The sequence below is a fragment of the Cryptomeria japonica genome, chromosome 10 (genome assembly GCF_030272615.1).
Source record: "Cryptomeria japonica chromosome 10, Sugi_1.0, whole genome shotgun sequence".
NCBI classification, from domain to species: domain Eukaryota; kingdom Viridiplantae; phylum Streptophyta; class Pinopsida; order Cupressales; family Cupressaceae; genus Cryptomeria; species Cryptomeria japonica.
Genome location: NC_081414.1, coordinates 119,047,146 through 119,119,234, shown reverse-complemented (window position 1 = coordinate 119,119,234; position 72,089 = coordinate 119,047,146). Strand labels below are relative to the sequence as shown.

General features: G+C 37.0%; 2 protein-coding genes and 1 long non-coding RNA gene across 8 annotated transcripts; 2 read left to right on the top strand and 1 right to left on the bottom strand.

Annotated features, from left to right (window-relative positions):
* Positions 1-34,385: 34,385 nt before the first annotated feature.
* Positions 34,386-48,236, top strand: LOC131048156 (disease resistance protein RPS4B-like). Its single transcript, XM_059213063.1, has 10 exons — positions 34,386-34,583; positions 42,666-42,821; positions 42,906-43,476; positions 43,562-43,707; positions 43,796-44,375; positions 44,477-44,643; positions 44,729-45,308; positions 45,406-45,660; positions 45,787-46,419; positions 46,514-48,236. Exons 5-10 carry the CDS (start codon positions 44,037-44,039, stop codon positions 48,068-48,070), a joined length of 3,531 nt encoding a protein of 1,176 aa, XP_059069046.1. The 5' UTR covers positions 34,386-34,583; positions 42,666-42,821; positions 42,906-43,476; positions 43,562-43,707; positions 43,796-44,036; the 3' UTR covers positions 48,071-48,236.
* Positions 48,237-49,396: 1,160 nt separating this feature from the next.
* LOC131859431 (uncharacterized) lies at positions 49,397-63,869 on the bottom strand. 6 transcript variants are annotated; one of them, XR_009359135.1, is made up of 10 exons: positions 63,528-63,869; positions 56,487-56,555; positions 55,326-55,440; positions 53,262-53,492; positions 52,648-52,838; positions 52,285-52,444; positions 51,177-51,214; positions 50,982-51,020; positions 50,137-50,614; positions 49,397-50,049 (listed from the first exon to the last, which is right to left on the bottom strand). It is a non-coding gene; the product is annotated as an uncharacterized LOC131859431 (long non-coding RNA). The 6 variants fall into 6 exon arrangements; XR_009359134.1 differs by lacking the exon at positions 63,528-63,869 and having other exon boundaries at positions 52,543-52,838; positions 56,487-58,094; XR_009359137.1 differs by lacking the exon at positions 63,528-63,869 and having other exon boundaries at positions 49,397-50,052; positions 56,487-58,094.
* Positions 63,870-68,817: 4,948 nt separating this feature from the next.
* On the top strand, positions 68,818-69,357 carry LOC131858798 (photosystem II CP47 reaction center protein-like). Its single transcript, XM_059212249.1, has one exon. It carries the CDS (start codon positions 68,818-68,820, stop codon positions 69,355-69,357), a length of 540 nt encoding a protein of 179 aa, XP_059068232.1.
* Positions 69,358-72,089: the final 2,732 nt, after the last annotated feature.

Below are 72,089 nucleotides of genomic sequence, written 5' to 3'. Positions count from 1 at the left end.
ATAACAATAATAACGATATTGAAAGGCTAAATGAATTCAACCACAAAACCCTAGCCTAACAACAACAAAGATCCACCATAACATATGAAGATTACCTAAAACAATGCAAATCAAATGAAATCACAAAGATTATACCATCACATGTCCAATAGGGTTTGGATCTCCATTCTTCCTATCTCCATTGATCTTGCTTGATATATTTGCTCTCAGATTTTATGTGCACAAGAGCTCAACAAAGAACGGAATGTGGTTGCAAGTAGGATCGTAGTGTAGTCCAGTGTATAAAAGATGATTGATTAGGGTTTGATAATGAGGGAAGCATCTCCTTATATAGAAGACACTATATGAAATGGAGGGATAAGATTGAGAGGTGTAAAAGGAGGTCGGCTATGATTAGAGGGTAGGTAGAGGAAATAATAAAATAATGAAAGGGGTAGGTAGTGTATGAATTAAGAGATGAATGACATGTGTCATGGGTAGAAAAGGTTAATGAATTAATTAAATAAATAAATATTTATTTAATTAATAGAAGAAGTGGGATAATTAAATAGATAAAATATTTATTTAATTTAGGAAAAGGATAATTTAAATAATAAATGTATTTATTTAAATGAGAAATAAGGCTAGAAGAGGATAAATGAATTAATTAAATAAATAAGGATTTATTCAATTAATAGAAGAATTAAGCTTAGACAGTTAAATAAATAAAATATTTATTTAATTAGACATGACAATTTTAGGTGTCTACAGTTATCATTTATTGCGTTGCACAAATTAGAGAAAGAAGTTAACAAAATCTAAAATGAGCGATGAAATGTCCTTTCCCACAAGTTTGAACTGATTTGAACATTTAAATTAATTAATTAATTTTAAACATGCACATGTGCACATATTTTAATTTTTATATACACAACGTACATAAATTTTTGATTTCTTGTTGTAGACATCTAAAATTGTCATGTCTAATTAAATAAATATTTTATTTATTTAATTACTTTAGCCTAATTCTTCTATTAATTAAATAAATCTTTGTTTATTTAATTAATTCATTTATCCTCTTCTATCCTTATTTCTCATTTAAATAAATACATTTATTTATTTAAATTATCCTTTTCCTAAATTAAATAAATATTCTTATTTATTTAATTATCCCACTTCTTCTATTAATTAAATAAATCTTTATTTATTTAATTAATTCATTAACCTTTTCTACCCATGACACATGTCGTTCATCTCTTAATTTCTACACTACCTACCTCTTTCACTATTTTATTATTTCTTTTACCTACCCTCTAATCATAGCCGACCTCCTTTTTACACCTCTCAATCTTATCCCTCCATTTCATATTGTGTCTTCTATATAAGGAGATGTTTCCTTCATTATCAAACCCTAATCAAGCATTCTAATTACTGAGCCTAAGGAATCAACTTATGCAATTGACTACACTACGATCCTACTTGCAACCACATTTCATTTTTTGTTGAGCTCTTGTGCACATAAAATCTGAGGGCAAATATATCAAGCAAGATCAATGGAGATAGGAAGAATGGAGATTCAAAATCCTATTGGACATGTGATGGTATAATCTTTGTGATTTCGTTTGATTTGCATTGTCTTAGGTAATCTTCATATGTTATGGTGGATCTTTGTTGTTGTTAGGCTAGGGTTTTGTGGTTGAATTCATTTAGCCTTTCAATATTGTTATTATTGTTATCCATTTTCACCATATACATTTTGGCACACCCGATGGGACTCTTGTCCCTTTTGTATTTAACATTTTGTTGCAGATTTTGCAATGTGAAGTTGCAGATCCGACGTTTTCGGCAACATTTTGATATTTCCACGTCTACGTACTTTCGGATCATGTTTTTGATTTTCTGGCGCGTCTGTGACATCTGGAACCGCGTCTGTGTTTTGCGAATATTTTATTTTTTTGCAGGTTCAGGAAAACGCGTCTGTGTTGTAAAGTCGCGTCTGCGTTGTTTTTACCCGCGTCTGTGTCCAGGAAGCGCGTCTAAGTTCTGTAGTCGCGTCTGTGTCTCACAGAACCATGTCTGTGTCACTAAGGCACATCTGTGTTGAGGGTAACCGTGTCTGTGTAGTTTCAAATTTTGGTTTTCATTGATTTAGTTTTTCGGATTTTGCATTTAGGGTTTCAGATCTGGTTTATTTTGAGCTAACATTTTCAGATCTAGCTAACAAGATTGGTGCAACTTGTCTTGAAAGCAAAATCGTTTGGTCGAAGGCCCCTATTTTCATAGTCTTTTTGGTTTAAAATTTACCTAACTTGTGTGCTTGCAGGAAGGGGTAATCATTTGAAACAATCCAAACTACTAACAACTTTTTCTTGCAGGTCCTTGGCAAGGATTTTTGGATTTTTTTTCTATTGTGTGCCTTGTTTTCATAGACTAGCAAACACTTCAATTGGTGCACTAAAATTGAATCATTGTCTTTTGTGTTTTGAGCAATAGGCTCTTTTTGTTTAATCTTTAGAGTGCCTGTCTTCCCGTGTGGTCATTAGGACTACCAGTGAGAAGAGAACGACCCAAGTGGTAGCAAAAGAAAAGCCATCTTCTTCCGAACCACTATAAATAAATGTATTTATGGTGAAAACTATGAATAACGTGTGCTGGTTAGTTCATACCGACACTATGTCTCCCCATAAACTCGTTTGATCAAATTTATTTGATCAGTTGTAGGGCGTAACCCCTACCGGCTGGGAGCCTTCTATATTTATAGAGCTGAAAGTGTTGCATGTATGGCTACACGAGCGGATGCCCTTACTAGCACCATTTTGTTTTAGAAGCCCAAATCCTTCTAGTTGTTGGGGCAGGAGGTCGGACCTCTGGTAGCGGCCCACACACATATGGTTCTTAGTAGAGATACAAAGTTCACCACGGGGAGTTTTCGTGGGGACTGATGCTTGGCTCACCCGAGAAGTGAGTGCCGAGGGTGGAGTCAGTGAGGTCAAGCATCTAAGTATCCGCTCTGAATAGCGTAGTCTCGGAGGTAAAACCCCATGTGGGATCAACAACTATTGTCTTGGCCAGCCATAAGAATTGAGCTTGACTTATTTTAAACATTCAAAACATTCAAGACCAAACATCAAAACATTGTGTCTTTTGTGTCTTCAAGTGTATGCAAAATATTTTTACATCAAACAACACACCTTTCTTGGAGTCATTTGGAGTCTAGACACTTGCAAACATTGAGTCTTCATCAACACCGTGTCCTCTTGTCACGAAAAACAGTCAAACAGTCAGATTTGGTCACAACAAAATGACTTCACAGATTGGAAAAATTGCACAAATTTTACAGAAATGCGTCTGTGTCGGACATAATAGCGTCTGTGTTGTATAACCGTGCCTGTGAAGGGCAGAATCGTGTCTGTGTTCCAACAGTCAACATTACACTTTGCAAAAATCTCAGAAATGCGTCTGTGTCGGGAAACCGCGTCTATGACGTATACAGGCACGTCTGTGTCCAGAATTGAAAAAACTGTTACAGTCTAGCAAACAAACACAGTCAGTTTCGGATTTCTTGAGCTTCCTAGGTCATATCTCCAGGGTTCATCTAGCATTCAACCTGTCTTGGGGTCTCACATAATCCATCATCGCTTCACATCTCACTTTACAGTCACACTTGTCTAAACTTGAGTCAAAAAGTCACTTGCTTGTCCTCACTATACTTTGTCAACACACTACATACAACAACACTTTGCTAAGTGGTCCCTCATCAAGGTTTCTTACCTTTGGGTCTCATTTGGTCTTACTTAGAGTCAAGGTCAACTTACCTCATCAAGAGAAACTATCCTCTCTTTGGAAGTCACACCTACTCTACTACATACATACTTAGTCTTACACTTTGGACATTGCAAGTACACTTCAGATTCATTTACATTTCATCCAACTCTTAATCTTCCATACTCTTCGCATTTTTCATCTAGTCTCACACATCTTGGTCAATACCTAGTTCATGGTTGAAACCCGTCTTCAAAAATCTAGGACAGAAACTAAAGAGGCTCAAGAGTCTGCAAACATGAGTTCTTATGAATATGATAATGATATATTTTTCAATTCTGATCATGCTACATTACCTGACATGGATGCCTATAGAAACATTCCAAATGTTGAGAACATGGACACTACAAACAACAATGCTATACACAATGACAATATGGACAACTTTTCAGTACATTCAGCAGATGTGGAAGAATCTATTATGAATCCCCATTTCAATCGATTGGTTGAGGAAATAATGAGGAGGGATAGACGATACTTTTTACAAATGATGGCACAAAGTGGAGCCAAGATACGCCATGATTTTGACATGTCTCAAATAATGGAAAATCAACCTTTGCAACAACCTCACTCCAACATGGATCAAAGGAGACCTAATAGTGGAGGAAATAGAGGACCACATATGGTACCTGAATCACCATCAACTTTGCTTCAAAAACCAGAGGTCCCACATACACATGGTCAAACATATGATACTCACCTTCGCAGACCATTATGGAAATCTTATGGAGAAAAATATGCTCAATCACATATCAATGCTAAGGATCAACCACCAAAGCAATGGGATATTCAAAGGCATGCCCAAAATTTGGACACAAGGAAACCCTGTGTCAAATTTGGGGGCAATACAATAGAACATGACATGCCTATAGAGTATGGTATACATGCACAAAATAGATATGGTGTTCCTCAACATGAATCTATACCAAGTGATCCATATACGCAGCATTACTATAGACCTCCTCCATATGAACATGTGTATGATCAATATCATCCATATATGCAACATGCTCCTCCTCCAATTGGTGCCTCAAACATAGGGTATGGTCCAAGAAGTCGATCTCCACCTAAGAGCAATTTGGAGCAACAAATCAGGGATTTACAAAAGAAAATGGAGGACATAAATACACTGAAGCCAATATACACAATGAGAGACATATGTCCTTATCCATTTGATAAGAGCATTCCAATGCCTCCTTTTCCTACACACTTTGTGACGCCTAAATTTGATAAGTATAGAGGAAAAGGGGATCCTAAGGCACACATAAGACAGTTTTTCACAGCTTGCATTGAGGTAGCAGTAGAAGAGACATATTTGATGGGATTATTCCCACAAAGCTTAGGTGATCAAGCTATGGAATGGTTCTCCCAACTTCCACCTAGAATTAAGTCATGGGGTGACTTAGCAGAGGCATTTATTAAACATTTCTCCTACAACATAGAGACAGACATATCAGTCACTACTTTGTGCAACACCAAGCAAAAAGAGGGAGAGTCTTTTGCATCATTCTTACAAAGATAGAGAAATCTAGCCAGCAGATGCTCTTGTGAAATTCCACAAAAACAAATGGTAGAAATGTTCACCCAGAATGTTAACAAAGACATTGGCTATGATCTAAGAAAAGCTTGTTTGTCCACCTTCAAGGACGTCATTGAAAAAGGCTTAGCAACAGAAAAGGTCCTAATTGAACAAGTAGTCATCAAGATATTCAAGGAAAACAAAGATGACTTTAAAGGAAAAGACAAGCCAAGATTTTGGAATAAGAACAAGAACACAGTCAATGATGGTGTTGTTGATGCCAACACAGTGCGACCCAAAGTCATCTTTTCAGGATCAAGTTCTACAAACAATCAAGTGAATACTCAAACAACTTCCTGATTATGAAGGAAGTACACTCCATTAGGAGAACCACTTGAGTCAGTTTTCAAGAAGCTTGTGGCAAACAAGGTAATCACAGTTCTAGATTTTCGTCCATATGAACCAAAGGTTAAACCAAATTGGTGGAATGATGATGAGTATTGTGAATTTCATAAGAACAAAGGTCATAAGACAGGAAATTGTCGTCGACTAAAGAACATCATACAAGATCTCATTGATAGGGGTGACATTGAAATTGAGGGACATTCATCTAATCAAGAACATGAGATGTTTAAAGAACCATTCCCAAAACATGACAAGGGAAAAGCTAAAGCCACAGAGGATCAAACCAACTATACCAAAGCATCTTACAGTTATGATTCAACCATCAATCACATCTCAATGGACAATTACGTCTCTACCATTATCATCAAGGACAAAACGTCTGAGAATTCTACCCAGAGACCCAAGATTGTCCTAAAAGGCGTTGGATCTTCTTCTGAACCTACCTCTGAATGTAATGTTACTACTCGTCGAGGTAAAATCACTTTGCAAGGTGCTCCAACTAAAAACACCGCTTCTTCAACAACCAAACCTGAGTATGACCTTGTAGAACAACTAGGGAAGACACCCGCGCTCATCTCCATCCTTGAGCTCCTACGCATATCTCCCGCACATAAAACCATTCTTGACAAAATCTTGAGAGATACTGTCGTTCCTACTGATCTGAACGTGGATCAATTTCAAGCCATGGTGGGATACCTTTCCATTCCACACTCCCTTGCTTTCATCGAAGCCGATGACGCCTTTGTAAGTCAGCCACATAATGCACCACTACACATTGAAGCCTTCATACACAAACATCGAATAAAAATAGTCTTGATAGATGGAGGAGCAGGTCTAAACATTTGCACATTAAGCACTATTACACAATTGGGATATTCTGATAAAGCTGTGAATTCTACAAACAAAATCACCATTAAAGCATATGATGACGAAGAGCATTCATCCAAGGGCACAGTTACATTACCTCTCAGAGTTGGGCCAGTTACAAAGGATGTGGTTTGTCAAGTCCTAGACCTGGATCTCACTTACAACATATTGCTAGGACGTCCTTGGATTCATGAAATGAGGGCAGTCCCATCCACATATCACCAATGCATTAAGTTTCCTCCTAATGGAGTGGAAGTAACAGTTAACGGTGATCCTAATCCATTCATATACTGCAATAACTTGAAATCAAAGACTGAGACTATCATTCCCAATAATCGTGAGGTTGTTCCTTCCCCGGCATACATTGATCCTGAGTCATTAAAACCTTCGACATCAAAACAAGGTGAGCTTAAAGGCAAGTTTCATGACAAAGGCATGGGGGAATATAATTTCAATCAGACCATGTACTTACAACAAGTCATGAGCTCCCCAAAAGAATATGGGAGACCACATATTAACAAGCAAGTATCCATCATGATGCTCAAATGGGACCCTACTACCTTTCAAAGATGGGATGAACTAGAAGAGGAAGATTTATACAAAATGCTTTTCAAAGACAACGAAGAGGAAACACAAGAGCACATTAGTCTACCATGTGAGAAATATGGCAAAGGCTTCAAAATTCTACAAAAATTCGGGTATGATGGAAAAAGCCCTCTGGGGTTACGAAAGGAAGGCATCATTGAACCTTTACAACCTGAATTGACTCTCAAGAAGGAATGCTCGAAAGGACTTGGTTTCTCAACTTCCAAGGTCCACACCCAAAAGATAGAAGAAGCCTTACAAATCAAAGCCGCCAAAATGCAACAAGAGGATCACTATTCCACAAACTCTAACGAATGGGAATGGGGTTCAGACAAGTCTTCCAGTGACTACGAGCTCACCGAGACATTCAGAGAGCCAGATGAACCAACAGAAGAAGAGGAATTTTATAACAAGTTCAGAGTTGGTCAAGAAACAACCCATGAGGAGTCTACACAGTCCTTGTCTTAAGGTTCTAGGTTGAAATCACATAGGATGAGAACACCTGTCCCAGAATGCGCTACTAGTGATGATAATTTGGATTCGCTCACGATTGAGACTAATGAGGAGAGTGCCATCGATGACCTCGATAATTACCTTGACATACCCGAATATAACTGCATTTTCACTCTTAGCCCCGCCAACTTCGAAGACATTAATGTCTTCCCCTTGTCCACCACCAACTCATTGACTGGGATCATGAAGGACCTGCACAGTTTGACACATTCCAAAATGATGAAGCTTTTATTGACTATCTGGGCATACGAGATGATCTTCCCCCTGGAGATCATAAAGCGGGATACACTATAGAACTCAATAGCGTGGCATATTTTGGTGACGGTGTCGGACCTTCCAGTCGCAAAAATGTGAAAATAAGAACAAATCAAGGGTCTTATGGCGAAAATCACATTGTGGCGCTATCTGACCCCAAAAAAGTAAAAAGAAAGGACATATCTGAGGGCGAAAACCTCTCTGAGGCACCCGAAGATGGAAGGCTCGACATTCTCCCAGCATCATATGAGGAAAAGTCATCCATGTTGGTAGAGGAGACTATCAAAACAAACATTGGTACATAAGAGGTTCCACACAACATATTCCTAGCTCAATCACTAACAGAGTCCGAAAGGTCAGAATTCATAAGTTTCTTCAAAGAACGACAAATCAACTTCGCCTGGTCATACGCTGATATGCCTGGATTAGATCCGGATTTGGTAATGCATCATTTGACAGTCAAACCGGGGGCAAAACCAGTAAAACAAAAACTAAGAAAAATGCATCCACAAGTGGCATTACTAGTCAAAGCAGAACTTGAGAAATTACTCGATGTCGGATTCATACACCCAATTGATTATCCTGAATGGATCTCCAACTTGGTACCTGTTAGTAAACCAGATCGCAGCATCAGAATTTGCACAGATTTCATAGACATCAACAAAGCTTGTCCAAAGGATGACTTCCCATTGCCAAATATTGACTTGATTGTTGATCTCACAGCAGGTCATGAAATGTTATCATTGATGGATGGATTCTCTGGTTATAATCAAATAAGGATCGCGCTCGAAGATCAACACAAAACATCATTTACTTGTCCGTGGGGGACTTTCTACTGGAATGTCATGCCTTTCGGGCTAAAGAATGCAGGTGCTACATATCAAAAAGCCATGACTACTATCTTTCATGATCTCATGCACGTAACCGTGGAAGATTATGTTGACAACCTCTTGGGCAAATCAATAGACAGAAATACACATTTGGACATACTTTCAGTCGTCTTTGATCAGTTAGAAAAATACAAAGTAAGATTAAACCCCAAGAAATGTGTCTTTGGAGTAACCTCCGGGAAGCTCCTAGGATTCATTGTATCCAAAAGAAGAATTGAAGCTGATCCAGTAAAAGTTAAGGCCATCTTGGAAATGCAACCTCCAAGAAATATCAGTCAACTTCGGTCCTTACAAGGTAGACTCCAGTCCATCCAAAGATTCATAGCACAACTGGAAGATAAGTGTAATCCTTTTCAGCACCTGCTACATAAAAACGTCAAATTCAAATGGGATGATAACTATCAACAGGCTTTCCGGACGCTTAAAGATTACCTTCTAAATCCGCCAATTCTGATGCCACCAGTTCCAGATCAACCACTGTTACTATACATATCAGCTACTCCAACAGCACTGGGGGCACTCTTAGCACAACAAATGGCTGAAGGCAAGGAAAAAGCAGTATACTATATCAGTCGCACATTAGTAGGGTATGAGCTAAACTACACACCAATTGAGCGTGCATGTCTCGCCGTGGTCTTTGCTTCGCAGAAATTACGACATTACATGCTCACTCATAAGACTAAGTTAGTTGCAAGGATAGACCCATTGAAATATCTTCTCAATAAGGCAACACTTACTGGGCGACTAGCCAAATGGGTAATGATCCTGAGTGAATTCGACATCGATTATGTGGATAGAAAAGAAATAAAAGGACAAGCCATTGTAGATCAATTAGCAGATGCTCCCATGATAGATGATGTTCCTCTAAGTTCAGAATTTTCAACCGAATCCATTTTGACAATGTCACATGCAAAGTCATGGCAACTGTACTTCGACGGCTCATACACACAGCATGGGGCAGGAGCTGGCATCCTTTTTATAACTCCTCAAGGAGATTCTATACCAAAATCATACCACTTATCATTTCCTTGCACTAACAATATAGCGGAATACGAGGCATTAACAACAGGATTACGAATTGCAATTCAATGGAAGATCCAGGAACTTCGTGTTTTTGGGGACTCCCAACTAGTCATCCGTCAAGCAACTGATGATTACCAAATAAAAGATGAGAAATTAATGCCTTATAAACAAATGGTGGAGGATCTGAAACAACACTTCACAAAGTTAGACTTTGAGCAGATACCAAGAGAGCAGAATCGCGCCGCAGATGCCATGGCTACAATTGCTTCCCTGATTGATTTACCTCCAAACGAGACCCGCTATGAGTTCTTGGTGGATAACCTTTTGGTTCCTTCATATGAGATCATGCCTACTGAGACGATATGCATTGTCGGTCCCGAATCCCAGTTATATGGTTCCATTTTCACATACCTACGTGACCATACTTTACCTCCTAATCTATCAAATAACCAACGTCGCACTTTCATTCGTCAATCCTCTCGATATGTCATTTTAGCTGATATCCTATACCGACGAGGTGTAGATGGCACTCTTCTTAGATGTTTAGAAAGCGACGAAGCTCAGATTGCGTTACGTGAAGTGCATGAAGGGATATGTGGTCCACATGCTAGTGGTCCTACCTTGGCCAAGAAACTCATCAGGACTGGATATTATTGGCCCAATATGGAGAAAGACTCATATCAGTTTGTCAAGAAATGTAAGCAATGCCAAATTCATGGAGACCTCATACATGCGCCAGCACAAGAACTTCAACCACTTGCGTCTCCTTGGCCCTTTTGTCAGTGGGGACTCGATCTCATAGGCAAGATTCACCCTCCTTCTTCCAATGGCCATAAATTCATTATAACTGCCACAGAGTATTTTACAAAATGGATTGAAGTCGTGCCTCTCACACAAGTTACTGGAAAACAAATTGCTACATTCATCCTTAACTATATCATTTGCCGATACGGTATTCCTGTTTCCATTATCACTGATAACGGGCGTCCCTTCAAAAATCAGGATGTTCGTGAACTCTGTGACCGCTTCCATATTTCCCATCGTTTCTCCACACCATATTACCCCCAAGGTAATGGCCAAGCTGAGGCATCTAACAAAACAATCCTTAAAATCCTAAAGAAGATAGTCGACGATGCTGGTCGCAATTGGCATATCCAACTTAATCCTGCACTTTGGGCCTACCGCACAAGTGTCCGCACACCTACAGGAGCTACACCCTATTCATTTGTCTATGGCGCTGAAGCTATCTTGCCTATTGAGGTCGAGCTACCCTCTTTACGAGTCTCTTTGCAAAACATCATCAGTGATGAAGACTATAGGGTCTCTCGCTTACAAGAGCTAGAACTACTGGATGAACGAAGACAAACTGCTTTTAATCATCTCAAGGCTTATCAACAACGAATGAGTCGCAGCTACAATCACAAAGTCAAGCCTCGCACATTTGAGGTAGGTGACTTAGTTCTCACAGAAAACCCCAAAAATCAACAAGACAGAGAAAAAGGGCAAGTTCGAACCAAACTGGCTTGGTCCCTACATTATTACAACAGCATATGGATCTGGGGCATATCAGCTCTCAACTACAGAAGGTGAACCTTTGGAGGATCCTATCAACAGCATGCACCTTCACAGGTTCTACACATAGCTCTTCAGAATATCCTAATTCAAAAAATACAAAAAAAATCAAAAATTTCAAAAACACAAAAAAAAAAAAAAACATTGAAAAATCGAAAAAAGTAAAGAGAAATAATTTCGTCCAACGGTGAAAACCACTTTGGTGGTGCCCTGGGCAAGTACCATGGTGAAAACTGGGTCACTAGCGCCATGCGTAGAGACATTGCTCCTCCTTCCTTCAGGATTCACTTTCATCACTTCACTTTGCACACACTCACGACCAATTCGTTCATAATAAACTTACCCATTCCCATCATGGCTTGTTATTGATCTACCCAAGATTGGTTAGCCATTCATAATAAACATTCCTTTTCATCTCTTTCCATCTATAATAAAATAGATCCTATCTATGGCTAAGGCAAATCCTACGTCTAGTGATGGGTGTGGAACTGAGAACATCACATGTTTAGAGGAGTACAGTTTCTTCCAGCTTCCTTCAATCTATCCGCGCACAAATCCGCAATAAAGCAACATTTGCATCACCAATCCGCAATAAAGTTTCATCTTCTCTGCAATAAGGTATCAGTTTCATGGATTCAGTCAGTTTCAGATGAGACACAACAGTAACAATGGGCTTCAACAAATCAAATCTTTCAACAGACTCAGACAACATATGGTTCAGTGCTATCTATCCTTTCTGTGAAAGTAAACATTGTGACGACAATCAAATAAGACTTATACAAGTGACAAGAGACACTAAACTTGAGGGCTACAGTGGATGTTGGTGTCGAGTCTTGGTTTTATTTTGATTTCATCTTTTTTGGTGACATGTCTTTTAGCTTTTCCAGGATGTCTCTGACTAGAGATTCTATCTCCAGGATGTCTTTGACTAGAAAGGCGAGGATGGGGTATCGTCACCTATTTGTATTTGTTGTCTATGGATTGTCTCTTAGTAATGCTATGACTTGTCCAAGGATATGAGGACACTGAGAGTCTAGTATGAACTGGGGCATTCCTTGTTTGTGACTGTCTTATCTCCATGCAAACGGGTACAATGACTTTCTGGGTCGAACATATGCCTCGATTGTCATAGCCTACTTACTGTAATAAAGCTCAATGATGATAACGCACAAGAAGCTCTTTCACTTTCATATCTTCTGTCTTTCATCCCCCTTTCTTGATTGACTTCCATCATCCTTCTCGAGTCCGCGTAGCCTGCTATCACATGACTGAGTATAATGACACACCAAAAACACTTGCATTTCATGTAGTTGCACCTGCATTACCACATATAAGCATTTCATACATACATATACATATCACAACTGCATCACATCCTGCACACAACACCTGTTAGCACATTTTACATTCTCATCATGTAAATAGACATTTGCATTATCATATTCATTTGCATTACATACACTTACATTTGCATCATGCATAACATGTTAAAACATAAAAGAACAAAAATATTGCATTGCATCATATACATGTTTGCATCCATAGCATAGAACATACATCATAAAAGCATCTCATCACATAGGTACACATGCATATAGCTGCCGCAAAAATGAATCATCTCATATATATATATATATATAAAGTGTCATGATACAATGATGTCAAAAATCATATGGCTACAAAAGCACCCGTAGGTGTCTACAATACAAAAATGGTACAACACTGATACAAAGGGAGCCCTCTATGGCTATGATGAACTCCCTCCCTCGGAGCTGCCTGGCCTCGATGGAATCTGAGCCCCCGAAGGACCCACCCTAGGATCATCCCTCCTGTCTCCTCTATCTGGTGGTGGTGGCGGACCCATAACCCCACCACTCGATGCTTGTCTCCTCCGGCTCCCTCCCATAGCTGTCGCTATACGCGACGGTCTATGGAAGCTCCTTGCCCGCTGATCTACTAGCACTACACCATAGTAGAGGTCTCTCCAATAGGCGATCTCCTCTCCTGCCCGTAGGACATAAGCGTATCATGCCCCTATATCCTCCACCGCCTGTCTCTCGACCCTCAGTGTTGTCTCAGCCTCTGTATAGCGCTGGATAGCTTGATCTCGCTCCCGCTCAGTATCTCTGAGCCTCATCCTGAGCCGATCCCTCTCCCTCTCCAGGTCCTGGATCTCATCTGCCTAGCCCTGGTAGATCTCCCTCAGCTCTAGCAGCTCATCCTCCACTGGGTCAACCCCCTCTACCTCTGCCTGTGGCTCCCCTTGTACGGATGCCTGCCCCTGTGCCTGTGCCTGTACTTGTACTGGTGCCTATACTGGTACCTGTCTCTGTCCCTGTCCCTGTATCTGTACCTACCTGGGACCCTGTGCTACTGGCACCTGTAGCGGCAATCCACCGCGACCCCTCACCACCCGAGCCTGCCTCTCCTCTCCACCCTCCCTCTGAGGTGCAACCCGCCTCTCTCCAGCTACTCCCCTCCTCCTCTGTCAGCCTCTACCCCCATCACCTCCACCATCATCATCATCACCACCCCCATCTCCATCCAATGCCTCTCTCGGATCTGTCAAGCGTGGGAAGGGATGCTCTACCTAGTAAGCTGTGTACTCGGCATCCATGTCGGCATCCTCGATCTCTGGCCACATGTCCCAGGGTAGGGCATCATCTCTACCAGCTGTGTCATTACCTGATCATACGACAACAACAGCCCAAACTATGCCTGATCTCTAACTGTACAAGCATACATGCCTGAGCCCCGGGGCATCCTCTGAATCCGACCAAACTGCCTGGCAACCCTATCCACAAGCTGTCTCTCAAGCACATAGGGCACCCGCTCAATCAGGTACCTGCTCCGGAAGGTGTAGGGAAGCTCGACTACGTCGTCCTCCCACTACTCGCAACCCAGGTATGGTCTCCATATGACCACATCAATATCGTCTATCACTCGCCGCCAATGCTCTAGCCTGCCAATCCGTGGCTGCGATGTTGTCATATCATACAGATGAACAATATTGCATCCATGTCCCCTGCCCCTAAAGTGTATCGGTTGGGTAACCTGTAGATGCTCATAGGCCCATACCTGCAGCAATGTCACTCCGCATCCCAATCCTACTGATCCATGGTAGACGAACTAATGAAGCTCATAATACAAGTGTGCCAGCACACACGGTCCCTAGGCATATCTGGTGTGCTGCATCACCAGTGTCTCCAGTGCTCCTCCCCAGCCCATAGCCAACCCTCGTGTCGCCCTATCCGGACACAGGAACCCACTGATAGCTCCTCCTACCACTGCTGGCAATGCTAACCCTGTGGTTGTCATGGTGTCCCATGCCACATGTCCTGCCCTCATCTCCAGTCCTGGGTCCTAGAACACCCGTCTCAGAGCCTCCCTGTCTCCATCTCGATCGTATGGGATCAGCTCCCCATCGATCGGTATCCGTAGAATCCTGTAGACATCCTCCAGGGTGACTGTCATCTCACCCATCGGCAAATGGAATGTGCACGTCTCAGAGTGCCATCTCTCAGCTAATGCAGTCAGCAAACTCATGTTCGCCCGAAACTCAGGCACATATAGCACATGTCTCAATCCCATCTCCTCAATAGCAGCTCTATCCTCGAAAGACAACTCAGGTCGCAATCTCTGAGTCAACGGGAATCTCTCTCGTGACTCTAGCATCGGCAAATACTCCTACAGTCAAGCAAATCACTCATGTCAGTCATAGTGGCATTCACTGTTCATCACAAAATGCTACTTTTTATCCAATGCACATTGCTATCTATCCTAGTGACACTCACTATTCATCACAAAGTGTTGCTTCTATCCTAGTGGTACTCCTTGTTCATCACAAAGTACTACGTGTGTGACACTCCCTGTTCATCACAAAGTGTTACTCACATTTGCACTCCCTGTTCATCACAAAGTGCTACTCATACTTTAGTACTCCCTGTTCATCACAAAGTACTCTATCTTGGTACTCACTGTTCATCACAAAGTGCCTTGATCTATCCTAGTCTTCCTAGAGGACCTGCTTGAGTGTATCCTCTCAGCAGCTTATCCAATCGACAGCGTATGTTCATCACAGAACTGCCGATTTGACCTAGAAGACAAAAATTCACATTTTTGGACACAAACGCACTTACCTAACATAAACGTGCTTTCAGACTGTACAGACATGCCTGAAAAACACAGACGCGCCTGATTGACACAGACGTGCCTATGCTCTGCATAAATGCGCTTGGGCGACACAGACGTGCCTTCTTGGCATAGACGCGCCTGAACATCACAGACGCGGCTGCAATTGACACAGATGCGGGTTCAGATGCAGACATGCCTGGCACAAACACAGACGCGCCTGGCACCAACGCAGACGCGCCTGGACGTTTTTTGACACTTTTTGGACCCTAGTCTAAGCGCATTTATTGCTCTACCTAGCATACATTAATGACAAAATTAAAATGCGTCAAAGAACGAGGAGGTTTGGTGGTACTTACCGGCTCTCCTGCCTCTGTTGGCCTTTGAAATCGGCGAATGCGGTCGAATCTATGAATGAAGGCCATCACTGCTGACTGCTACTGCTTTATTTTCACTCTGCAATATGCTCTCGTGGATGTGTAGATGACAATGAGGATGTATTTTCCCCCGTGGTCTATCTTATAGCCTATCCCTCCCCTTTGTTTCCCGAGTCAGTCTTCATTATCCCGTGACTCTGTCACTTTATCCTATCAGTCCATTCTAGCCTCTTTTTCTTATCGAGAGATTGTCTGCAATCTTTTCAGACATTTTCATCCAATCTCTCGAGGGGGCATATCATTTCCATCTTGGGGCAACTCTGTATTAGTTCATCTTATCTTCTTTGAAACAACGCGACAAGCCGCATTGTCTCAAAGAGGGGCAAAATGTAGACACCTAAAATTGTCATGTCTAATTAAATAAATATTTTATTTATTTAATTACTTTAGCCTAATTCTTCTATTAATTAAATAAATCTTTATTTATTTAATTAATTCATTTATCCTCTTCTAGCCTTATTTCTCATTTAAATAAATACATTTATTTATTTAAATTATCCTTTTCCTAAATTAAATAAATATTCTTATTTATTTAATTATCCCACTTCTTCTATTAATTAAATAAATCTTTATTTATTTAATTAATTCATTAACCTTTTCTACCCATGACACATGTCATTCATCTCTTAATTCCTACTACCTACCTCTTTCACTATTTTATTATTTCTTTTACCTACCCTCTAATCATAGCCGACCTCCTTTTTACACCTCTCAATCTTATCCCTCCATTTCATATTGTCTTCTATATAAGGAGATGCTTCCTTCATTATCAAACCCTAATCAAGCATTCTAATTACTGAGCCTAAGTAATCAACTTATGCAATTGACTACACTACGATCCTACTTGCAACCACATTCCGTTCTTTGTTGAGCTCTTGTGCACATAAAATCTGAGAGCAAATATATCAAGCAAGATCAATGGAGATAGGAAGAATGGAGATTCAAAACCCTATTGGACATGTGATGGTATAATCTTTGTGATTTTGTTTGATTTGCATTGTCTTAGGTAATCTTCATATGTTATGGTGGATCTTTGTTGTTGTTAGGCTAGGGTTTTGTGGTTGAATTCATTTAGCCTTTCAATATTGTTATTATTGTTATCCATTTGCACCATATACACTTGTTTCTTATAATATACATGTAGGCTTAATTGTAGTGCAAGGGACATATTTCAAACAACTTAAAATTGTTCAACATGGGATTCATTCACTGAATACCAAATTGACAACAAGGTATATCAGTATAGCCACTTGGTCATTATTGTTGGCCTAATTCTTCATACAGTTCCATGTCACGAGCAGTCTCAAAAGTGAAGACTAGATAATGAAGATCATGAGAAAATATTAAGTGTTATTGAAGAGTGGTCTGAACCACTTGATGTGGTATGAAATATTTAGTTCACCTAAGTAAATTTATTTGAACACATGAATTGATTTTTATATAGCTTGTGATGTTAAATAATAACTTACGTGCATGTGTACATCTGTACAAAGTAAAAATTTGTGATGCAGATGAGTTGAAAATGTTTTAAGCCCGGATGTATGCACATTTAGGATCATGTATATCTTTAAATTAGGACATGTATGAAATTTGATTTAAATTATTTCTAGTATATTTTGTATTTAACTTTAAATCAGTTCATGTATTCATTTTTAATTAAATGCATTTACAACTATACATGCAATTTAAATGCATAATACAACTGTATGAAAATTTTAATAGAATTTAATTCAATATCTATCAACTAGTCTAGTTGAATTTTTATTGTGAAAGTGAATGCCACAGGTATTTAGTCAATCTTGTGTTCATACTAGGAAATTGTATTCATTTAGTGTACGTCTTCCTTGTGTGGTTAGTCTAAGAAACTTTTAATTTATTATTATTTATTTTACATATAAATCCTGTTTTTTTTTAATAAAGGGGTAAAAAATTTATTGAAAATCAGACACAAGAATTACAAAGAGAACTAGCCCCAGATCACCCAGCTTCATATCTATCCATGTCCTCAACAAAAATCTTTTGAAGGTCCTGACAATAATCCAAGGAGAGATGCTCCCAACCTTCAACTTTCCAATCACTACCATGTTCCGAGGCCCACTTAGCCAGGCAATCAACTTCTCTATTCCATTCACGAGGAATGTGGATGAAAGACACTTGCTCCATTAAAGAACTAATTTGAAGAATCTGCTGAACAATCCCTGCCAACTGCCACTAAATCCCACACACCTTCTGCTCAGTCAACAAATTAACAACAATTTGCGAATCCGATTCGCAGATAACCTTCCTTCGACTCAACTCCCAAGTACACTCTAGGGCATAGAGAATCGTAAATCCCTCCATAAAATTATTAGACCGCCATCCTTTATGCACTGAAAAGAGGAAAACCACCTCCCCCAAACTATTCCTACCAACCCCACCAACTCTAGCAGGGCCTGGGTTACCCATAGAGGAGCCATCAGTGTTAATCTTGATAAAATCATCTTGAGGAGGTAACCACCTTCCCACCCTTTGAACCTTCTTCATAGCACGTCTACCTCTTCTGACACAAGCGGAGGCTGGAGAAAACTCCTGCAAACCCAACCTACTCAAAATCTCTGCCTCTTCTCTACCCAGAGGAAAGTTCACGTCACATTTAGCTTCCACCGTCTCCTGGATCATAACAATGATTCTATTCCACACTTGTTGAACAACAAATCTAACCTCACGAAAGATCCTCTTGTTCCTCTCGAGCCAAATCTGCCACAGAATGAAAATGGGCCCAATATACCAAATAGTCTGGAGGAAGGAGGACAAGATAGGAGGTTTACCCAAGCTGCTCCAGAATTCCACCAGAGAATCCGCGTGAACACAAGGGTGCTTCCACACCCCCCACCAATAGTGCCAAATAAGCATAAAGAAGGGACATCTGAAGAATAGGTGTGGGGAATCTTCTTCCCCATTACCACACAAAACACAAATAGAAGGCCCCAAGAATCCCCGCTTGCGGATGTTGTCCCACGTTTAAGCATCCATTCAAAGCCAAAGTCCAACCAAAGCAGTTACACTTCGGCCAAGAAAAATTATTCCACACCTGTTTCCACTAGAGCACCTCTCTTCCCTCAAGTCTTTGATTCAATAGTTCCCGGTAACCACTAGCCAAAGTAAAGACGCCCTTAGGATTTGGATACCAAGAAAGTCCGTCCCTACCCTTGAGGGAACTACAGTATCTACTCACGAGAATGCCATGTAACTCTGCACACTCTTCCTCCATTCCAGGAACTGGCCACTCATTAAGAGCCTTCCACCGCTCCAAATTCAGCTGCCCGCACCTATAAACATCCTTGAAGTCACTCACCCTTGACCACCCTACCTCCAAAAACCTTTGGCACAGATTCCCAAGGTTAGGAAACTGGTCAAGGATGGGAGGGTATCCATCCCAAGAATCATTCCAAAAAAGGACCTCTTCCCCCCTCTTGCAAATCCAAAAGAGACCTGCCTTAATGAGAGAAGCCCCCCTCTTGAGAGTATACCAAACCGTTGAACCTTTTCCCTCAAGCAGATATCTAGGGATTTCCTCCATTAGGATCCTCTGCATATATTTGATGGCCAAAATCCTAGCCCAACCTCGATCTTGCTCAACACACCACCTCCAGTATAGTTTAGCCGCTAGAGCTTCCCCAAATAAAATAGACTACCTTAAGCCAAGCCCCCTCGACTGCTTCGGGCTATACACCAAGTCCCAATTGACAAGACTCCATTTGGAAGAGGACATATTGCCTGCCCATAAGAATTGCCTGGCCAAGGAGTCCAAACCCTTCAAGAACCACTTAGGAGCCACCTGAAGTATACAATGATAAATCGGAAGAGCCTAAACCACCGATTGAATCAGTTGAACCCTCCCAGCAAAGGATAACCACCTATGAGTCTAGTGTGTAACCTTTGTGCAAAATTTATCCAAGATACCCTACCATGACTCCCTAGGAGGGTTCCCAAGAGAAATAGGGATACCCAAATAGGTCAAGGGCAGAGAGCCAACTTGGAATCTTAAGATAAGAGCAATCCTCTTTTGAATAGTTCCAGGAGTGTTGAAAAAGAGGATAGAGGATTTATCCTCATTGATCATCTGGCCTGAGGCCGTAAGATAAACATCCAAGACCTTACGCAAATTAGTAGCTTCTCTAATCCGAGCTAGTCCCATAAGGGTCGTGTCATCAACAAACTGCAAATGAGACCGCGATCGCAAATCATTACCCCAACTCCAACCTTGAATAATACCCAGACCCACATTATACTTGATCAGCCTCCCCAAACCCTCAGCTAGAAGAATAAATAAATAAGGGGAGAGGGGGTCCCCCAGGCATAGGCCTCTAGAAGCACCAAACAACTCAGTATGATCTCCATTAATTAGCACAGAGAGGGAAGTAGACGTAACACAACTCATAACCCATTGGATCCATTCATCAGCAAAGCCAAAAGCCCTGAGGATCTTCTGGAGGAAGGACCATCGAACTCTATCGTAAGCCTTAGCCATATCCATCTTGATAAACATAGCTTTTTCCTCAAGGAGGTTGCCATAGAATGAATGGTCTCTGTAGCAATGACCACACCATCCAAAATTTGGCATCCTTCCACAAACCCACTATGCTCCTCTGAAATAACATCCCCCAGACACTTCTTCAACCTATCTGCTATCAGCTTAGAGATGATCTTATAAATCACATTGCAGAGAGAGATAGGGCGGAACTGGCCTAACCTGTCAGCCCCATCACACTTGGGGATTAGAGCAATGAAGGTCACATTCAAAGCCCGAAGCATCTGCTTATTCTTCTGAGACTCCTGGACTACTTCCAGTAAGTCAAGTTTGATGATATCTTAGAACTCTTGAAAGAATTCAACCGGGAACCCATCCGGTCCAGGGGCTTTTCCTCTCCTCATGTGAAAAACAATCCTCTCAAGTTCTTCTAGCAAAATAGGACCCAAGAGCTGCTCATTCATCTCCCTAGTGACAAGAGAAGGAATGCAAGCAAGAACCTGATTCTCCTCCACTGATTCCCCTTGAGAGTCTTCACTAAAGAGGGACAGGAAATACTATAATGACTCCCTAGAGATCTCCTGCAAGGATAAACACTGTTCACCTCTATCATTGACCAGAACAGGGAAGGAATTTCCATGTCTTCTTGCTTTCACTGAGTTGAAAAAGAAAGAAATGTTCTTATCCCCCACCTGAAGCCAATCAATACGAGATCTCTGTTTCCAGTATATTTCTTCCCTAAGCTCCCACTCCTCTACAACCTTGATAGCCCTGTCTTCCTCCCTAAGCAAGGCCTCAGACAAACCATGCTCTCTGATTTCACTGGTGATGCCATTCACTGCAATTTGAGCAACTTTCTTAGCTTGAAAAATGTTCCCGAAACCCTGACAGTTCCATTGTTTAAGCTGAAACTTAACAAATTGCAGTTGCTTGGCAAAAGTGTACATAGTAGTGCCAAAGGTCGACCTCCCTTTCCTCCACCACTCCGCTACAAGAGCCTGCAAACCAGGATCTCGAAGCCACATAAGTTGGAATTTGAATGAAGGAGAGCGAGCGACCCGAGCCAAGGAGGAAACCAACTTGATTGGCCAGCAGTCTGACCCTCTCCATTCAAGAATCTCAGAACTTGTGGTCCACCCCCCACCAATCCAAAAACTAGAAACTAGAAAACGGTTCAACCTCTCCGCAATCCAATACTCCCCCACCCTCCTATTGTTCCAAGTGAACAAACCATTACCAGGCTTAATGTCAACAAGATGCAACAAAGATATACTATCCTAAAAAAGGATAGAAGATGGTTCCAAACACATAACACCCCCGTTCTTCTCGCTCAACTCAAGGATGGCATTGAAATCTCCCGCCATAATCCAAGGATGAAAAGGGACCAGCCTTCGCATACAAGAAATATGAGACCGTAAGTTTTGCTTACCCTGAAGATCAGTAGGGGCATAGATGTTAGAAAACATGATGAATTCTCTAGTCTGAAGACTAGAGACAATCCCAGATAACGAAGATCTGGAGGTAACCCACCAGACAAGGCGAAACCTTAAAGGGATCCAAAGACAGGCCACCCCACTAGAGGAACCCGTTGCCCCAATACACTGACACTCGCTTTGTCCCCACAACTTCGACACCAAACCCATCATACTCTCCTCCAAGAGTTTAGTTTCTTGCAAGAATATGACATTAGGTGAATGATTCCTAATCAAATCCCGAACAACTTTTTGTCTAGGGCCACTGTTCAAGCCCCTCACATTCCATGAAAGCACAATCATTTTGGTGGATTGGAAAAGTGAGAATCCAGAGTCTTTACTGACCCTGACTCAACCAAATTCTCTACCATCAATTTGATCTTCTCCAAATCCTTCTTTCTGTCGACCTTTGAGATCTTCTTTGAAGCACTTTTCTTAATATCTTTTTGATGAAGATCTAGGTGAGTGGAGGGCTTATTACTTTTACCCCCAGCCAGATCCAATTTCAGAGCTATCGAAGAACCCTCCCCCCCAACCAAATTTACCTCCAAACCAGAAGAGTGTCCCAACTGGACCACTACTGGCTGATCCATCTCCATATGTTGGCTTCCAACCACTTATAGAGCCTGGGAAGGGTCCTCAATCACTCTTTTTGGAGCCCCCCTGAAGCTCCTTGGTGCAAAGGGGTAAACCTCGAGTTCACCTCCTACTGGCTAAGGTCATCCAAGGCCTCAAATATGTTAAAGGTATCCTCCTCATGTCTCTCCTGTAAGGGCCTCTTTTGTCCTCGATTCATGTTCTTTGTCTTAACTGAGACAAAACCATCAACACTCGCACCCTCGACCGTCATAGTAAATTTTCCTTTATCAGCTCCATCTGGGCTATGGGCTGGCCTCTGAGGTTGGTGCTCCATCGGTTTATATCTAGGACACTTGCACTATAAATGCCCATACTCATGGCACATATGACACCGAAATGGTAAAGTCTCATAATCTAACTTCTGAACCCATGAATAAGAACCCGCACACATATCTATAGCATCTGGTATAGGTTTACTAAGATCAATTTCAACACAGATATGCGCAAAGGTCATTACATTTCTCCCCAGGGTTTGTGTTGAAGATCCCGCTAGCTTCCCAAGCAGTGCAACAAGCATCCAGAGCACATCCCCCTGACAACATTCCACTAGAAAGCATGGTAAACGAACCCATACTGGAACCCTATTCAAGAGCTCCTCCAAAGGGTTAAACCCCACATGCCAAGGTTTGATGAACAACCCCACCTGGTTGTAAAAATATGGGCCTCCTTCAAAAACCCTATTGTGATCCTTCATGCAGTTGAAAGTAACCATAAAGTAGTTGTTTGCCAACAACATAATCTCCATTTCCCCTTCCGGAGCCCAAGTCCTCTGCACCTTGTTTTCCAAAAGCTACAAGGAAACCCTCATTCCCAAAAACTTGCAATATAGCAAGTGTTTTGAAAAGTACTCAATGTCTTCAACTATCATCTCTGGAGGAATAACCAGCCTCGGCCTCTCACTGCATCTCTCCAAGCAACCATTAACCTTCAAAATGCGAGAGCTACCAGCACTACCAGACCCCGAATCTGAGGAGAAAAGGTTATTGTTAAAAGTCTTCATGCTCTGGGATGGGGATATTGAGCCCACTGCAGCGCGAAAATCCATGGCGAGTGGTACCTTCGAGGCCTCACCGCTAATACTCGACATTAGATCTCAAGAAGAAAGGAACCCACACCCCAAAGGGGCCCGCTAGAATGAACGACACCCAAAACTCCACCCCTCCCAATCACCCCTAGGATGGAGATCCAACTGAGGCCCCCAGCCCCACTAGAAACCCTCAACCTACTTGAAAAAACTCCCAAGCCGCGCAACCTACACACTCCCGCAGCCCACCGCACGACTCCCCTGCTCCCTCGGCTATTCCTCGCACTGCACAGACCTCCACTGCGCACCCCTGACACCCTGTACGCATGCTCGATCACAAGCTAGGGCATCAGTGCCCTAGCTCGGCCCTCTGCAACTCTCGCCCGAGCGACTCCATTCCCAAAGGGGTCATATTAAATCAATTAGTTCATATAAATCTTATTAAGTTGCACCAAAAGTGGATGTTCAATTTATTGTTTATGATCTTTGAATCCTTTGAAGATTTCAATTATTTGTAGCACTATAGTTGTGTTTAGTTTTAAGAAAAGAAATTAGTTACATTGAGATCTATCTGCTTGCGCATTCTTTTATTCCTACTAGAATTTCAGGATGAGGATTTATTAATTACCAATTTACATTAATTTCACTCTCCTTTTTTATTAAAAATAAATTTTTTAATTATTTAAGTTATATGTTCTAGATCAAATATAATGTGATGAAATGATCAATTACAATATAATAATTTTACTTATGCAATCCATCCCTTTATTTTTCCTATATTGACATTATTTGATACATTTATCAATGTATAATAAATAAATCTTTTTAATTAACTCATACTAATATAGTAGTGTATTTAGTTCTATTCTTTTTATAATTTATTCAATCCAATTAATGATCTTGGAAATAAATATGAGATGTTGGCACTCACATTTTTTCATTTCTAACATTCATTTAGCTTTAATATTTATGTTTAATAAATATTTTAAAATAAACATGTTTGACTTAACTACTAATAAAATTGTTTTCAAACAATTGATATCAATTGTGAGTTTCATTGGATTTATGTCATTTTACAATTTAGATTTGTTTAGAATGTTTTTTTTAACAATTCTACATGACTTTAGAAATACTTAGATGATGTGGAGGAAAACAAACTATTAAAAATGTTGTTTTGTTCATCTATTGTATATTCAAAAAAATTGTTTACAACAAATATAATAAATAAAAAAATTTCATTTTATATTTAAAAAATGTTTGATAAAAATTTCAAATTTCTCAAAAGTTATTTAGTCATGAGGCTTCTAGATATTTAAGTATAATCAAACACAAGTGTACACATATGATTTGTACTTGTACAATATAATTAAAAACATGCATATATATATAAAGTATAATCAAACATGCACGTATGATCAAACACAAACTGTATAAAGTATAATCTAACGTGCACATGATATAATTTGAATACATAGAAATATAAAATAAGTCCAAGAATAAAAGCTCGATATAAAGTAACTCTAAATACATAGCAATGTAAAGTAACTCTGAATGTACCAATGCGTGCACATTCTAGATGAAAGTTTGGAATACATATATAAAAAGATAAACATATGAGCTATAAAGTGGCAAATCAACATGCATCATGTCGGCCACGAACATAGTGACCATCTGAGTGAGAGTCTGGATGTCCAATAGACCCCTGCAAAAGTAGAATTTATATTTAAATATTAAAAATATATCTGTATGTATGAATCTTATTTAAATAATCAAATAGACTAGTAAATTAAAATATATTGTAATACACATGTACAAAAAAAATCCATAACTAACCTATCCACTAGCAGGTGTATCATCCAAAGAATCTCCCCTAGCGATCCTCAAAACTGGCAAAAAAAATCAACATCCCCAAAACGCGTCCTCCCGTCCCTTGATGTCCTTGTTCCTAAAACTTGGGGTAACATAGAGAATTTTAATTATTTTGTAGGCTAGATTGATAAATTCATTCTCTACATGTGAATACCCATAATCCTACAATGTTCAACCTCTTGAATTCTTACCATTGATGTTGTTGACATCGAATTTGATATAGGCTACATTACCTCTTATTATTCTCAAACAGTCAATGAGGAACTATTGCATTGCTCTGGTCAATGAAGTCGTTGTTTCTTTTAGATGGACCTCCCATATGTTTTTTTTTTTTTGCATATTAACAAAAAACCTATGGTTTAAAGTATCCTTTTCAGAATTATCATCAATGCCATTCACTTGTGTTTCTTTGTACATCTGACACTATTGTTTTAGTATTCCAATTTTGATAATCAAACACTTTACGTTTCATAAGAATCCATATTGAATTTGTCCACTCCCAGTTAGCACCATGTCAAACTTGTGTGTTAAAGGCACCAAGTGTCATAGGTTTACCTCCATTACAACCTTCCGTGTGTTCAAAGTAAATTTTGAATAGCCTGGATTTGTTAATTCTCTGTAAACTCTATTTCCTCATAAACCTCATCTAGTTAAAAAAAGTGCATCAAATCTATTTTATTTTAATGATGCTTTCATCCAAGGATAGTATTTTACTGTTATGTCAAATGAATAGTCAAAGAAGGAACCATATCCATTGCTATAGACATAAGAATATACCAAATCTACCTAATTTTGATATTACACACTTTGAGACAATAGAGGAAAGCCACAATATCAAGCTTTCCTACTCCACCAAATATTGATCTAGTTCTTGCCTTTTAAATGCCTTCAAAAGATACCATTTATCTACCATCAGTAGGAACCTTTGTACTTCCTTTATTCCTTAAGTTGTCCTTAATGCCCTGTACTTCATTGTCATCTTAGTTGTCTTAAATGATTTCATGATATCTTTAAGACTACATTCATTTGGCTTTACTAAGGTTGTCACCATTCCATTACAAACCTCTAACCAAAACTAGAATATTGACTTTCATTTCCTCGCTTTACTATGTTATAGACTATCAAGGCTATCATGAAGGAAGCCTTTTGATATTGTCTCAAAAGCACTCCTTTTCATTACTACAATCTAACCACATCAATCTTCACTATAGATCTGTTTCAATCCACTTAATTATATCATAATTTGAGCATTTTGCTTTTAGTTTTCTTATGTTTTGCACAAAAAATATTTCAAATCTATTGTTTTTATTTGACAAAAGCATAATACTCTTGCTTGTTGATCATAAATATGAAGGTTATAACTGTTGAAAAGCATATCCGATCATGACTGAAGTAGGAAGTCTACCACAATTTTGGTTTCTTTGTTTTGCACGAAATAATTTTGTTGCTATCTTTGTATGTAGTTTCTATTGTGCATTTATCCGCCTTCAGAAACAAAGTGTGCAACTTTGGAATGATTGCATACAACTATGGAAAGAAACTGTAGAACTATAGAATGAAGTTTTCTTTATCAGGCCCAATCGGACCATGTGCCAATTTGAAGATTTATTGAGCTTCTTTGTTATAATTATATATAGAGTGTGCCATTCATAGCAATTTTGTCACTTTCTACATATGTATGATTGTTATAAGTATTTATGTGTAAGGTAAGAAAACTTGAAGATATTGTAAGTGAAACGACCCATTTTATATGAATATACAACAATAATCTAATAAGATGAGCTCCAGGTTTCAATAGAAATCTTGAAAAGCTATAGAGAGGATTTGATAAGTTCCAGTTTTTTATTAATTTTAAAACCAATATTGAGAGCTACATTCATTTGGAGACTAATAAACAAATACAAGGGCACCAAGCATCCAAAGCAACTATAATGCAACCTCTTACAAGTTTACTTTTCTTCCTCAGCTCAATATTAGGATCATAACATCACCTTAATGGTTTACATGTCTTTCTCACGTCACATATCTTCTATTTTCACTGTAATGTCTCACTTATTGTTTCATTCCTAGAGAAGTTTTATCCATAGTGAAAAGCTTGGCGGAGGCAACATTGGCAAAATTGAATTGCTGCTTTACAACATTGCTTCACTTTATGCCATTTTGATTTATGTATGTGGCATTTAAAATAGTTTTGCTTTTGTCCATCGTATTGAATCTTGTTTAATATTTTCATTAAAAAAATTATATTGATGTTGGATTTCTTACTTCACTTTATGTCATTTTGATTTATGTATGTGGCATTTAAAATAGTTTTTCTTTTGTCCATCTTATTGAATCTTGTTTAATATTTTCATTAAAAATTATATTGATGCTGGAGTTGTTACTATCTTTAAGTATTTTTTCTATCTTTTTCCCACATTAACAATTACTGTTGACACTTTGGATTGCTTTTATTGAGTATTTGCTTATTGCATTAGTAGCCAACTTTGATGAAATCAATGCTTTAGATGATAAGCTTTGTGTAGCATATTGATGGTATTACTAAAAGATAGCTCTTTTCTAGTTTTGAAGCAATAACTTCTAAAAAATTGATTGTTGCACATAAACAAAGCTTTAATACATGCTCACATGTATACTAGAAGTAAAATTCATCTTTTTTAACACATAACAACAGACTCTAACATGCACAATGAGATTAGGGAACACACTCCCTTATTGAATTAGTGAGATCACCATGTCCAAGTATTTCCTTGCTATTTTTAGCAATTGGCAGGGACTCCTACTCTAAGAGAGCTCTTGTTATATTATTTATGATTTTTATCATTATATTAATATTTTTATATTATTATTGTAAAGAATTTATTAATATTATTTTTTATATTATTATGTTTTAATCAATATTATGTTATTATTATACCATCTTGTTTTATTCGTTTATTAGAGTATGATTATGATATTTTATATTACCATTTTGAGATGTAAATTAAGTTACATGTGATTTTGATTTTTAAATTAATGGCGATGTATTGACTCATTACTAAAGTCAATTTACACATTGGGATGTAAATTAGGTGTGGTTTTGTTTTTTAAATTAATGACTATGCATTGACTCACTACTAAATTCAATTTTCACATCTTATTTGTCTCTTCAACATATCATATATCTTACTATCTACATAACTATTGCACCTCCTTTTGATGCAAGTGCTAGTATTAATATTTCTTAAGATAATAATAGTAACCATAAAGACAAATACAATTCAAATGAAAATTTATAAATTTATAATATTTTTATAAAAAAACATTAAATATGGGTGAAAGTACAAAGTTGTGTCACACTTTTATAAAGGAAATGGTTAATGCTAATTCAACTTTTTAAATTAAATCAATTGAGAGTGAAATATATGTTTTGAATTTTGAAATGATGTAAACTAATAAAATTTATATTCTTTTGTCTATTTTATGTTTGTAATTTTAAGAAAAAATTAAAAAATTATTTGAATGTAGTTTTTTATAAAGTAAACACTATAATTTAGTTGTGATAAAATGCTGAAATTGAAGTTACACAAGCTGCCACACTTTATTTAGTAAATTTTATCTTTCTTTCTTCAATTTTTTTGTGTTTATTGATAACTTGATTCTTTAGTGCATGGATATATATATATTTTCCAATAACTTTGAAAAGTTGTGTGTTAAAATATAACTCTTTCCAATTCTTGCCACTTTTTTTCTTAATTATTCATCTAAATTAGAAAAGAATCATATCATCTTGAAATAGATTCTTTTCTCTAGTGCATCATATTTTTTTTCAAATTTTTAAATATATTTTAATATTTTTCCTTGAAAAGATAGTCAACCTTATATTTTATATTTTAACGTTGATTACCTACTTTCTAAGAAAAATGAAATATAAAATTTTAAAACTAATTAAATTGGTGAAGTCACCTATAAGCTGAACCTGCCATTGCATCTAAAAGTGCATCCAGTCTTTCATGTCAGTCAACTAAGACCACAACGTGCTGACCTAGATGACCCAATCCGCAATATACCACTGTGTGGCCTAACCAACGTGGTAGACCAACCCGACCTGGAGGTTAAGGAAGTGTTAGCTATGTGGAGCTGAGGCTATGGAGCCAAGGCGTATAAGGAGTTCATGGTATGGTGGCAAGGTAAGCGGAAGGATGAAGCAACTTGGGAACGTGTGGACTCTCTTTGGCGTCATGAGGAGAAGATGTTCGAGTTCTTCTAGGGGAGCTCGACCTGCTTTGCCTAAGTGAAAGTGAATTTAGCCCCAGGGCGACCCGACCGACCCATCCAACCCGTTCGTCTTAGTCCGTAATGCTCAGACTTAGTCCGATTTCAATCCGACTTGGCGGATCTTTGGGTGCCAATGGCCTAGAATAAATCCTAAGTTGCTGTCTCGACCGAGCTTGAGCAAGATCCTCCTGAAGGCGGATCGATGGCCACAATTTCAGCATTCAGAATCATTGCCCCACTTGGCCACGATACCACTCCAGATTTTGCGAAGGAATGTCTCATTTAATGTTACACAACCCCTTTAGTGTGACCAAGCGAGCTGGGCGAGCGCATCGCTCCAACTTCTGATTGGATGCTGAGATTTCCACGTTCGGTCGTGCACCTGAGTCCTTCGATGGTCCCGACAAGCAGGCGTATGATGCAGAAGGATGTCTTATTCTTGAAGCTTCGTGGGATTCTTTAAAAGAAGGCGATTCTTAGCACCGTTCATTATTATTTTGAGTTGTAATTTTGAGCGAGTTTTTTGAGTGCAGATACCTAAGTGCTAGTTGGGTGCTCTTGTAAATATTTACGTGGTAATTTCTTGAGTGAGGGTTGTTCTTGGGAATTCAAGTTGAGTGACTTTCTACATGGAATGTAGGCAAGGCTTGATGCCACCATGGGGGTTGCTCTTGTAAATATTTACGTGGTAATTTCTTGAGTGAGGGTTGTTCTTGGGAATTCAAGTTGAGTGACTTTCTACATGGAATGTAGGCAAGGCTTGATGCCACCATGGGGGTAAAATAATGTATAGGATTTTCTGTGTGTTCAGGTATTTTCGGCTAAGCCTAACCTGCATCACTGGGATGAGGGCTTTGTAAATTCTGTGTGCCAAATTTTATCAATAGTATCATCTTTTGCCCCAATCTCATGTGTTCTTGTTCTTTCTATGCATTGTTGTTCGAATTCTGTAATCTGAGGTCAGATCTTGAGGTGGTTTTTGTGAATTCTGTAGTGTTCTTTATTTTACTGTGTAAAGTGCGAACTCCAAATTTTCTGTGCATTGCATGTTGGAAGGCGTAGTCAGAGTTGTACACTCCTCGTAACCCCTCTGGGCGAGTAGAGCCACAAGGTCCGTGCCAAAGGCGGGTTTAAAGCTCAGCCCCCTTACAGGATGTGCCAATACATGGGGAGTTATAAGGAGATAGCAAGGTGTAGGGTGTAGGGTGTAGTTAAAGGGGGGTGACAGTGGGTTATGATATGTAGGCTAAGATGGGGTTGGGGTTAGTGAGGGTAGAAAGGAAGGTGAATTAGGATAGGATCAGGGTACTAGAAGGGTATGCGAAGGAAACAAAGGTGGGTAAAGAATATGAGATGAGGTTAGAGGATGTAAGGAGTGGTAGTTATGAGAGGTATTATGAAGTGGAAGATAGATATGAAGTGGGGTAAGATGGAATGAAGGTAGGTGAGGGATATAAGGTATAACGGTGTAGGGATGGGAAGTTAGAAACTGGGAGGTATTGGGGAATGAAGAGATAGAAGATATAGGTGAGATAGTAATGATAGGTGAAGGCTAGGAAAGGGAAATGGAAGAGGTGAAATGAGGGAAGGGCTAGAAGATGGAATGAAAAATATGAAATGTAGGATGGATGGAGAATGGGAGAAGGTGAAGTGGAAGGATGAAAAGATGGAAGGAAATGGAAATGGGGGGAATCGGGCTTGGGCACCCATTGGCAGTGCTGGGAGAGGTAGGTCGGAAAGGGCAAAGGAAGTGTTGTGCTTGGCTTCATCCTAAAGAGAGAGAGCCTTGACTTGATTAGCTCTTGACCAACTACATTTCTTCAAAGCAAAGGTTATTAGCAAAGAATCTACAATTATCCTAAAAAGAAGGAAAAATGTGGGTGTCACAATTTGCAATGGGCGATGTGTGAAAACGTCACAATAGGTGGCTAATGGCCTGCAGAACCCCTTATGCCTACAATTCTCATCAATTACGACTTCAATTTCACTCAATTCCCAGCCGACTTGATCTACACATAAGTATTTTTTAACATATATACATAGGTTAGTTTAAGTGTTTTTTTTTTCAATTTAACACATCTAAATTGATCGAATATGCAAACTATCTCTAAACTAGCTGGCAAAAAAACATGTCATGCTAATGAAGGTACAAATCATGGTTGTGCATGGTGGTGAATAGTATGTATTTCAGCAACAATTATCAACATGAAGAACCTTTTACCTTGTACCCGGTAGCGATTGTATGATCCATATATCTTCTTGGGTTCATGCCATTGAATCCACTTTTCTTTTAATGGGTCTTCTAATGAGACATGATCTTACTTTTGTTTGCATCATAGTCAAGAATATCCCGACGAGCGATTATGAACTCCAAAGTTCGATTCGAATCTTAGAGAAAAGATACAAACTCAACTAGATGAATGGTTACAGTTGTGTTTTGAAATATACACCGGGTTGGAACCTCTTATTAGTTCCTGCCATTGAACTATAATGGAGGTGGTGCGTTTAAACAATGGTTAGTAGTTCCTTTTTGCATGCAATCAGATTTGTAAATTTTGTTGGGATAAATTGCTTTTGCAATGTCTGGTACATAGAATAGATCAAATTTTAGCTGTTGATAATTAATTTTTTATTTTGTCAGATTCAGATTGGTGGAGAAATTGGCACTAACAGATTTCATAGCAAGAGAACGCACAAACCCACATGCACCAGCTCTGAAAGGACAAACTGCACTTCTCTGCCTCATTCTGCATCATGCTCTGTTTGTGATTGGGCCTTGATTTGGTGACTGCATACAGTTAGAAACATGGTTCCAGTGAGCTTCCTCAAAATGAACTCCATTTGAGTCCCCTTCAAAACACCTGTCTTTTAACATGACAACCAACAGTTGGGCGAGTTAGGGTTTTTGTGTGTTGACAAATTTACATATTGGCAGTCTCTGCATGTAGAGATGGTGTGCACATGCAATATGTGGACATGTAGGGTCGAAGATTATAAGGCCCTCCCATACTACTTTTCTCCAGAGGCTCCGATAAATGTTTGAAGGGCCGTAGATAGTAATGAGCAAAGAATAGAGGGAGGCGGAGGAGGGAGATGAATACATAATCCCTGGCCAGGAACAACTTGATTGAGAGGTTCGAATTGGGTTCAAATTCAACCCCTGCTTGCATATCCGCTCAAATCGCTAATGGCTACTCACTACATTATGAGTAGCCTCATATTTAATCTGGAATATGTTATTTCTTTGAGCAGCAAGACGGAAGTGCCGAAAGCAATGCCCTTCAAGACCAGCATCCATAATGATGGACAAGCTAAAAAATTTGTTGTTCTAGATCATTCCAACAATCTACCAGAAATCATCTAACTGCATCTCTATTTTTCCCTCTCCCTATTTCTCTTTTCTTCAAAGTCCTTTACCTTGGCTTGACCTCTTGAAGATGCTAGCAAAACTTCAGTCACAAAGATCTCGCTATCTAAAAACCGCTGAGCTACTTATCTCCGTCATGACCAGCTTTTCCCATGAATCTGTAGCGCTTTTATTATTAATTAATCTATTAATCAGATCTTTAGTAATCTTTAACTAATAACCAAAATAGGGTATAGATACCCATTGAATATTAAAAGGGTATAGATACCCATTGAATAACCAAAATATCTCAGGACCTCAAACACGCTCTTTGACACGAAATATTAGAAAAGCTCGGCCGGCTTGTAGCTTTAGACACTTATGCTATTAGAAAGGATGTGCATTAAAAACTCTTCTAATAATTAGTCATATATTTTTATTGCAAAGAATTATGTGTCCTCAAACAAATTTAACAAAACTAAAACCAAACAGAAACTACTTCACTGTCCTGTAGCCCTTGTTGCTAATGGTTTTGCAATGAAGGAAAAATATGTTTTATATTTTTGTTTGCATTATTGTCACAATACTTCAAATAAATTATTGTCACAACATTTTAAATAAATTATTGTCAGGATACGTCAAATAATATTTTAAACTTTTTTATGTAGATTTTAAAGATATACATGTTTGTTTTTAAACTTTTTTATGTAGATTTTAAAGATATATATGTTTGTTTTTTAAACTTTTTAATGTAGATTTTAAAGATATATATGTTTGTTAGACATTGTTAAAATAAAATCTGACAAAAAATTAAAAACTTAAGAAATCAATATTAATGACAATTATAAGAATCCATTACGCTTTAAGAACCCATTACACCATGAGATCTAGATTCTTCTCCAGACAACTATAAGAAGTTAAGAACGAACTACCACCATGGGACCCTATCCCCTGCCGTCCAAATTGTTCTCCGGACAACTATAAAAGTCCACCGTCACCATGTGACCCTATCCACTGCAGTCCGTAAAAGTCCACTGTCACCATGTGACCCTCTCCACTACAGTCCGGATTCTTTTTCGGACAAGTATAAAAACTCACTACCACCATGAGATCTTATACACTACAGTCCAGATTATTCTTATATTCAAAGTTGTCCGGATGAAGAAAAGCAATATTCTTATATTGAAAGTAACAACTCTATAGCTAATGTCCTTGTAAATTCTATGGTACGTCGGCAAATGGCTAGAAACGTGTCTGCACCTTCACATAACTTTCCTTCGTTCCTCACAACTTTCCTAGCCTGCCTTCCCCTTTTTCACTGCAGAAGCCGTTCTTTGTTCTCAAGAAATTCGCTTTGTTTAGATCTAAAACTGAAGAATTCATTTAGTTGGTTTAGGAGTAAGATGGCATCCAGACTCTTCCGCTGCGCCAATACGAGTGAAAAAGGAGGCTAATGATGTAACAAAAGGTACGTAAATAGTTTTTACTCAAAATCTGTGTTTTATTACCTTTTTCATTTCCCTTTACGGTCTTTGTATAATTGAGGAGGAAACTAGATTTAATTTTCTTAGGGCTCTCACTACGGTCTTTGTGTAATCGAGGAGGAGGAAAGTAGATTTAATTTTCCTAGGGCTCTCACTAAATATGATTCTGCTCATAAAATGCTCAACGGTGTAGCATTTAATTTGTTGTTGGTTGCCATGTCATATTAATTAGTTCTGACAATCAGTTTTATACTGAAGAAATGGGAGGTTGTCAAACGTCACCAAGTTCAGGTTAAAAAAAGAAAGTCTCTCTTTTATAGCATCGTTTTAGATTTGTTCAATTAGAGGAAGGGTACTAGTAGTGGAAATCGTTATATGTCGAAAGGTCAAAAAGTGGTCATTTCAAAGTGTCTACCCATATATGAACTCCTTTGCACCAAAAGTAGATAACTCAAAATTTGCAGTAGTAGTGGACAAAAGTCCCCGTATAGATCATTTTTTTTGACATTTTTTTACTATAATTAGCCCATTTGTGCACCACTACTGGGACATTTGTGCAAAATTATCCACTATTGGTACATGTGATATTCATTAATGAACTTTCCATTATCAATTTGTTGGGCTCCTTTGCAATCTAGTACCGGGGGGTTGGGTTGACAAAAAAGTGTCCACTATTGGAACTATGTCCACTATTGATACCCTTCCCCTATGGCAGAGAAGATGAGACTAAGGTTGAAATCAACTACAAAATTTATGTGATCATCCATTTTAAAATAATTCTAAAAACTCTCAGCAAATATTTTTTAGGAAGCCCTCCTTCATGAGACACCATCATAATTAGTTATTATAGCCATACAAAAATTAAGCATTGTAGAAACAGAAAAAATATTGTTATTATTTATGTTTATCTAATGGAAATATGATATTTTTACATCAATTTGTTATTATTAATTAGATATAAAGATTAAAGATAAAAGAAATTCAAAAACTAAGAGGTTATATATGTATGAATGATAAAAAATTAATAAATAAAAAATCATAAAAACAATTAATTAATTTTAAAATTTAATATTTGAATATTAATATAAATAATATTTTAATAAAAAATTAATTCTTTTGTTTGGAAATAATTGCTATTTTGAATCTAGGGACTCAAATCTTGGTTAAGGTAATTGATGCTTCTAAACATTCTTGATGAATGTTCTTTATCTCAAATTTCACTTCATAGATTGACATACAAGTAGAGCAAGAATAAGGTGACAATGTCTTGTCTATTTAAGCTTCACTCCAATCTTTTGCAATTTTGGTACACTTCTAATTTATATTATGTATAGGAATATGCGAATATAACTAGCATAAGTTTTAATTAATTTATATGATTATTTAGATAATCTTATATAATTAGTTAAGATTGTCTAAGTAGTCTTCATGATATAAATATGATATGTATAGGAAGTAGTGAGTAATAATTAATTATATATACATTAAGTTTAATGTTTGTTGAAAGTTTATAATGGTTTCTTGGTTATTATTATTGAATATTTGCATTTTATTTTTATTTAAAGATAAGCTAAGCAGTAGCATGGGGACCTGCCTTTAGCATATAAATAAGAAAATTTAGCAACAAAAAAATTTACACGGTCAAATCCAGAAGAATACAAACAAAACAAAATATTAATAAGAATCTAAGAATTTGACTCATAAACAACATTATGTTAGTCAAGGCCACATCCCTTTTCCAAACCGATAAGAATAGCAAGATCTTCAATCAGATAGCTAGTCCAATGACCTTCATAAATGGAGAAAAAGAAGTAGACAACATCAAAGCTATCTCTCCCAAATCCTCCAATCTTCGCATGACCTGAATTTCCCTTAAAAGAGCCACCAATATTAATCTCGAGGACACCAATTGGGGGGTATCCACCTACTTGTTCTCTAATTTTTCCTTGGGGGAAGATGATGCCCATAGAAGAGGAAGATCACCCACCATTTTCATAGGCCCATGCTCTGCAACATTTCAAATTCACTAAATTCTCCAAAGGAGTAAACCATTCACATTTAGCATGAATAGTCTCTTGAATCATACCTATAATATTTTTCCATAATTGTTAGACTAACATAGTATTTCCCTAAAAAATTATATGATTAATTTCCAACCAAATGTGTCGAAGGATGTATGAGGGCCCAATACTCTAAGCCACCTATAAAAAAAAGCCTTGGTGAGAGGTCTCCCCAAACTGGACTCCAAAAATCAACCATATAAGAGACTAGTATACAAGCTTGCTTCTAGATTCCCCACCAAAGATGCCAAATATCCTTAAGAATGGGAGCATTGAAAATGAGAAGAACATTCCTCATCTTTTCCATTGAGAAAACAAAAAGAAAGTCCTTGAAAACCCTATTTTCACAAGTTATTCCAAGTAAGACATCTAATATGGCTTACACTTGACAAAAGAAAAAAGTTGCATTTCAACCATGACACTTATTCCACACATTCTTCCATTGTGAGATATCCTCACCCTCATACTTTTTTTGATCTAATCATTGATATCCAAAGACTATATAATACATTTCTCTAGGGTTAAATGTACAAGCCAAAATATCGCCTTTCCACAAAGAACTACAAATTATGCCATCTATAATTTAAGCTAACTCTTCTCAGTCTCTAATTGAGCCCTCCTTTGACCATTCAAAAGATTTTTTCCACTTACAAACTTCCACTTGCCCCAAATACTAGGAAGCTTTGAAATCTTCAACCTGGAACCACCCAGCTTTCAGGAAGATCTAACAAAGGGTTTCAAGGTGAGGATATACAAAAATAATAGGGGAAAATCCATCCCAAGTATCATACCAGAAAAGAGCCACAAAGCCTCTACTTTAAATTCAAAAAAGACCTTGCTTGATAAGAGTTTCACCCCTCTTCACGATATTCCAAAGCATAGAACCCTTACCCAACGAATTGAACCTAGGCTCATTTCTATTTTCCACTCCTTTCAAATACTTAGTAGAAAGAATTATGGCCCAAGATTGTTCCTGGGTATTACACCATCTCCAGTAGAGCTTAGTAGCTAAGGCTTTACTAGTGATATTTTCCTAGTGCAGACCCAGACCTCCCTTTTGCTTTAGCCTATACATAATCTCCCATTTGACTAAAATCCACTTTGACGAATCTTGATTACCAACACATAATAATTTCCTTAAGAGAGCATTCAACTCCTTAATAAAGCTTGCAAGAGCCACTTGCACCAACCATTTATAAATGGGTAGAGCATAAACTACCAGTATCTCAAAAGAATCACTCTCCCACAAAAAAGAGCCACCTAGATGTTTAATGGCAAACCGTCCCACAAATATTTTTTATACATTATTCCAAGTCTCCCTAGGCAAGTGACTAATTAAGAGAGGGATACCCAAGTATATGAAGGGTAAATATTAAATTTAAAATATAGGCATACGAGTGATCCTTGATTGAATAAGGGGAGGAGTGTTGAAGAAAATGATAGAAGACTTTCCTTAATTAATCTTCTGACCCAAAGCCGACAAATAGATATCCAAGGAGCCTTTGAAGTTGACCGCTTCTCGAATTTGAGAAACACCCATCAAATTAGTATCACCCATAAACAATAAGTGTGTAGTGGAAGGTAGGCTTGAACATCCCAACCCCACCGAAGAATAACTCCTTGATTCACCTAGGACTTAAGGAATCTTCATAAGTTTCCAACCATCAAGATGAATAGATAAGGGGTCAAAGGGTAGCCTTGCCTTAGGCCTTGAGAAGTACCATATAAGTCAGAAGGCTCACCATTAATTAATGTCGAATAGGAAATAGAAGTAACACAACTCATCACCCAACAAATCCATTATGAACCAAATGCAAACGTTAGAATCACTTTTTGGAGGAAAGACCACTTGACTCTATCATAAAATTTGGCCATATCTAGTTTGATGAACATGGCCTTCTCCTTTGAATTATCCATGGAGTGAATTACCTATGATCACCCTATCCAATATTTGTCCACCAACCACAAATCCACCTTAATCTTCAGGAATAATACTACCAAGCAAAAACTTAAGTCTCTCCCCTATAACCTTTGACATGATCTTGTAAACCACATTACAAAAATTAATTTAGGCCTAAATTGGTCCAAGGAATTATCTATCTCTCTCTTGGGGATAGAATTCATATCTTTCACCATTTTCTTGTTCCCGTGAGATTCTTGCACAACCTCTAGTAAATCAAATTTGCTAGTCTCCCAAAATTCCTAGAAGAATTTCATTGAAAATTCATCAGGTGTAGGGGTTTTACCTTCTTCATTTAAAAATAATCCTCTCTAGCTTGTCCAATGAAATGGGTTTGATAAGTGACTCATTTATCTCATTAGTCACTAAGGTAAGAATGCAATTTAGGACTAGATTCTCATCATGCCTTGCAAGGGGATAGTCCTTTGAGAAAAAGCAGAATAGTACTAAACAAATTCCCTTAAAATATCTCAAAAAGAAGATAATTGGTCACCTTGAGAGGAAACAATTTAATAAATCATATTCCCATGTCTTCTAGCCTTGATAGAATTTAAGAAAAAAGACATGTTCTTGTCTTACTCCTAAAGCCAATCAATTCTTGAATTTGATTTCTTGTAGTTCCCAATTTGCCAGTTATTTTGCAATTTGAGATTCTTCCTTCAAAGACTCTAAGTGAATCCATGGTATCTATTCTTTTAAGTGATTTTATCAAGTCGATTCTGAACAACCACCTTTGCTAAATAGATTCTCCCAAAACAATGTTTATTCCTTTTCTTAAGCCAATACTTCACAAACTATAGCTTTTTGACAAATGAGAAAGTAGTCATGTCATAAGAAGGCCCACCTCTACTCCACCAAGTAACCAGATAGTCTTGTAGGAGAGGCTCATGCAACCACATAAGCTAAAATTTTAAGTTAGGTTTTTTTAGAGAGACCAAAATGTGTAGTAGTGAATTTGATAGGTCAATCGTCTGACACTATTAAATCCAAGATATCTAAGTTGATGATCCAATTATTCCCACGCCAAAAGATGGAGACAAGAAATGTGTCTAATCTCTTAGAGATAGAACAAATTCAAAAGGAGGATATTATTCTTAAATAATAAGGAAGATGGCTCAATTATATTCAATCCCCCTTTTTTTCCAAACTTATTAGAGTATTTAAATTTCTTGCCAAGATCCAAGGAAGTAAAGGAGCCAAGTTTTAAAAATATCTTATATGAGATTAGAATCGAGACTTACCATGGAGATCGATCATAGCATAAACTTTAGAAAACAAGAAAAAATTCCCAAAATCTAAGCTAGAGATAACCATACATAAGGAAAACCAACTATAAATCTACCTTAATAAGATGAGATTTTTTTAGAATCCCACAAACAAGCAACACCCCCAACATTGCCCCGAGCACCAAAACATTGACATTGACCCTTCCACCATAATTTAGAAGCAATGTTGGTCATACCTTCCATAAACAACTTGGATTCAAGTGAATTTAAATAACATTTATTGAATGCGCCTTGATCAAATCTTGAACAACCTTTTATCTAGGGCTCCATCAAAGTTACGCTCCATCAAGAGGGATTGGAAATAGAAACAGTGGGCCCTACTATCTATAGGCAACTAATCTAGCTCCGGAAGGTAGGAGAAATAAACTTGCCATCTCATTTCTCAGAAAAGAAATCTCTTGCCATAGCAGCCTTCTCGCGATTATAGGGGGTGCTCTTCAACCCCCTTACATTCCAAAAGAGAATTATTATTTTTGAGAATTGGAGAAGTGAAAATCAATGGGCTTGATAGACTCTGATTCTACCAAATTCTCACCCATTAATTTATCTTATCTTGATCTTTCTTCCACTCCACCTTGGGAGGCTTCTCAAGAGCTCCTCTTTTAAGTATTTTTTTATTGTAACCTAAAGTAGGTGGAACTTTATTATCTTTTCTTGTATCCATATCCTCCAAAAATTGGGCATTGACCATCAAAGCTAAATCATTAACCAATTTTGTATTTTCCATTGGACCTTGAAAACAAGGAGCCATAAGATCTTGATCTGTATCCATTTGTGCTACTAGCGAGTCAACCTTCAAATTGGCACATGCTTGTCTTCCCCCTCAGAAGCCTATTGAAACAATTCAATCAAACTAGTTTTAGGAAGAAATCCTGTCAAAGCCATTTCATGTTTATCAAAATCTAAAAAAACATCAAATTTATTAAAAATATCCCTACCTTGTCTGTCCTTAAGGGTGAACTCTTATTTCCTCTTTCCTTATTTTGATACTTCATAGGCATGAAGCCCTCCTTATCTATTTCCCCTTTCAAAATAGGGGATTTCCCTTTTTCCACCTTAGACATTAGATGAGATGAACCATTCACATATGCCATTAACGAAAGAAATTTAGGACACTTCCTTGTACATGCTCGTACTCGTGGAAAATTTGACACTAGAATGTAAGAGATTTGTAATCCAATTGTTGAATCTAAGAGGTGGATCCAAGATGAATTTCCAAAGGGTTTGTAAAATACTATTTAAATCAATTTTAATGCAAATACAGGCATAGAAAATTACTTTTTTAATCCAATGTTTGTTGTGATAGAGCCACAAGCTTGCTAAGGAGCAAAGCAATCATGCGAAAGATGTCGTTTCTCTAGAACTCAAGAGGGAATCTAAGGAGATGCACCCAAACAAGCATCCTTGAAGGGAGATCTTTTATAGGATTAAAACCAAAACACCATGGCTTTATGAATAGACCAACCTTGTTGTAAAAATAAGGCCCTCCCTCAAAGGCCTTATTGCAGTCCGCTAAACAAGAGAAAGCCAACATGAAATTACTATTAGCTGCTAACATCATCTCCATATCCCCCTTGGGCTTCCATGTACAATAAACCTAGGATTCCAGAAAAGGGTAGAGAAATTTGAATGCCCATAAATCTTCATATAAGAACATGATTAGCCAAATACTGAACATTTTCGTCCACTGAATCTAGTTGGATAGCTAAAAAAGGTCACTCTTGTCTCCTTTCAAGGCATCCATTTACCTTCAAAGGATGGGATCTATTGTTTTAGGGAATCCCTCTCTAGTTATGGCACAATTAAATGAGATCCCAACATTTCCTTGTAGGGAGGACGATGACTCACACCTATTCAAAGCATCATGAAATGTCATATTAGCTTTAACTCCAATATTAATATCAAAAATTATTCTTACCAGTAGATAGAAGAAAAAAGCCCTTGTTTAGGGCACACCTTGCACAAGCAAACCCCTCTCCTAATCTTAGTAGCAACAAAGCCCCCCCAACGCCAAACTAGTCCACACAACAACAATCGATCACATAGCAAGAAAATCATAAGATAACAACAAAGAAAGGAACTTGGCTAGTGTCGACATGCCCTATCTTGTGTAGGCGCACATTGTCCTATAAGCACACATTCCCACATAGCCTTCCTAGACATAAAACCTCTGCATTTATCCAAATTTGAAACAAATTATATTTTTATTTTGTAGACACCTTATATACACATTTAAAAAATAATTTTTGTTAAGTTTCTCAAAATTAAACTTGAGGAGTTCACTTAGTTTTTTACTTTTTAGGATTTGATCATTTTGAAAGTTGAAAAAGAAGACATAAATCATATAATGTTGTCTAATTTTTATCAAAATAATTTGTAAAATATTTACAAAGAACAATATTTTATAAGAAGCACACTATATATATATATTAAATATGATTACTTAATATTTTATTTTATTTATTTTTTAATCTCCTCATTTCAAAAATAAAAGAGTACTCGAAAGCTATTAAACAAATAAGAAAATAAAAGAGTACTTCAAAAACTATTAAACAAATAAGTACATCAAGCTCTTGCACATTTATTGTTTTATTTTGAATTCCTTAAGTTCCATATAACTATTAGATTAGAGGAAATATTATAAATCTAGGTATCTTGTAATTACACAGCGCAGAGATATATATGGAAGTCTTAGGAACTTGTCTTCGCTATGTTTTACCCATGAATGCTCATTATCTCGCTCCAAATTGTTGTGTGAAGAAATGCTAGCTAAACACTCCCAATGGATCGAACCGTCACTGCTCAGATGAAGAAATTAATCAGCGGGGAACATACTCAAGCTCCGCGTTGGACCAGGGAGACTGCAAATTTTATACACACACACGATTCCTCTCAACACAACAAGCCGATCCGCAGGTGAGTTACAGTTTATTTGAACGTTTCTGTTTTTCTCCTAAATATGAACGCAACTTTAAACTCCCTCGTTATTTCCATTATCAGTGAGCATGGACAGAAGTTTTTGGCTAAAGATGTATTTCTAAGCCACAGCAGTAAGCAGAAATATTTTGTTAGGCAGCTATACAGAGACCTAACAAACCAAGGCGTGTCCTGCTTCTTTGATGAGAATCGTGAATGTTTACCAGTGGGAGAAGATTCCATAGTTGAAGCCATTACGACATGCAAAGCAGCAGTGTTGCTTCTCTCTAAGGATTTCCTCGAAGAAAAGTGGCTAATGCTTCAACTCTCTGCTTTTGTGGAAGCGAGAGACATAATCCGTACAAATCCCAATCTCAAAATTTTACCCTTCTTCTTCCTGATTTCACCGGATGATCTTAAAAACATTAAGCCATACAACAAAATGTGGAAACAGCTGAGTATATGCAAGCAAACGCGAGCCAAATGGCACCACGCTTTGAATGCATTACGGCCAAGCAATGGGTTGAAGTTCAGTGAAGGTGATGATGAAGTGAAATTCAGAGATGAAATTGTGAAAGAAATCTGGCATATACTATTAAAATGCTCGCCAAGTTATAATATCCCTTGTAAGCAAGGACAAGTGCGAATGTGTTAGGTGGAAAAACCTCACAACCTTCTTCTATTTTTGTCATGTCTATATGCATAGGCTTATGTATTGATTATATCTAATCTCTCTACAGGTAGTTACAGATTTCTTCGATACTCTTCAACCCAATTTATTGCGTGACGACCCCACTCAAACGAAGAAATTAAGCAGCGGTGAATGTTCTCAAGCTTCAAATTTATGCTCAAAAGATTCTTCGCATCCCAACAAACCGATCCGCAGGTGAGATACATTCAACTTGAACTTTTCAGTCTTTCTCCACCATATGAATCCAATTTTATAACTCGATCGTTACTCCATTAATTAACAGTGACCGTGGACAGAAGTTTTTGGCTAAAGATGTATTTCTGAGTCACAGCAGTAAGCAGAAAAAATTGGTTAGGCAGCTATTCAGAGACCTGACAAACCAAGGCGTGTCCTGCTTCTTTGATGAATATAATGAAAGTTTGCCGGTGGGAGAAGATTTCCCCTGTCGTATAGTCGAAGCTGCTAAGAGATGCAAAGCAGCAATTTTGCTTCTCTCGAAGGATTTCCTCGAAACAAAGTGGGCAATGCAGGAACTCTCGGCTTTCATGGACGCTAGATACATAATCCGTTCAAATCCCAATCTCAGAATTTTACCCTTGTTCTTCCTAATTTCACCGGATGATATTAAAAATATTACGCCATACAACAAAAAGTGGAAACAGTTAGGGATATGCAAGCAAACGCGAGCCAAATGGCACCATGCTTTGAATGCATTAGGGCCAAATCATGGGTTGAAGTTTGCCGAAGGTGATGATGAAGTGAAGTTTAGAGATGAAATTGTGAAAAAAATCCGGCATATTCTTCCAAAACCTTCACCAAAATATCGTATCCCTTGTATGCAAGGACAAATACAAATGTGTCAGGTGAAAGTACCTCAGTATCCTGTTTTGATTTTATCATGCACATATGCGTAGGCCACGTTTATGCAAATACAAATGTATTTAAGTACATTTATTGGCTACAGGAGGTTGCAGATTTCTTCAACACTGTACAGCCTGAATTATTGTGTGACGACACCAGTCGACAGAAGAATTTATGCAGCGGAGGAAATCCTCAAGCTCCACGTTCAAACGGGCGGACTAAAAATTTACGCACAAACGATTCCTCCCGCCCCAACAAACCGATCTGCAGGCGAGATACATTTTATTTGAACATTTCTGTCTTTCTCCGCCATATGAATACAAATTTAAAACTAACTTGTTATTTCAATAAGCAGTGACCACGGACAGAAGATTTTGGCTAAAGATGTATTTCTTAGTCACAGCGGTAAGCAGAAAAATTTTGTTAGGCAACTCTACAAAGACCTGATAAACCAAGGCGTGTCTTGCTTCTTTGATGAAGATAGTGAGAGTTTGCCAGTGGGAGAAGATTTCCCCTCTCGTATATTTGAAGCCGCTAAGACATGCAAAGCGGCAATTTTGCTTCTCTCAAGGGATTTCCTCGAAACGAAGTGGCCAATGCAGGAACTCTTAGCTTTCGTGGAGGCTAGAGACATAATCCGTACAAATCCCACTCTCAAAATTTTACCCCTGTTCTTTCTGATTTCACCTGATGTTCTTAAAAATATCACGCCAGACAACGAAAAGTGGAAACAGTTGGGGATATCTGGCGAAAAGCGAGCTGAATGGCACCACGCTTTGAATGCAGTACGGAGAAATAATGGGTTGAAGTTCAGTGAAGGTGGTGATGAAGTGAAGTTCAGAGATGAAATTGTGAAAGAAATCTGGAATTTACTTCCTACACCCTCACCAAGGTATCATGTCCCTTGTATGCAAGGAGAAGAACGAATGTGTCAGGTGAAAACTCCTCACTGCCTTCCTTTGCTTTTGTCACGTATATATCCGTATTGCATAGGCTCGCCGCTCATGTATTAGTTACATATATTGGCTTCAGGAGGTTGCAGATTTCTTCGACACTGTTCTTCCCAATGAAAAGGGAATCCGTATCGCAGGATTGTATGGAATACCAGGCCACGGGAAAACCACACTTGGCAAGGCTTTCTGCAACTTCAAATTGGGGGATTTTGAAGGCAAAGTATGTTATCTGGAATTTTCTAGAGGTGATGCTTTCGAAAGAATAAAAGTTGCTCTGCAGTATCTTACTCACTGCCCTCCATCGCATCTCCAAACAATAACAAGCCAAGATCAGGTGAGCAATTTCGTTTGTTGTAATTTTTTTACAGGATTTTCTTCCTTCCCATATAGAATTCTGTATACGGCTAAATGACTTTAAACAAAGATTTGTAAGTATTCTGCATTTTCTAATAACTTACAGGCACAAGCTGAGTTGTATAAAAGAGGGAAGAGCCAAAGGGTATTGCTGGTTCTCGACAATATCTCATATGAAAGCATAGACGAAGTGAACTATTATGTTGAAGCAGGCTTCAGGGAAAATAGCTGCATCCTTTTGACCGCAAGAAGCGTAGATGTTTTAATAAAGCATTTCAAAATTGAGTTGCAGTCATGCATGCGCGTCCCAAGCCTTGAAGAGGACGAGGCCATACGCATATTATTAGAAAGGACATCTATAGAAGAGTCCACATTGAAGGCAACAGACAGAGCTTTTGCTGCCAAGTGTGCAAAAAGATGTTCGTTCAAAGAGGTCGGTTGGAGAGGTCGAACATTTCATCCCTTAGCCTTAAAAGCTTTTGGCGGCCACCTATTCAGTAAATACGGTTCGCAATTGTCAAAGTGGGTCGCTGAGATAAAAAGTTTGGAAGACCGATCCGGTTATGGTTTGAATGACTTGTTGGCTGTACTGGGCAAAGGTTTTGATGACATGTGTCCCGAATATCGAACCATATTCTTGCTTCTCACCGTGTATATGCTGCCCAATATGTCACCCCACAAAGTTACTGAGTGGCTGGCAATAAATTGCAACAAAGAGATCTTGTTTATTCAGAAGGCAGTGAGTTGAATATTTGTTTTTAAACCTTTTTAGTTTGTGATTTGGATGTTTTACTTGAAAGCCCCTTTAGCTCTTAATTTATATGTGGTTTCAGGTTGAGGATCTATGTAAAATGTCTTTTATTGAAGAATTTGGACCTGAAATTCACATACATGACCTATATATTGAATTCGCTGAAAGCAAAGCAAATGAAATGGGGAGATGGCTGTGGTGGAAGGGCGACCCACGTAGTACACGTGGGTTAATATCATCAGAAGGCACGGGGTTTGAATTGGCTAAGTTGGAGAAGTGCATGCATCGAAGACCGTCCCAGATTGCTCCCCAGGACCTTCAAAATCTATTGCTGCTTCAGCTGGTAGATGTGAAGAATATGAGCAAGCTTGACTTGAGCAGGATGGGCCGTCTCAGAAACATCACATTACACAAATGCAAAGACCTCACAACAATTGAAGGTATGGGAAATCTGCAACAGCTAGCGTGGCTTCAGATAAGCAATGTAAGTCCAATGTTTAAACTTCCTGAGCTAAGCAACCTCGAAGGTTTACAACATATTGAGATTGACATTGGTATCAGCCAGGTGCTCAATCAGCTGGGAGATCTTACCGGTTGTGTTTCTATGAGAGAAATTAACATTTGTTGTCCATCTCTCTTGGAGTTCCCAAGGTTAAATGGTTTGCCGCATTTGGAGAAAGTGGAATTTAGAGGATGCGATAAAGTGAAGGGCCCCCTCGACTGTAGAGGATGCATGGAGCTTCAAAGTGTTGTCCTCGATAGTTGCCTGCAGATGGATTCCTCACCGCTCCTCGTTGGATGTAAGAAACTCTCCAAAATTGTATTGTGGGGATGTGATGTGACGGCATGTCCAGAAATAGATGTCCCAAGTGCTTTAAAGACAATGAAGTTGTTAGTTTCATCAGAAGCTGCCTCGGCGCCCAAAAGTTTAGAGTCTTGTTACGGATTGAAAAATCTTCGACTATGGAATATGGAGTCTCTGAAGAAGCTTCCAAGTTTCAGACTTTTATCAGATTTGACTGTGCTGGAACTTTGTAATTGTGGTATAAGGAAGCCACCAGATCTTAGATCTTGTGTTTCGTTGAAGGATGTTTCTTTTTTCAAACTAATATATTTGGAAAGGTTTCCCAGCTTCTCCGGATTGACTAAGTTAAAGAACTTACGTTTGCATGATTGCTGGAGCGTTCAAGATCCTCCTGATATTAGTGGCTGCCATCAATTACAAGTATTCCATCTCGTCTTTAACGATGATATGAAAGGACTTCCAAACATGGGGGAGTTCCCAAAATTAGAGAAAATCAAACTGAGTTGGCATTCTAAGTACGAGGTTACTTATCACAGAAAGTATTCTCACCCTTTTGAAGATCCGAGTTTCAAAAACGAAAGCTTCCAGAACTTAAGTGATGCGGATATGTCTCTGCAAAGACTTGAATTCAATGTGGAAATTGTTCCGCAAAGTCTTGAAGGGGAAACGGTTCCGTATGGTCTTGAATTTGATGGAGATCTTCAATCTTTTGCAGAAATGGTTTCGCAAAGGGAACATTTTCCGTTGAGTCTTGAATTTAACAAGGATCTTCAATTTGTCTGGAGCACTATAGAGAAGAAACCTTTATGTGAACATGGTTCCGCAAAATCTTGAATTCGATGAACATGTTTGGAATATGCAATTGCTTACAAATTAGTAAATGATTGTTTAGATGTTTGTAGAAATAGGAAAAGTATTTATTATTGTAATGCTTTTATTATCATATCATGCGATCAAATGATCTAATGATCAAGGAATATAGAAATGGTTGAATATTGAAGTATTAGCATTTGGATTTGTAAATTGAATAGAATTCAAGCTTGTTGAAGTATTCCGAATTAACATTTTAAATTTGCTTACTACAATTTAGTGCAATTTATGTTTGTATGTTTTTAAATGTGTATTTGTTTGTCTTGACCATTAATCAAAGTGGTTTCAAAGTAAGATCAAGATCATGTCAGAGTTAGCTATTGAGTTGATTATGTTTGCAAAAGCTTAAAATAAAAACTGAAAAATTGTGGGTAAAAGACATTGAAGGTTTTAGGTCATTAGACTTGGAAAAGCCTATTCATAGTAGACAAAAGATTTTTACCAACCAAAGAAAAGAAAAATCAAAGGTCATTGCATCTCTTGTGAGAGATAAAGCTTAAAACTACTCTACAATTATATTGGAAATGTATAGAAGAATAAAATAAATGAATAAAATATGGGAGTAGATTTTTTACTTAACACAAAAAAATTGGGACTAACACAATACTTCTAGCCTTGTGAACTTCTATTTTTTTTATATTAACACAATAATAAAAACATGTTACATGTGATATCATAGATGTTGCGTTGATGGTTTAGAAACTAGGTGTATTATTACTAAAATACTGACATGCACTATTGTAGATGTTCCATTGAGAATTTAGAAAAGGGGCCACTTATTAGTAGACACTAGAATTAATGACAATCATTGCATTCCCTTTCTCTGTATAACGTTTCTTCACTCCATCACCATGTCTATTCAAGTGTGTGAATCTTCAATTTTCCAACTCACTCCATTTTGTCTCTCTACAAAAAATAGTTGGGATTAAAATCATATCGTCTCTCGAGAGACAATGTCTTTAGACCTCAACTATTGTCTCTCGAGAGACAATATGTCTTTAGACCTCAACTATTGTCTCTCGAAAGACAATATAAAAAAATGTATTAAAAAAAATAAACAATTTATTTTTAAAATAAATTGTGTAATTTTCAATCAAAATGTATTAAAAAAATAAACAATTTCTCTTAAATATTTTTTTGTGTAGGTTTCAACCTTCAATGTTTCCAAATAGCAAGAGAAGATTCAATGTAACTATTTTCAATATTTAATTTCTTACAAAACATTGAACAAAATACCATAACAAAATTATTAACAAGAAATACAATAGTAATTATATTAATTTTCAACGTTTTGTATATTACATAATGATGTGGTGTTTCTCCAAAGAATATTGAATACAGTAAATAGGAAATGGCAACTTTCACAATGAAAGGTTACCACAAGGTTAATCTTTACAAGAGAAGGTAGCGCTGTCTTCACGGAAACGCATAGTTTCCTTATGGCCACAAGCCAAATCCTTCAATACTACTAACTCCATGAACAATGGACATGGGCATCCACATTTTTGACAAGTATAGATGAGCACAATAGAATTGAACTTCACATGACTAGATAGAACCATTTTTAGCATCTTACAATCCATTTTTAGCAGCTTACAATCTTGGAGGAGGCTTTGGCTCAGTATATAGTACATACACCTTACATGGCCCCATTTCACTTGGGCAAGGCAATGAATTTTTTTAATAGATCAATAAGACATGAACATCCTTAAAGACAGGGCCATAGTACACAGCCAACAGCTCAAGGCACTCCAAATTTACTGGCCATAAACCAGACATGTCGCCACCTAGTTTGAGAAATCTCAGTTATTTAAATTTGGGTGTCTTTTGGCTTGACCCTGATACATTTATCTTGTTCCCCAAGGCCAGGCTTCTCATCAAGTTCGTACACAGGTTCAGTCTCCTCCCTGGTAAGCCAGTTTCTTTTAAATTTGATCGAGCCTCTGCTAAAATATCACATGTTTCATTAATATTAGTACTACACTTTGCATTTCTACCATGTACTGGTATATACAAATGGAAAGGCATACCTTATTGTCCCATAAAACATCGAGCCAGGATTGCATATTAGTTATTCTATTCAATTCAGACATACTCGGCCCTTTTGCTTGGAAGATATCAAGAACAATAACGTTGCCTTTGTCGGACGTCTTGAACAAAGCCGTCTCTTCCAGATGTGTGACCTCCTCAGCTCCAACAATATTTGCTGCTGCATGCATTTTGTGAGCACTATTTCTCAATGTTAAATTTCTGTCATTATATGCTGGGAAGGCATCTTTCAATATTTGTTGTTGCATGCATTTTATGATGTTCCTGGAGTTGTCTTCTTGCATTTGAACTCCTGAATAGTTGTAATTGTGAGATCTAAGTCAGCAATAACAGCGGTGGCGAGCGTGGTCTTTCCTATGCCACCAAATCCATAAATAACTACAGCCAATGGAGACTTGTTCTTTGTTTCCATGTCTGGAAAATTCATTAATTGTTTCTTCTGCTTTTGGATGCCAATTGCTGATGAGCCCACAAGAGAATATTAAGCTAATAACAACACATGTAAATATAGTTGAAAATATTAAGCTAATTTATTGTTTGCAAGTAAGCTGCTTATTTCCTGATGCAATAACCTAAGAAAATCTAGGGCAGTCAATTTTACATCCAGATTACAAGTCAGGTGAGAATATCCCACAAATTAAGCCTTACATTATAATTTACTTCTTGACAACGCTAAATACCAGTCAATGATATATAATGTGCTTTCTTAAAAAAAATGATTTAGCATTATGAAGGCATATTTTTTACACATTATTCCCCTGGCAAAAATTAATATCAAAAGCAACAGGCATTAGAGAAAATAATTAGATATTTCCAACTTTCTTACCTACTCTCAACAAAGTTATTTGTTGGCATCTCTTCAAATCTGCATACAAAGTAAAACAAATTTCAATACAGAGACAAGAAAAATATTCCAAAGCCACAAGCACAAAAGTGCAGACTAACATCATGATATCAGATATGAAAGAACTAATTAAGGAACAAACGAATAAATTGAGTTAGTAACAAAATAAATGCTTACCCCATTTCTAGAAAGATTTCTCTGAATTGTTGTCGTACCTGACAAAAAACAACCCAACACTCTAGTAAGAAAAAACAAATTATTTAGAACAAGACGGTTACCTTGAGACTATGACTACCTAAACCACAATAACACCAAATCATGACCATTATATTCCTATCATGTCAAGGCTGGGAAAAGACATTACATACATCATTTTTCATTGATAAACCATAAAAGTAAAGATGATTTTTATTATTTATAAAAGAATAATATAATAATATTCCCAATTCAGATCACGAGCACAAGAATGGGACATGTATGCCTTCAAAGGGTGGAAGCAGAACAAAGAAGCCAAATTAAAATATTGAACCCAATATTAAACCAAGATGCTAAAAGTAATAGAATCCATGAGAAATTAACACAATCCACTTAACATGGGAAACATTATTACAACCCACTTAACAAAGGAAAAATAGCTGAAAAGATGTCCATAACTTCAAAAAAAATCCTGTTGAATTGGCAGTACTGTTTTCCATAGCGAAGATAGTTGTTGATCTTCCTTCCCCATGCCAAGTCCATCTCATAGCTGGTCCTTCCCCATGTCCACTATGTACAGTATTCCAGTTATGGGTGGGGGCTGTACTGTCACTAAATTTGTATGTCCTTGCTACTGACACACCACATAATTACCCTATGATAAACCTTTATTCCTTGACAATTGATGGTCATCATGCTGAAGACTCTTGATAACTCTTACACTACATGTTTATGAACTTCATGACTTTGATGAGTCCTTATGAGAATTGTTAACATTGGCCATAGCGAAATGGATGTCAGTTTAAATGGGCTGGTCTTGCATTTGAACTTCTGAAGAGTTATAATTTGTGAGATCTAAGTCAGCAATAACAGTGGTGGCGAAGGTGGTCTTTCCTATGCTGCCAAATCCATAAATAACTACAGCCAATGGAGACTTGTTTTTTGTGTCCATGTCTAGCAAATTCATTAATTGTTTCTTCTACTTTTGGATGCCAACTGCTGATGAGCCCACAAGAGAATATTAAGCTAATAACAACACACGTAAATATAGTTGAAAATTTTGAAAAAAACAAGGTTTGTATATATTTACCTGCATGATCTGTATAAGTAGGCTTCCATGGAGAGAAAGCAACAGGCTGCTGATCTGTTGTATTTCTATTAGCGCTCACAATGTAAGATCCTGATGAAGCTGATTTATTTTCAATTTTACAGTGCCCAAGCCTTCGTGGTTCACAAAACCCTTCAAAAACCTGCAATACGGATCATTTCAGTTACAATAACATAAATGATGATAAAACTAATAAAATTCATACTAAATTCAGATATTTAATCATTGTAGACATTTTACCAGAAAAGTGTTCTAGACTTTATTTGCAAAGCACATATCATGGATCCTTCAACAATCAATATAATTGCCTCATTCAATATATTTTCTTCTTGTGGCATATCATACCTCATCCTTCTAATATACCCAGCAAGCTTAAACATTTGTCTTAAGAGTTCAATGTATTCACTCCGGTTTTCAGAGATCTCTTCAATCTAGTCTAGCAAGAAGGCTACAAGAGCTAATCCTCCAACCATCCGACGTGCCTTCTCCACACTTTGCAATATTTGTGCTACAGCTTCTCTGTTACCTCCATCTCCCTATAAATACAACCACCTTTAACTCTGACTCCTCGTAAATAATTTCAACATACTGCTAATTAATATTTTACTCAAAATAAAATTAAAATTAGCAGTTACCATCTCCAGCTGAATATGCTTATTCAAAAATTCAAATGGAACCACAAGAAAACAAATCAAGGGCCTTCGCATTGAAAGATATCCAAAACAACAATAAAATTTTAGTTTGAACAGTCAAAGGCCTGCACAGATTTGTATCCTTTGAGATTAATTACGTCAAGGTTGAGTCTACATTCTATTACCAACTCTTAAATTTGCATATCAAGATGATAACAACACTATATTAGATTCAAGAGAAATAACGTTGCCACAAAAGATTATATATATATGATTTTTTGAATGTACTACTTTTTACTAGTAGTCAGCATTGGTAAAAATACATACCCGAATTGAAAATCATAGATGGTGGCAAAGGATAGTTTCTTTACACTCACGCTTGCACTTGTCCAATTTCTTGTGATGATTCGATCAAGGAAAAAATAGAACTCTGTTAAGTGCCCCAAAGAGGGTACAGAAGATCATAGAATCAAGGTGGTTCCCTGCAAACTTTTGATTGGGGCAGATGGGATATGGTCTGTTGTTCGCAAACAGATGGTTGTGGATGCTCCCAGATACCTGAAAATGTGAACATGGAATGCATTAGTCCATGATCCACATCTCAAGTCAGTGAAAATAACGCTTCCATATAATCAGCTTTTGATATGGTTCTGAAGATATTTTGGCTTATTATGACGTGGTCTCTACTGTGTAAACTATTTGATGCGCTCGAAAAAGGAGATTTCATTGTACATAGAGAAAAAAGGACCAATACTGCCATGGTCATATCTAGTGCAGGTACATGTGGGTGCCCTGCTAAATTGCTAATCCATGAAAACATTAGATTGCTTTGGTGTAAAGAAAGGCTAACCATGTAGTCCCTGATGGCACTGATGACAATTATATGGTCTTTCTGAAACTTCTTTCTAGATATGCTAACTCTAACTCTGTAAGTGATGGATACCATAAGACATATTGCTGGCATTTTTCCATTCCATGTGATCATTTTTTGAGAAATGGGGGTTTAGTTATTGAATTTGCAAATATCTAACAAAATTAATAACCAGGGAATGAACAATCCACAAGTTTTCATTTGAATGAAATCTCATGTCTGCTTAAGATGTTACAGTATTTTCTCTCATGCTATACTACAATAGTAACAAAGGTGTCTGTCTCTAAACAACATTGTTTTAAAACCCTAACATTACAAATAAACAAAATTTATTTCGGAAATAAGGAAAGTTGCTCATGGGAAACCGAAATTGGGAATACAGAATCAACTTTCATGTGTTCTACATATGTTGTTTCATAGCTATTATAGTGTCAACTGTGTCGACCCCCAGGCTAGTTGGGGCTATCTATAATATAAAATGGGTGTTAACTTCAAGTAAATGCAACAGGAAGCTCACTGGATTATTTATATTATGCAGGAGACTATACCCTTTGGTCAGTTCAGAAGATGGACCGATCAGAGGATATGGCAAAGTCGGTCTTAGCAGAATGAACCACTCGTGGAAGCCCTAGCTGTAAACACCATGCTTTACAGTAACTGGATGGGATTGAGTTATGGGATGATCTAAGAAATGTTATTGAGTCAATTAGCGAAGAGATCATAATAGAAAGGAAGTCAATGGATAGATTGCCCCTCAATAAATGGAGTGATGCGGATGGACATGTCCTATTGATTGCTGATGGCATATCCATTTCCTTAGAGTTCTAGGATTTTTGTGGAATGCTAAGTAAAATTCTTTCCTTTTTCATATCTTGGTGTACTCAATTATGTATAGGCTGTGTGTTTATGACTATGTATAAGATACAAGGGACTGGTCATTATTAGTCCATGAATGTAGCTGCACATGCACAATATATTGGACCTGGGCAAGGAGCAATGTCTGCATTTGAAGATGTACATCAACTTTCTCTCCTTCTTGAAGTGGCAAGTGAGTCATCATTTTCAGAGGGAAGTATTCAAGAGGCTGTAAAAAGGTCATTAATATTACCCAAATCTAACATCTGCATTGAAATCTTCAAAATAAACTTTTTTGCAATGACTTTACTACTCAAATAGGATAATTTTTTCAGGAGTTTGGAAATAAAAGCTTCCGCATACTTGGCTACAGTGGTCACTATAAAAGATTTCAGATTTGCCCTCTAATACTAGAATATAACCTCCACTTCAAAGCACAAGGAAAAGCAAACAAACCCATTGATTTATTAAATTTATTGCAGTTTCAAAATCACTGCCTAAAATATTGTCAATCGCCACATATTGCAGCGAAAACAAAATTCAAATAGGGAAAATCCTCTAATTGTTGAAAAGTTCAGTAAAATGTCAACCAAACAAATTTTATCGGGTTTTAGTTATGTATGAACTAAAAAAATGTTTATAAGCTTCATAATGGTTGAACTTACATATATCTTCCCAGGTTCGAGGAGATGAGGATTCCGCACACAAAGAAGATGCAACAGTATGCGTCCTATTTTACCACGATTCCAAACTTCCAACCAGAGTGATCTCAACATTTAACTGCAGAAGATAGATTGAAAGTGAATGAGGAGTACAGGAAATGGATTCAAGCATACCCCAACAAACAGCAGAGTGATCCTGATTCAATCTACTTCCATAAACAATTACAATCATAGACATATAATTAATTATAATCATACCTGCACGATGTTATCTCATTCAGCTACAAAGTACATATTTGCAACCTCAATCGTCATTGCAAATTTTCAATGGCTCTTTATATATTGAAATAATATTTATCTACTCCTCACTTACCTCCGGGTATTAGCTTCGTTAGATACTAAAACTTTTTCAAATTAACGGGAAAAGACAAAAAAGGGAAAAAGGGACAATGAACTCCTTTTATATGCAGGACAAAGAGGAAGAATGAAGTAGAAGTAAACCACATAAAAAAGATACTCAATATACTCAAGATATAGTCTAGAAAAGATGCATCCACAGAAAAGGATTCATAAGATTCATGGTGCCAAATGAGTCACAAAAGAAGAAAATGCAGTCCAATGATGATACATATAGCTATATGGAAAGATATTCATATACTTGTGCAAGAGATATATGATATCCCTATGATCTTGGCAGTCAAAGGCTTTGAATTGTCAGAGTCACAATCAGAGGGTAAAGAGTCTTCACATCAAACATACCATTATCAAAAGCTCAGCAACACCCAAATTGTAAAAGCAAGTTAAGACCCTTGAACAATCACATGATCCATTCCATAATGGAGTTGGTATGAAGACAAAAGAAATCAAAAACTCATATGGAACCACAAGAAAACAAATCAAGGGCCTTCACATTGGAAGATATCCAAAACAACAATAAAATTTTAGTTTGAACAGTCAAAGGCCTGCACAGATTTGTATCCTTTGAGATTAATTACGTCAAGGTTGAGTCTACATTCTTTTAACAACTCTTAAATTTGCATATCAAGATGATAACAACACTATATTAGATTCAGGAGAAATAACGTTGCCACAAAAGATTACATATATATGATTTTTTGAATGTACTACTTTATACTAGTAATCAGCATTGGTAAAAATACATACCCGAATTGAAAATCGTAGATGGTGGCAAAGAATAGTTTCTTTAGACTCACGCTTGCACTTGTCCAATTTCTTGTGATGATTCGATCAAGGAAAAAAAAATAGAACTCTGTTAAAATATTTCTTATGATGATAGACAAAATTATTTGTTAATTTAGTTTCTAAATTTTTACTGACAAAAATATTTGTTAATTTACTTTCTAAGGTTGAAGTCATAAATACCTTGAATAAATTATTTTGGCATGAATAGATTACAATCATGATGAAGCCAAAGGATTCTATGCAATTTCATCCCTTTTATCTATGGTCATTTTAGGAAAAATAGAGAATTTAAAGTTCATTCAAGCAGTCACACATATTGACAAACATAAACACAAATTTAGCATACCATTCAATCAACATTACCACAACCAGAACTACTTTTAATTCATAATATATAGGTTTAAATATCATCAAAAATATCTCGTATAACTTGCTTGAAGGCCAAACCAAAGAATCTGGTTTATTGTTCCACTTCACTACCCCAAAAATGAGTGTCTAATTTCATAGGGGGTATTGGTGAAGCCCGTGACTAATACTAAAATTTCACAACTAGAAACTAAGGGCATTTGTGAGGCACATGACTACTATTAATATTACCCAAGTAGATTGAACTAGCAAGTTTCTACCCATTTCTGATAATTCTGTATCATCCACTTCTAGAAAAATTTGACACTTAGCAATGTTTCCCTTCTTTGAAAATCAACATATCGGTCTCAACTTTCAGACTATAATTTAGACTCACATACGTAGACTAAAATGGCTACAATAACTCTATTGGGCCCAAGTGCAAGTAATCAAGAAAATTCAGCCGTGGTTGATCTCACCCTACTAAAAAGGTGGTATCATCCACTAATAGCTATGATGACCATAATTCAACCACAACTAAGATGATCATCTGGGCTATAATTTGGCATGGAGCTCTACTCTTCAATTAGTGGTGGTTACAACCTATCCCACTTTGTGGTGGCTTTAACTTGTTACACTAAAGCCATCTTAAGGAAGGATAATAGCAACTTTAGTGTCATTTTCATCATTAACAATATAGTGAAGACCTAAGTTACCGGTACGTCTAGGTTTTCCCCCAAATCCGGATACGATTCGTCTTGGATTCGGATTCGGATACGATTCATCTTGGATTCGTCTAGGTTGACTTTCACGAAATGAAAATGGGTTATTTAAACCCTAAAACAAAAACAAAAGACGTATTTACGATTTCTCTTCGGCGACGGCAGCAGACAGAAAACGCATTTCGGATTCGTCTTCGGCAACACTTGTCTTCGTTTGTCCTCGGCTTACGACAACGGCTCACATCTCATGGCTCATGGCTCACGACAACGCTCAGGCAACAGCTCACGACAATGCTCAGGGGACGACAGTAGTTTCTTCATTTGTCCAAGTTGAACAAAAATGTTTTAGACAAATGTAGTTTGTGCGAATGGTAATAACCATGACAGAATCCATGGATGCTGTCGCAAACCTTCATCGTTAATAATGGAATATACAAAATAGATTTTTAAAAAGTATTATACATTATCTTAATATATTGTCTTGTAACCTATATATTAGTAGTTATATAATTAGATTACAAATTTAAAATAATATAAATTTTATAAGATATATTTAATATTAATTTATAATTAATATGTTTAATTTTTAATAATGAAATATATAAAATAGTTTATTATAAAATTATTATACATTATATTAGTATATTGTTCGTAAAACTATATCTTAATAGTTATATAATAAAATTATAAGTTTAAAATAATATTAAATTTATAAAGTATATATTTAATATATGTAATTTTTAATATATATAAATATTTTTTTAATTTAGAATTAATATATTTAAATTTTAATATACATATTTATGATTTTTATATGTTTTTTATACCAACGTACCCAAAACGTACCCAACTCCCTCAAATTTTTTTTTACCGTACCCACGTACCCGATTCCGATTCAGATTCCGATTCAGTAACTTAGGTGAAGACCATAAAATAATTGCATTCTAGCTAATGACAGAGGTATGCAGAGTTTCATGAAGACCCTGAGATAAAAGTAAAGACATCGTGCAGATGGATAATTGTCCTAAAGCAGTATCAGACTTTCATTATTTTGAGGAAGATTTTAGAAGCTTATGATTTGTTGAAAAGGCTTTAGAAACTTTCAAGAAAGTGCACTTGGTAGGTGTAAAGCCAAATTTCACAACCTTTGCTAGCATCATCCCTATTCATGCCAAAATGGGAACTCTGAAACAAGGTATGAACATCCATCAAAGCATAAAGGATAGAAGATTTTTTTCATATGTTGCAGTTGCAACTGTTCTGATAGTCATGCTTGCAAAATGTGGAAGAAGACAAGGCACAACGGTATCCCTGAAAGAAATGTGGTCTCAAGGACTGAAATGATTGTAAGATATGCACAAAATGGACTTGTTGAAAAAGTTTAAGAGACTGCCAAGCAAATGCAATTGGCAGGTGTAAAACCAGATTCCACAACCTTTACCAGCGTTCTCCCTACTATTGATTAAATGGGAGCTTTGAAACAGGGTATGTATATCCAACAAACCAATATGGAAGGTGGATTTGAAGGGTATGTATATTCTTTGTTATCATTTGCAAGTTTCATGTACGTATTTTTACAAGTTTCATTTGCTCAGTTGGATCATCTGATTTTCCATATTCTTATTTATTGTTTGAGATTCTAGCTCTCACACCTACAACAACGAAGCCCCTTGATGGCATTTTTAGAGGTTAAGGAAGAAACCCTACCCTCTTCTTCACAATTTCCACTCAGGTATTTGCAGCACAATGGAAGAGTTTATTTTAAAATATTTCAGGTTGAAGGACTCAAATTTGTGAGTAGGATCGGCAAGTTATTTCCAGGTCATATAAAGAATTATTGGAGATAAACCATCACTACAAGTCATAGGAATATAGAAGAATTGTGCACCATAGGAAGGTGACACCACTAGAGGGCAAATTTGGCATCTGTGCAAAACTAATTACTTTGTGCCACCAGCTAGGAGAGAGATCTACAGTTAAGCCGCTCTACATCCACCTGATAACACTTTAGATTTGTCAATGCTTAGCCACAATAATCATACCCTTGTTGGGTGACAAAGGAGGGACTAAGTGACTGTATGCAAGTGACAAGTATTCTAGGCAGTCAAGAAGGGTGCTTAATCATGCCTCAAAAATGTGCCAAGTGCAAAAGATATTTTAGTCAATCAATATCTACTATTAGAAGATGGTGCCATTGGCACAATAGGCTATAACTAATATTGTCTGAAAAAGGTATCAGGATGTATTGAACAATGTATTGAACTTGTCAGGTATGAGATTATATTGGATACATTGTAAAACATTTATTTTTTAGTCATCTTCACCAACAGTTCCAAGATGGTAGTTATGTATTGTTTCAGTCAACTCAGTTTCCATAATGAATAGACAAGTCATAACAACAAATATATATTATTTCAGTTAGTTTCAGTTATTCATTTGATCATAAACAAAGTAGAAAACAAAAATCTAGAAAAGACAGTAATTGATTATTGAGAATATCACATAAAACAAGGATTTAGGTCACTCCAAATTGAGATTTGAGGTGGTTATGGAACTCCCACTGGATACAGTTCCACAATTTCTCGTTTTGGTGACTGCTTCACATTTCCTAGAATCCAAGTAAAAACTAAAAGGAAGGAATTGCAGTCTTGTCCAAAACTAAATTGTTGTTTGCAGTTTTTGTAGAGTTTGGAACAAAATAAGAATAAAGAAAAAGGAAAGAAAGAACTTAGTACTGTTTCTTCAGTATAATAAAATTAAACTTCAAACAAAAAAATGTAATGTTTGACTTTAATTTATCTAAGTTTTCAATTTATTAAAGACTGGCATAAAAAGACAAAAACTTTACAGTACTCATGACTAGAGTGTTCAAGCTACAAAAACTGGAACCTTATGGTGATAAAGGCTCCAAACATTTTCTTCATATTTGGAAAACAATATATAGAAAGAAGTAAAGTGATGGGACTTCCCAAGGACTTGGCTAGACTAACAAAATCTTTGTACGAGGTACACCTGGAACTTTATGGTTACAAAGGCTCCAAACATTTCTTCATATTCTGAAAACAATATATAGAAAGAACTAAAGTGTTGGGACTTGCCAAGGACTAGGCCAGACTACCAAAATCTTTGTCTGAGGCACGCCTGTAACTTTATGGTGACAATGGCTCCAAACATTTCTTCATGTTGTGAAAGAACTGAAGTGTGGCGACTCACCAAGAACATCAATTCAGATAAAGAGGCATTATTTTCTGTTTTTTGGTCACAAACTTAGTCTATAATAGTAGGAAATTGTGCTATAACAGTAACAACCGGCAACAAATTTTGATGAAGTTTTCAATATTAGTTTCTATGCTAAAAGAGTTTTAGTTTGTCACGATTAAGCAGTCAGCTAATGAAAGTAGTGATATTTCACAAACTGAAAAGCTGATATGCTCAACTGAATTACATCATTCATTTACTCGTACGCATATACATAGTACTCAAGAATGACCCCTGCATATGTGGAAAACCTTGGCAAAGAGTTACAAGTCTTCAAGAAAGAGTACCCCTAGAGATAAACTCAAACATCCCACTTTGCAACTATAATTTAGACAAGAATCTAGAAGTCCGACTATAGTGGGCAAGTAGTTCCCATCAAATGGAATGAGCTCATGTGGTGAAACATATGGGTTTAAAAGTATAGACCCAAATTCAAACCCCTGGGTAAAATTATGCAATCCAACATGCCTGATGCTGCATGCACTAGGGGTAAAATTAATATGTGATAGCATAATTAATTAGAAATAGTTGTCTAAGTGAGGTTTATGTTTCGATGGAAAGGAGATTTTTACATTATGCATCTCCCAAAAAATCATCTCATTTATCATGCTAACACCTTAACACCGACTTTGAAATGGAGGTAATGCCAGAAGATAAATGAAGGGAAGTAAAAAGCATGCATGTGCCAAACGACTGATTTTAAATTATGTGCAATTATGGAGTATACCTTGAAGTTGTGAGAAAAAAAACCTATTTCTAAAACCTGCAACTGTATCAACAACATAACATAGAGTATAAAACCAAGAAAGTTCAAATTCATATTCCACATTCATGTAAATCAATTCCCACACGTATGTTAATAATTTCCAATCAAATTGCTACAGTCCTAACCACAACAACTATGACCTCATTTACTGTAGTATACTGACATCAGTTGGTTGCATCCTATATCCTAAAAACTCAAATGAATGCCTTTAGCTATGCTCAGTTTGATAGCCAAAAAAGCTCACTTAGAGATTAAGGTAGTAACCCAGACGAGTATTTGAGAAAGAAGCACACACATTTGAGCCCAGAGCTTCACCACTTCAAAATCAATTTTAAGACCTTTGCTAGACACAAATGAGGCATGCAAAACAGAGTTTTAGTTTTAGAATGCTTATTATTTTATTAAATATAGTATAACATAATTGAACTTACTCTGTAAAAATATTTACATTATCAGTAATCCCAGATCCGAGAAAAAAGAAGCAGTAATGAACAATATCCGTCACTAAAAGGGAAGACAAACTAAGACTCATCGATATTTCATAAATAATATTCATTTTTGCTTAATTTTCAAAGAGGACTGCAATCTATTGATAGATATGGATTCGAAGAACAACATATAAAGGCATGAAATTCAAAATTGGACTCCAAAATATTTTTTAAAAAGAGAGTACTGAACTATAAACAGATATCACCTCATATTCAACAACCTTGTTATGATTAGAATATGCACTTTAAATCATTCCTCTTAGCTACTTTTTAGAATTTTACTTTGAAGATCCCAAAACAACTAACGATGCCTGAGCTTCCACCTGTATCTCCACCTCTAGAGCAATTATTTACTGGGTTTTGGAGAAAACAAAATGGGCCCGCTAGTTAAGCCAGATGAGACTCGCTAGCAATGGGCCGACTCTCTCCTCTTTCCCAAATAGATGTTGATTGAGGTGGGGGGAGATATGAAGAGGGCAACTACCAGTTTTCCTGGGGTAATCTTTTGGGGCACATCAAGGAAATAGGTTTCGTTCAGAGCTCTGTTCAGAGTGCTCTGATTCTTCTGCCTATGCAACGGGATCATCATGCTTGTGTTATGAGATCTCCCTCCACATTACTTGTTGTTTTAAAGTGTCCCGGTAATCGATCACATCGGGACCAACAAATCAATAAGGAATGGTTTATGCCAACGGCTACTTTACAGAAGGATGATCAATGCCACGCTTGAGTTTCAATTGTATGCCTAGCCACCCCCACCCCAGATAATAGTAATAGTTCAGGGCTCCCCCTCGTCCTCCTTATAGATAGGTAGGAGTAGTTGAGTACCTAGTTTCTATTCTATTCTACTAGATTAGTAGTCTGTAGCAAGTGGGGAACGGATCGAAGATTGCTAGATGCTCTACCGGCCCTATTGAATCACTGATAACCCTATTGAATCACCGGTAAATCTGACTATTGAATTGAATCACCAAAGTATGCCCCCAGAAAATCGGGATGGGTAGGGCTCCGGCTCACAAGAAACCTCACTCTAAAGCCTCCACCCTTAACTCCTTTACCCTCAAACCCGACACCTTCTCCCTGTCCCACCACCAGCCATTCTTTCTCCACGATCCCACCCAACCTTCAAACAAGGCAGCAACACCAGGAACCAACCGCATGCAAATTGTTCAAAATAAAACAACCCTTCAGAAGTAAAGGGAGAAATAAAGAACGGCTTGAGATTCCTGAATCTCCAGCAATAATCTATATGGCTAGGAAAAGATGAAAAATAATTCTCCCATTAAGATCTGGTTCATGACCATACTAATGCAGCTATGACAAAGGTTTAAAGACAGGCATAGTAGAACAATAATAGCAGCACAAAGACACCATCACAGACAATGCACTTAAATTGTTTGATAAAAAAACCTCATAGAGATACAGTCTCATGGAACACGATGATAGCAAGGGTTGCAGAAAATGGGTTTTTGGTAGATATTAAAGTTGGAAATTCTCTGGCAGACGCACATGCAAATGTGGAATCATAAGCAACACAACTGAACCACGCTTGCTCTATTGCCTTCCCTGCCTCTACTCCGGTGCTCGCACTTCCCCGTAGCTCCTGCCTCTGCTAGCTGGATGGGAAAATATGGGCGGATTTTGCAGGTTAAATAAAACCCCTCCATTCCATCCCGCAATCCCACCATTAATAATGAACGCCGTGAACGCCTCGCATGAAGCCGCTGCCGTCTGGGGAGCAGAGACATATTGAGCTTAGTGAAGATAGAAGAAAATAAAAGAGAGGGAAAAAACAGTTTTAGAAAAGCGTTTTCCTTATTGTCTTAATTTTAGACAATTAAATAACTTAAAAAAAAAGGTTAAACAAAAAAAGTATATTTACTTTTGTCTTAAATTAATGTCTTTAATACCTCTCTTATGTAGTAGTGACATGATCGAACATCTTCCTACAGGTTGCAATAACAAAAAAAATAAATCAAGCATGGGAAATTCTTCAAACTGCATATCAAGGAATGATGGGAAATTCTTCAAACTGCATATCAAGGAATGATGGTGGTGACAACAACTAAATTATAAATGTTAAGAAGAGACTTTGAGACAATATACATAATTTTTTTAGTTCAATTGACTCATTCTTTGCTCAAATTATTGGATTGAAAAATCAAATTAGATCTCATAGTGAGACTCTCAAATATATTAGAGTAGATGACATTATTTTAAGAAGTTTTCCTACAAGGTTTGAATCAATTATGATAGCAATAGAAGAAACAAAGAATCTCTCACAATTTTTACTAGATGATGTACATTTTCCCCTAATTTAGAGAAATTAAAGAAGAGATTAAATTGACAAGAATAATTACCATGACAAGCCAAAACACTTAGGAAAGGAGGTGAAGAAAAAATATTGGAAGAGAGGAAAGACACCACAAAGGAAGAATGTCGAGAAGAGGGAGGGATAAAATCTATATGGGTACTACTAAGCATGCCAATATGGGTGATACCAAAAAGGTAAAAGAAAAAGGAATTAGAATGGAAGAATGGAAGAATTTAGAACAAATCAATTACTACTTAAATAAAATAGGCGAAATCTTGAAATATTTAGGAAGAATATGCACCCCTCATTCAAAGAAATTAGAGAAGATATTTTAAGTTGATAAGAAGAATTAGCATGACAAGCCAAAACACATAATAAGGGAGGTTAAGATAAAATGTTAGAAGAGAGGAAAAATGCCATAGATGAACAAAGAATGCAGAGACTTGGAGAGGGAGGTAAAACATCAATGTGGGTACAACTAAGCTTGCCAATATGGGTGATGCCATAAAGGTAAAAGGAAAACAAATATAAAGGAATAATTGAAGAGTCCAAAATAAATCAAATACCACTTGAAATGAGTAGGAGAAATTTTGACCGATTTACGAAGAATAGAAGTATATAATTCTACTAGATAAATATGTGATGTAAACACAAAATCCAAATTATAGACTAAAAATAGCATACTAGTGGAAGAAGGGGTATAAGAAACTAAGATTTAAAGTGAGCTAAAAAAGAGGTGAGTGGAAAAAAAACTGCAAAGACTACTTAATTGTCTCAAATTTTTACAATGAGTATGAATAAAATCTCATAATACTTTCTAAAAATGGTTTCGGAGGATGTGTGAATTCCTATTTCATATAGAATGCTTGAGGTAAAAAGAGGTTTTAGAAATCCTTTAACAATCCCTTTAAATTGATGATAGGGTCCTAATTTTACTGAATTAACACCTCATGTTCTTTAGATGGTTGCTAATTTGGTCCTCAAATTTCTTCTTTTTGTTCTCCTATTGGTCATTTAGTTTAATGTAGCAACAAGCATTTCCATGATGAAACTATCGATAATCTCAAGATCATTTACACACAGTTAAGGGTAAGTGATAAACACAAAATACCACTCATTGATGTTTCAAACATGAATATGATCTTTCAAGTGGGAATCAGAGGACAAGACTGAGACCTATGAATGGCTAAGTAGACAAAATTTGATTTACCTCCTACTTTGCTTGTACACGTTTTTTTGCTTCATTTTTTTGTTTTATTTTGGAACATGAATATAAAATATCATTCTATGTAATTTTCAAGATAAGCAATTTACCTGTATTGATGAATTATACAAGGATTGCCATAAATTTCTATGTGTAACAATGAAAATATCATTAAAAGTTGATAGACTGAAACTATCATTGAAAAGTGTTCAAATTACTCTCTAGAAGGATGGAAAGCTTAAAATATTACAACCTTTGGTTTAGTTGCATGGGTGACCAATAATAAAGCAAACCATGGTAAAGCATGCATAGTAATATTAATACAAAGGAATTTAGTATTTGTGGCATAGTATTGGTGGAAGATTAGCACCAACATGGTGTTTGACTTGGTATGGAGTATTGTGAAAGGTAAGAAGAAAGTTGAGTCCCAGGGGGAGATAGATGTTTTGAAGGAGAGGAGATAGATTTATGCTTAAAGCAGTTAGATGTATACATAAATGATCCCCGTTCTATAGAAAAAATATTTTGTGATTGATCTTCTACTCATGCCTTGATTAATTATATACAAAGAATCAATGAATACATTTCCCTACCTACAATGAATTCTATAATTTCTTCTGTAAAGGGAGCTAGTAAGGGGTCACATTGGATACAAGCTATATTAAGCTCCTTGAAATTAATGTGAATTATTATTACCCTTGTTTTCTTTTTTTATACAACCATGAGACTGATACATTCAACATCCTCAACTCATTTGATGATGTTGCAATAAGAATTTTATCTAGTTTATTTTTTACTTTTTTCTTCATGTTTGGATTGAGTCAATAGTCACTTCTTTGTAGTTTTGCCCCTAATTTTAGTTGGATCTTTATGACACTAGTTTCTTCCTTGATGCCTCCATGTTAGTAAATGTTTGAGGAAATAGATATTCATACTATCTTAGTTAAATTAAAATTGCAATGACTTGCTCATCCCAATAATCTCCTATTTTATCCATCTTAGGTTGTTATGAGGATTCTACATATCCCTTTCTTTTATCTTTAAAGATTGATTATAGTGTTTGTCTTTAGATTCAATATAAATTTGTATATCTATTTCACCTTCTTCTACCTAAATGTCTAATTTAGGTTCTTTTTCTTCATCTTCCTAGTTTGTATTGTAACATCTTCTTTCTAAAATTTGGGATTCTTCATCCATCCGTTCAATAAGTTTCCATTTTTCTTCTTCTTTCCTAAGAGGTGGTGTATTTTGTATAGGATGTTGATATGTTTTACTAGTATGAAGATGATACCTTTCATCTAAGTTGTTGCATTCTAAATGTCTCTTCATCCCAAAAAGTTAAGGTATAAATGAAATAATTATGGAGTTAGTGTCAATAACTTGTTTTAGTCCCCCTTTCCTATTTAATGTACCAAGTTTATATTAAAGATATTAAGGTGTAGTTGAATAATTCTATATACAACCTTGTTTGCTATTTCCAATGTCCTTTTTTATTTGTCACATGTATTTGAAGGTGCTCGTTTGGTGTGATGGATCCATTGAACTTTGGTACTATATCACATTCTCCTTTTTCTTGTATGTATCATGTTGTAATTAGGATTCAAAAATCCTACAAACATGGAATATAATCTTTATGCACGTCATCAACCAACATGCAGTGTTTCAAATCAATGTATCCTATAATGCAACCATCCACAAATCTTATTTTGTAAATATTTTATATTTCTTGTAGGTACCCATTTAAGTCACACACTCCAAAAAATTAGGGTAGCTTAATATGTGAACTTTATCTCTAAATATGATATAGTTGTTTTGTTCTCTAGGGGACAATACACATGCTATCTTCTTTTTTATCTTCTGCTATTTGTTCAATACTTCTCCTTTATCTATGAAATCTAGTACAGTATATATTTAACTTGTTTCTGCAACACGTGCACTCTCTTGAACCCATATGCTTTCTAGAAGGTCAACTTGCATTCCTCTTGCATCCATGATGTACCTAATATTTATATTAACTGACTATGTTACAATTATCACTTTTCAATTTAATTTCTCATGGTTACCACAAAAAATCATTCTTAGGGTTTATCATTGATTATCACTTCTTGTGAAAACCCATGCTTACCTTTGTCAAATATAGCATTGACTAACTGTTAGAATCTCTTTTACTCTGGAGTTTCAGACTTCAGAGTCCCCAATGTCCATGATATGAGAAGTTTGGGCTTTGGATTACTAGAAAAACCTTTACGAAATTGAACCTTGAATGCCTAGAGACCAAAAACATGAATTCTAGACTCAATACACTAAAAACATCAAAGTCCTTCAGAACTTAGGGAAATCGGTCCAACCCGTGCTAAAATAGTTGATGAGAAACTTAAACCCTGAACTTCGAATTTCAAAATCATTATGTAAGATTATAAAGCCTTTGGGATTCTAAACTTTGGGGTACTCGGAAAACCCATGCTAAGTTGGACCTTGAATGCCCAATATCCAAAACCCTGAACTCCAAACCCACCATTATAAGTCAAAGTCCTTCAGGATTTTGGGCTTTAAGGAATTAGTCTAATTGTGATGTTTTAAAGCCTTGTGATTCCCAAAACCTCAAACCTCAAAGTTTGAAGTGAAGATTTACTTTGAAATCCCAGATTCCGAATTCACTTAAGAACTTTACACTTAACAAACTTAGGATGCCCAAGCCCTGCATCCCACACTTTAACATTGAAGAGGATCTTACTTCGAGATTCCAAAATCCTGGATATCGGCAAGACTTGTAAACTTCTAAAACTTATATCTTACACATACTTGATCTCTAGTCCCTGAAACTAAACAATGATAGACTTATCACTTCGAGATCTTAGATCTCGGGGTGTCTTGAATCCTGAATCCTGTAAAGCTAAGATTTTCTCAAGTTCTCAAACCCTTAATTTTAGAGCTTTCAAAATCATGAAATCTTAAAATTGAGCATCTTTTACAAATAAATAGGTTTTAAGATAGATTAAGTGGTTTTCTTAGGGATGCTTAATGATTGTAATTATAGTTTAACCCTTGCAAGTGAACATAGACTAAAGAAAGCACCTAAAACCATGAAGTACCTATATTAGGTCAGAAGCTTGGTCAAAAATTCCCGAAAAACTTGCTTTTTATGATTACACTGGGAATAATCCAGCTAAAGGGGGGTTATTCAGGGCGGGTGCAATGGACAATGGAGATGGAATTGCTGTTGGTTGGTTAGGACACCCTATTTTCAAAGATAAAAATGGACATGAGCTTTTTGTACATCGTATGCCTACCTTTTTCGAAACATTTCCAGTCGTTCTAGTAGATGAAGAAGGAATTGTGAAAGCCGATGTTCCTTTTAGGAGAGCAGAATCAAAATATAGTGTTGAACAAGTAGGTGTAACTGTTGAGTTCTATGGTGGTGAACTTGATGGAGTTAGTTTTGGTGATCCTGCTATAGTCAAAAAATATGCTAGACGCGCACAATTAGGTGAAATTTTTGAGTTAGATCGTGCTACTTTGAAATCGGATGGTGTTTTTCGGAGTAGCCCAAGGGGTTGGTTTACTTTTGGGCATGCTACATTTGCTCTTCTTTTCTTTTTTGGACATATTTGGCATGGTGCTAGAACTCTATTCAGAGATGTTTTTGCCGGTATTGATCCGGATTTGGATGCTCAAGTAGAATTTGGGGCATTCCAAAAACTGGGAGATCCAACTACTAAAAGACAAGTGGTATAATATGGTATTGCTCCGTTCGTTAATGCAATAGTGAGAAATGGCATCTCAGGAATCAAAATCTTTTGATTCCACTTTTTTTATGGAAAATGTTGTAATTAGTACGAAAGCTATCTCTATTAATTATAAACTACGATCGAATCTATGGAAGCATTGGTTTATACATTCCTTTTGGTTTCGACCTTAGGGATAATTTTTTTCGCTATTTTCTTCCGAGAACCCCCCAAAGTTCCGGATAGAGGGGGGAAATAATTTTCTATTTTTCTAATCCTCCTTCTTACTTATAATAAAAAAAAGAGAAAATGACCTTCCCGATCGGGAAGGTCATTTTTTTTCAACTAGTCCTCGTGCTCTTCAAAAGGATCTCGAAGTTGTTCAGAAGGTTGCCCAAAGGCGGTGTATAGGGCATAACCAGTAAAGCTAACAAGTAAACAAGATATGGAGATAGCGACTAAGGTTGCAGTTTCCATTGGTAGGTAATCCTATGTATGTATATATACATAATAGTATACAAAGTTAATTAGATCTCAACCAATACTATTGTTTTTATGGCTACACAGACCATTGATGATACTTCCAAAACCGGACCAATACGAACTACTGTAGGAGATTATTTAAAACCACTTAATACAGAATCCGGTAAAGTTGCTCCCGGATGGAGAACTACTCCTTTTATGGGCATTGCAATGGCCCTATTTGCAGTATTCTTATGTATTATCTTGGAGATTTATAATTCTTCCATTTTATTAGACGGAATTCAAGTTAGTTGGGTCTAGAAAAACTAGAGGATCCACCCGGATCCCAAGTTCATCCAAAAGAAAAAGAACTAAGGAAGGCAAAATTTTGAATAGCTTTCATTTTTAGGTTATTACGTTCTGGTAGTTTGATCGTGTAATTACTTTTATCTAAGGATTTTTGGAATTATGGGTGTGCGACTTGTTAAAATTGATCTCTATTCTAGTACAGAAAACCGATCTGTTGTCTTTATAAAATAAAGATGGTCCTCCTATCTCGTTAGATATTGCTCTAATAGTTAATATCCGGAGCACGAGGTATATAATATATTCAAGAAAATCTGAACTATGGTTTATGCCTGTTTTTAAGACCTCGTGACCAAGCTTCTCATCAATAATTTGAAAGAACTATACTAATGCTGACTAAAGAATGAGATAGTATTCCAGTTTTTATTTTTATTAGTTAGTATATTTCATTAAGTGAGTAACAATGAAATGGGAAGGTTATAACCCATAAAACCTTCCGAGTATTCAAAAAATCATCGGGGCGAAATGAAAATCTGAGGTTTAGATTTATTCATCTATTGAGATCTCGACAAGATAATTCCTATTGATCGTCCATACTAGTTGTTCTCTAGGTGATTTATACCACGAATAGGATAAAAGATCGTTCAAAAGGCCTATAGCGATTTATTTTGCATAAGAATGAGCCAACTTGAAATTTGAGCATTATCACTATGAAGTTTTTTTCCTTCTTATTGTAGGAAAGGATGGATTATTCTCAATCCTCTTCCTTCATACAAAGAATCAACTAACCTTGTTAAAATTTGAGAATGAAGTATAGTGGGTGACCAACACAAAAATAAGACATATTGATATGGAGGCAATGAGGATGTTAGTGTAGGATTTGGAAACCACCAATCCTTACAAGAAGATAGAAAGATTTGGATCGACCCATGGAGCTATTTTTCCTTAGGCCATGCAGTTTCTTGAGCTCATTACATGACAATAGCACAACATTATGATCCAACCACTAGATAGTGCACTAATGATAGAGGGAATATGGTTGTGGACTTATCCCCCAGAATGGTTGTTCAAACATTTTAAATCCCACAATATGAACCAATGTTAGTGATTAATGAAGAAAAACATATCTATCTAAATATGCCAAAAATGAGGATAAACATAAGGAGTCTTTGACCAAGACTTGGCTAAAGAATCCTATGAAGTTATGAAACAATGTCACTAATAAATTCACAAAATATGTTTCAAAGATGTTGTGACAGACATAGTTATAATGCTCAGCAAGCATTTGGCAAAGAAGATTCTAGGCATTAAACCTTGTGGATGTACTCAAATCCCTAATGCTTAATACATACTCGAGCCATAAACTCACATTAGAATATTTCTAGGTCAAGATACAAGGTATCTTTAAGGCTAGGAAGAGAAGGTATTGTAGATTGGCAACCTTCCAAATGGAAGATTTTAGTGTGAAGGAGGACATTCTAGAGAATTTTTCAGATGACGAAGAGATCCTTGATCATATCTACAAAGAACATAGGGTATCTCAAAGGCCCCTTTCTCCAATCAGATGGTTAGAAAGGGAAGACACATTTTAATGTGGTGTCAACTAAGGTGGTACACAGAAGCCTCCAATGGATAAATATTAGGTTTTGAAAGTCCCAAGCAAAAAGAAAAGTAAGGAGAAGCTAACTAACAACCCACAATCCAAGGTAACAAAGGAGTATAGCCAAAAGAAGGATAAGAGAAAGTAGGGACAATCAAGTGTCGAGGAAGCTCCTATGAGCCCTAAAGAAGCTACAAGTTTACAACAATAATTAAGTGAGAAGATGCAAAGGTGCCAATACCTAAAGAAAGCAACAAAAGTAGGAGTCGCAACAACATTGGCAATAGTAGCTCAAGCAGCTATGACACCTCCACGACTAGCCATAGGCCTAGTCCCAAGTGAGGAAGCATAAGAAGAGGGAGAAGGAGCAAGTA

Excerpts from the sequence above, each read along its gene's own strand:
- LOC131048156 (XM_059213063.1), top strand. The coding sequence starts at position 44,037 with ATGCAGGAACTCTCGGCTTTCATGGACGCTAGATACATAATCCGTTCA. Across the intron at positions 45,661-45,786 it reads CAATAACAAGCCAAGATCAG|GCACAAGCTGAGTTGTATAA; the intron begins GTGAGCAATTTC and ends AATAACTTACAG. Across the intron at positions 46,420-46,513 it reads TCTTGTTTATTCAGAAGGCA|GTTGAGGATCTATGTAAAAT; the intron begins GTGAGTTGAATA and ends ATGTGGTTTCAG.
- LOC131858798 (XM_059212249.1), top strand. The coding sequence starts at position 68,818 with ATGGACAATGGAGATGGAATTGCTGTTGGTTGGTTAGGACACCCTATT.